We start from the raw sequence: 72,089 nt of genomic DNA, 5'->3' as shown, positions 1-72,089 counted from the left end.
AGACACAGAATACGAAGCAGGCTCCAGGCTCCAAGCTGCCAGCACAGAGCCTGACACAGGGCTTGAACTCACAAACTGTGAGATTGTGACCTGGGCCGAAGTTGGACGCTTAACCAACTGAACCACCCAGGTGCCCCTAAAAAGTAAATTTTTAAAAAAAGATTTTTTTTTTTGAGAAAGAGAGAGAAAGATAAAAAGAGAGAGGGGGAGAGAGAATCTTAAGCAGGCCCCATGCCCAGTGCAAAGCCTGATGAGGGGCTCCATCTCACGACCAAGTAAGATCATGACCTGAACTGAAGTCAGATGCTTAAATGACTGAACTACCCAGGGGCCCTCACTACATGTTCTTTTAGAAAAAGTGTGTTCATTTTTTTTTTTTTAATTTTTTTTTTCCAACGTTTATTTATTTTTGGGACAGAGAGAGACAGAGCATGAACGGGGGAGGGGCAGAGAGAGAGGGAGACACAGAATCAGAAACAGGCTCCAGGCTCTGAGCCATCAGCCCAGAGCCCGACGTGGGGCTTGAACTCCCGGACCGCGAGATCGTGACCTGGCTGAAGTCGGACGCTTAACCAACTGCGCCACCCAGGCGCCCCCTTTTTTTTTTTTTTAATTTTTTTTTTCAACGTTTATTTATTTTTGGGACAGAGAGAGACAGAGCATGAACGGGGGAGGGTCAGAGAGAGAGGGAGACACAGAATCGGAAACAGTAGAAAAAGTGTGTTCATTTTTTATCTTGCATTTATTGTTTATATTTAATTCAGAGCTTCCCAGATTTCTGGGAAATCTTTCTGTATGAAACTGTTGTTCAATTATACTTATCTTGCAAGTTTTATATATTGTACTACAGTTTTTATTGATGTTATTAATTTTAGCAGAATATTAATTTGAAGCTAACAAAACATATGATGATTGAAACCACTTCAAATTTATTTAAGTATTTTAACTCTGCAAGGCACAATTACCTGTAATTTTCATTGTCTTTAATGGTGGGTGTCAAACTCCTTCCTCTTTGTACCTGGTCTAGTGGTCTAGCAAATTGATTGCCACATTGTAGAATTTCAGTAAATGTGAGAAAACATTACTGTAAGATATCCTGTCAGATAGGGAGGACAAATGTCACTACGCTAATTAGACAAAAGAGGAAAGCGAGTAAAGATAAATTTGACTTACTCAAAAACACAGTATTTGCTAATGGTGGAGTTCAGACAAAACAAAACAAAGAAAAATTAAACGAAATAAAACCAAAACCAAAACACTAAGGTTCTACCCTCTAGCCTGCGGATGTTTTCAGTATAAGAGAATCTGCCACTCCTGTTGACAGAATTTTGTGCAAAAATAGAGTTTTAGATAAAGTAGATGCTACCATGCAGACTTTCTTTTCCCTTTTATATCTTTTCAAGGAAATGTAATGTAATTTTGGCCCTATTTCTATCAGTATTAATACCAGATGGACTCATTTATGGTAGTGATATAATTATAGTGATATAGTTAACGTGTGTTTTAAAACATACTCGGTGGGGGGGGCTCTAGTGTAGCTCAGTCAGTTAAGCATCTGACTCTTGATTTCAGCTCAAGTCATGATCTCACAGTTTGTGGGATTGAGTCTTGCGTTAGGCTCTGCACTGACAGCATGATGCCTGCTTGGGAGTCTCTCTCTCCTCCTCCCACTGCCCCTCCCCTGTCTCACGTGAATGTGCGCGTGCCCTCTCTTGCAATGATAGCACTTCAGTCCCTTCTTCTTTTGTCATTTTTTGTTTCCCCTCAGGTATCTCCATCTCTGTCTCTGTCTTTCTTCTCCTCTTCTTATAAGGACACCAGCCACATTGGATGAAGGGCCCATTTTACTTCAGTATGACTTCATTTTTGGCTAATAACATATCTTGGTTCCAAATCTTGTTACTATAATCTTGTTTCCAAATAAAATTATATTCTGAGGTACTGGGGGTTGGAACTTCAACATATGTTTTTTGGTGGACACAATTCAATCCATAACAGGCACTATTCACTTTTTTCTGTTACAGAAAAAGAATTTAAATTGCAAATAAATTATATGTTTGTACTGTATAATGGACCCCTTTTCAAACAATATCACTAGCTTTCTGTGATTTATGAAAGAACAAAAATTAAGGTTACATCCAACAATAAAAATATAATTGGGGTGAACATATGAACTTTAAACAAATTGCCTTCCTCCTTTTTTTTTCTTTTTACTTTAATGTAAAGCTAAACCTTATAAAATTTCAAAAATCATATACTTTTCACTAACCACCCCCAGTACTAGAGAAGCTGGTATAACTTTAGTAATTAATGTCTAAACTTATTTTGAAAACCATCATTTAACAATGTGGAGACATTGTTACTTTTCCTAAAACAAGATTTAATATGGATGGCATACTCAGTAAATTGCCATAAGATGTATATAAGCTTCTTATCTGATGACAATATCCTTCAAGGTACTAGGACAAACAAGCATACAAGAAGCAACCTCACTCACCACTTAGAAATAGGCAATAAGAGAGTGCTCCTGCCTTTTTACATGAATTCAGGGATGAAATCTCATCTCTCTTCCCATGTAGCAATATGTAAATAGAGTTTTAGTCTACAGTAAAACTGAAGTTAACTGATTTACCCAATATTCCAAAACATGACTGTCAGAATTTCTAATTTTCTTATCAGGCTTGCCTTTATGGTAATTCTTCCAATATTCTACTTCTTCTGCCAAACTTCTCATAATTCAACTGGGATACATTTCGTAGAAGGTAAATATAGAAATCAATATAGATAAGAGCCCTTCAAGCAGATTACCTCATGGTTTATTTACAAATATCATTCTGTCTCTTCTCAAATATTCTGAACAGCATGGACTCTCAGCTCAAAGATTATTATATATGAATGAAGAGAGAGCTGTCCAAACTAGACAACTTGGGGTTTAGTTTTAACTTTTCCTCAACTAAGGGACTCTGTAATATCTAACAAGTTGTGTGGCTTTATGGACTCTGATTTCCTTAAATGCCAACTGGGGACATTAGATCAATAATCTTTAGAATTTCATTAAGTGCTTATATTCTATGACTGTATAATCTTTGGTTACTATCATTTATAATATTTGATGTAAATTAATATGTAATTTGAGGCACCAAGGGTGGCTCCGTGCGTTAAGTATCTTGATTTCAGTTCAGGTCATGATCCCAGGGTCATGAGATTGAGCCCTGCATTGAGCGCTGCACTGATATACATATATGATATACATATATACATATATATATATATATATATATAATCACCCAAATACAATTGTGCACTTTTAGAATTCTTAACATAATAAGGTTTTTTAAAATGAACTACTTGTAATAACTGTGTTTATGTCTTTGGTGAAGTAAAAAGATAAGAAAACTCATGAAAGTCCTCTGACAGAATTCTTATGTTTATGAAGTGTGAGCCTTTTTAATTTAAGTTTCAAAGGACATAATTGATGCTTATGAGGTTTTGGAGTGGTGGGGTCCAGAGTTGACAGCCAAGAAAGAACTCTTAAAGACATCTTTGATGCAAAACGATGATTTTATTAAGGCAAGGGGACAGGACCGGTGGACAGGAAGAGATGCATTAGGGTTGTGAAGAGTGGTGATACACTATTGAATTGGGAGAGGTAAAGTCAAAAGAGAGGCCTCTAGAAGGCCTTTGAAATGCTAAAGAGGACTCCTAAAATACCTGAAGCCTTGCTATTTTCAGGATGCCTGAGTGGTTCTCTCTTCCTCTCAAATAAACTAAAAAAAAAAAAAAAAAAAAAAAAAAAAAAAAAAAACAACGTTCTGAAGTCAGGCTGGCTGAGTTGGATCCCCAAATACACCACTTTTTAGCAGTGTTGTGGTAGAACCCCTTCCTAAGGAATGTGGTTGGAGGCATCCTCAGAACAAAGGTAGACAATGTGACCCAATCAAATCCTATACATGTATGCATAGCTCTGACAAGACTCTGTAACTTGGACTGTGTCTTATCAGACTATATGTCACCATATATGGAAGACAATGAAGTAGAAGTTATATAAAAGGCTACACCCCACTGAGCTCGGGGCTTAGTTTTTGGGTACAAACTCACTGAGGCCTTGTCAGAACGATGAATAAAGTTGCTTTCTGGATAGAAAAGCCTCAGTGTCTCCTCTCTCTGGGTGAGAATACTGCTACATTTCTTGGGAGCTTGTCTGGAATTACTTAGTTTTCACTGGAGACTAAGATTTCTAAGAGTTAAATTTCTAAATGTAATTAAGAATGGCAAAAATAAGGAAAGTAATTCTGTATGTAGAAAAGTAGAAGATATGTAAGAAAGACATAAGGAAAGGGAATACATTTTTGTTGAAGGTAAAAGAAAGTAATTTTGTCCTAAATGAGACTGGTTGTTTGGAGAAAAGGGCTTTGGTCAAAATCTGAAAGCAAAGATAAGTTGTAGAAGGTGTATGAAGGGAAATCTTTAGAAAGAAATTTTATATGTGGTCAGGATGGACCAAGATTAAAATAAATGGATTTTATTTTATTTTATAATATATTATATTATATTATATTATATTATATTATATTATATATATTATTATAATATATAATTTATTGTCAAATTGGCTAATGTACAGTGTGTCAAATGTGCTCTTGGTTTTTGCAGTAGATTCCTATGGTTCATCGCTTATGTACAATACCCAGTGCTCATCCCAACAAGTGCCCTCCTCAATGCCCATCACCCATTTTCCCCTCTCCCCCACCCCCTCCATCCACCCTCAGTTTGTTCTCTGTATTTAAGAGTCTTATGATTTGCCTTCCTCCCTCTCTGTTTGTAACTATTCCCCCCCCCCTTTCCTTCCCCCATGGTCTTCTGTTAAGTTTCTCAAGATCCACATATGAGTGAAAACATATGATATCTGTCCTTCTAAAATAAATGGATTTTAAAAGCACACTGGTAAAAAATTAAAATTCTGCTTTACTCTCTGTTAAAAAGGCAAAGTTCTTGGATTGTTGGTACGATTTTGATTAAAAAAAAAAAAAGAGGCAAACAAAGTTTTTTTATCCCCCTCTGCCCAAAAAGAGGGAAAAAATATATAATTTTAACCAAAAGAGCAGAACAACAGGACAGCATGCCCTTTGAGTTGTTTTATTCAAGCCTTGGTTGAAATTACCCTTCCTTTGATCCAATGGTTGGGGAGACGGTGATGATGTCCTCGCTGCCAGCTTCCTAATACTCCACATTTGTGTTGTTTCTATTTAGTAAAAGATTGGATGCCTATGCCATATAAAGGATAGATGACTATGATAAATAAAGGGCTTTTACTGGAATACATAGGAGCCATTTTGCTACACTTAGCCCAATGTATGCCAATTTGTAACAACCTACATGCTCTAAAATGGATATCCATATTGCTGGAACATATTTATGTGGGCACTGCTGAAAAGGCAAGGGAACAGACCTCAACTTTGGCCCTTTTAGCCCCCTTGATGGCCAATTTTATCCTTACAAAAAGTATTTTTCACCAGCCTTTTAAAATATATTTTTAAAGAATATTACTTTTTGACAAAAATAAAATTAATACATCATTCTATAACCAGGGAAGTCTTGCTTGGTCACAGTTGATACCCCCAAAGTCTTACAGTGAAAACAAAGGGATAGGGAAATAAAGGAAGACAAGGTCAGCTCTCAGAGGTAAGGTCAAGCCTGGATAAGAGTGACTTCTCCCAGAACCTCACAAGACTGGCAAAACTTTTGGCTGCCAGTCGAATAGCCAGCCTAAACACAGGGCCATGAGATGAGGCTTCTCCTGACCAACTATCGAGGTCAGGAGATGAGGTTTCTCCAGGCCAGCTATGGAAAATAAAGGTAGGGGATGCCTCTTCCTCCTTTTTCCTACAGATAGGCAATTCTCAACCAAGGCCAATACTCCTTTGGGATGCACTCTGAAAAACTGGGATGATTTTGATCCACAAACTGAAAGAAGAAAAAAAAAACTCATTAATTATCCTGGGGCTGGAGGTCCTTTAGGGAAATTGCAGTATCCTACTAGGGCCCAGGCAGTTCCATCCCAAGATCCTAGTTGGGACTATGACCATGCCATTAAGAAATGGTATTGCTACCACTTCCAAGCTTGTGCTTTAGAGAAATTAAGGAGGTCTAAGGTTAAGTCCTTAAATTATGCTAAATTAGCCACCATTTTGCAAACACAGAATGAGAACCCAATGGCCTTCCTGGAGAGGTCGAGGGAGGCTCTCATTAAATATATGCCTATGTTCCCTCACACCCCTAAGGCTGAGATGATTTTAAAGGACAAATTTGTTACTCAATCAGCCCTAAATATTCAGAGAAAATGGAAAAATTGACCGCGGGGTGGAAGGGACCCTGGAGGAGCTCTTGAAAGCTGCCAATTGGGTATATTACAACCAAAATCAAAATTAAAAAACAAAACAAAACAAACAAAACAACACAACAACAACAACAACAAAACAGGAAAAAAGGCTTAAGAAAAATCTGAGGCTTTAGTCGCGGCCTTACACACTATGTCCGACCAGACTTCTTGAGGTCCTGGCACCAAATGCCACTTATGTGGCCAGTGAGGGCACTGGAAACAAGACTGCCATCAGAAGGGACAACAGAAGTCTAAGTCCCGCAAGCCATGCCCCTTATGTGGAGACAGTCACTAGAAGTCTGAATGCCCTCAGAGACCTCCATCTTTGAGGGCTCAGATAACCAGCATCCTTAAAAGGGACTGATGGGGCCTGGGGCTCTTCAGGGTGTCTTCCAACTGTCTATTGGAAGCCCGGAACATTGGGTAACTGGAAAACTCAGGTAATTAAAAGGCTGGTTCATTTTCTTCTTGATACTGGAGCCACCTTTTCTGTCCTCCTTTCTACTCCAGGCCAACTATCCAAATGCAACATGATGATTAGAGGCATCTCCAGAAAACTTATAACTATTTTTTTCTCCCAGCCCCTGGGATGCATTTAGGGAAAACTAATATTTTCTCATTCTTTCTTGATAATACCGGAAATCCTTACTCCTTTGTTAGGGAGGGCCACTATAACTGAATTAGAGACTATAGTGCTACCGACTCCAGGACAGATAAACAATTGTGTAAGTTTTGGAGAATTACTGGATATTGTAGGCAGTAGATAGTGGGGGTCAGGAAAATAGCTTGCCCACTATATCAATTATTAAAGGAGACTCAATCCCACCTACTCTCCCAAGGAAATAAAGTGAAGTCTGACTCATGAACACTGACTCCAGTCCTCAGGATGGTTACAAACAGAGCGGGGCAATTACTATTATCTAGCTTACAGAACTAAAAGATCACTAAAGCACTACATCAGGCCTTCCATTTAGGGAGGGATAAAACTTATCAAATGGCCCAAAGGATGTTTACTGGGAAAAGTTTGTCAAGGAAAGCTCAGCAAGTAGTATCAACCTGTGAAGTATGTCTCAGATATGATCCTGTCAACCACAAACTTGCCCTTCCAGGTAATCAAGGAACTGGAGGCTATCCACGGAAGACTGACAATTAGGTTTCACTCATATGCCAAGGTCAAAGGAATTCCAACATCAGTTGGTATGGGTTGATACCTTTACTAATTGGGTAGAGGCCTTCCCCTACAAAAAATGGGGAAGGCACAAGAAGTAATACAAGCTTTGCTTTATAAAATAATACCCAGGTTCAGCTTACCTAAAAATTTGCAAATTAATAATGGTAAGGACTCCCAGATCTTGAAAAAGTTTAACGCGTTGAAATAAAGCAAACTGCTTATACTCAACAAAAGTGTAAATAACGCCTCACAAGCATTAGATGCTTTAAATAAAAAATTAAATAAAGTTAGGGCTGGACTCTTGGGGAAATAGAGCCACAATTGATTGCTTACTGCTCCTCCATCACCTGGGTTATGAAAGATTCCCTGACATGTGTTGTTTCAATATAATCCATAATTCTCACAGAGTATTAAAATTGAAAGATGACATTTGGGCATAATTGGACAAAGTCAGGGTCTTTCCTGGATTGTTTTACTGATTTGAAAACTGGGGACATTATCTTAAGATGCCATCTTGTTTGTCAGTATAATCTTTAATTTGTGTTTTTCTTTTTGTGTCTGCCAGTGTTTGTGCCACCTCATGCCTGCCAGCCTTCCTGTAGAACCATACCATGGGCCACTCCACCAACCCTTGGGTAGACTCTAACTGTTGTAATACCACACAGTCCCTAATCAGCTTGGAGAAGTCAGAACTGTCATCATTCCTCTTCCATAATGGCAGGACAGTTAGGGGCCCTATTCCAGGGGGAGGAATGAGTAGTGAAAGGGTTAACATTAGGCAGAGAGAGGTAAGGGACCCTCAGGGAGGCAGACTGAAGCTGCAAGTGGGAGGCTGAAGTAGGAGATGGGATTCTCCCCTTATTAAATCCTTTATGGGCACCCTCTCCTCCTCATCAGGGGCATATGGGGGGATCTAAATGAGATAGGCAATCTAACCCTAAGGCAACAGATGTGGGCCCTTGGCTCTACCCTAACCACCTTACACCGCTGGGTTAGAGAGTGATTACCTGTGAGTCTGATTACAGATGTTCACCCTTTTAAACCAGGAAATGCTGTATGGATGAAGAAATGGAATGTTCAACCCCTAAAACCCTTCTGGAGGGGCCCATTCACTGTCATTTTGTCCACTCCTACTGAAGTAAAGGTACCCGAAGTTGGTTCCTGGATTCACAGCAGAGTGAAGCCAGCATGTTGAAACAGGGAGTGTATCCTTGATCCATCAATGCCATGCAAGCTGACCATATAGAAGAAGTAATCTACAACTCCAGAGGCTCTGGGAGACTATAGCCCTGCTTTAGTCTCTCTGGAAGTTGACTCATCTATGCATGGCAGAAGCTTGAGAAATTGACGGTCTGGTGGAACAAATAGACTGTCCTTATTTTCTATATCTCTTTCCTTACTGTGATGCACTGTCACCCCTTGTTTCTCGCTGCTATTGTGATTCTTGCTCTACTTTTCACCATAGGATTGCAGAGGCTGCCCTGGCCAGCAGGGAGTGTGGTGAGAGGTTTCTGTTAGCACTCACCTTCCTTTTGTGGATAGGATGCTTCATTGGTATTGGCTGCTTCTAATCTGGACCCCTTCTGTAGACATAGATTCCTCATCCATGTATTCACGTAACCAGGTCAGGCCAGGGAATCACTTGAACCTTACTATACTATACCCACTTCTCATGCCAGGGAAAGATCCTGGGGACCTGCATAAACAATAAGACCACCTATTCTATCTGCCAATAGGAGAGTCAATACACTTGTTTCAACTCACAGTACTCCCCAATGGAGGAATGGCTAGAGGTCTGGAGTCACCTCAAGACAGGCACCACCAATGTAGGCCGACTAATCAACAAAACTCAAATTATCAATCCAAACTGGCCAGTATCTATATTCTTTGATATATGTATAGCCATAGGTGACACACTGCTATATGATTTGCCATGTGTAGGTCTGACATAGGAACCTGAGTATCGACTCAATGATAAATACATGTGTGAGGGATCTCGTATATGTGGTTCCTGGCCCCAAGCACCAGAATCCATCTGTCCTTATTGGAGCTGTGTCACATGGACCATCTGGCAGACTAAAGACAAAACAGCATTCCTCTTACAGGGTGTGGCTAAGTCAAACTGCCAATTGGAACATGTAACCCTGTTAATTTTACCGTCCTTGACCCAGGAGATTCAAAATGGAAAACAAACTGCCAGATTAGTATCCTTATCTATGGACAGGACACAGACCCAGGAACCATGCTGTATTTTAGGAGAGTTACTGTCACACATAAGATCACGATCCACCAGGTCTTTCATTCTTTGTATGAAGAAATGCAGACGGGCCCTCCCCCTGTCTCCATCATGACAAAAAATCTGTTTATAGCCTTAGCAGAGACTGTAGTCCAGACTCTAAAGGTCACTTCTTGTTACATATGTGGGGGAATCAACATGGGGGAATCAATGACCATGGGAAGCTTGAAAATTAGATCCCCATGAACCTTATACTGGAACAGAATACCCCAATCCTACTACCGGGGTTGGCTTCTAAAAACCTCAATTATTGGAAAAACCTGCCTTACCCGGTGGAGAAGGAAGTTCACTGTCTCTGTTGGAAGCTCAACATGCATAGGCCAAAGATTTTATAATTCAACCGTTTAGGAAACCCAATGGTGGGCATCCCCAGAGCACCTTGAGTCAGATCCCCACCTTTGTCTAACTTCTCTCATCTCTGAAAATGAGGACAATGTCGACACAGCGATTGAATTGCAGGCCCCAGTTGAACTATATTGGATATGTGGAAGGACGGCTTGTATAGTACTTCCCTCAGGCTAATGAGGGTCATGTGTGCTGGGAACTATTCACCCATCTTTCTTCCTGATCCCACTTGCCAAAGGGAAACATTTGAGAGTCCAAGTGTATGGGGACAGAGAGACTCAAAGAAAATGATGTGCCCTACAAATTGGCAAAGATGATGAATGGCCTCCTGAACGTATAATCCAGTATTATGGCCCTGCCACCTGGGCAGAGTCCTGAGGCTACTGCACTCCCATTTACATGCTAAATCATGTAATCAGACTGCAGACAGTTGCAGAAATTATAATCAATGAAACTGCCAGAGCTCTTAACTTAGTAACCAAGCAGCAAACAAAAGTGTGCAATGCTATCAAAATCACTTGGCTTTAGATTACCTGCTTGCTTCTGAGGGAGAAGTGTTTGGAAAGTTTAACCTAAGCAACTGCTGCCAAAAGTGAGATGATTAAATAAAAGTCATAGAGGATATCACAGATCGAATGAGAAACATTGCCCATGTCCCAGTCCAAACCTGGAAGGGTTGGAACCCTGGAGAGTTATTTGGAGGATGATTTTCAACCTTCGGGGAATTCAAAACCCTCACAGGTATTTTTCTCTTGATATTGGGAACTTGCTTAATTCTACCTTGCCTAATTCTCCTGGTTATATGGTCTGTCTCCAGCATCATTGTGTTTGAAAGGAAAACAGTCATTCATGAGATGATGTTACGGAAATATAAACCTCTAAACCAAGAGGATGCTCTTTGACCCAAAATAAGGGGTCCTAGTATCAAAGGGGGGGATGTAGTAGAGGCACTCCCTAAGGAATGTGGTGGAGGCCTCCTCAGAACAAAGGAAGGTAAAGTGGACCAATCAACTTCTATACACATATGCATAACTCTGACTGTAGACTGTGTCCAATCAGATTATAGGTCACCATAAATGGGAGACAAGGAAGTAGAAACTGCATAAAAGGCTACACCTCACTGTTCTCAGGGCTTAGTTTTTTGGGTACGAACTCACTGAGCCTGTGCCGGCATGATGAATAAAGTTGCTTCCTTGACAGAAAGCCTTGGTGTCCTGTCTCTCTGTGGGAGAATCCTGCTACAGTGTGACCTTGTGCTAAAGGAGAAACACTTTTTAAACTGATCAAATATTTATTTTTTTAATTAGTTTTTGTGAGGTATAATTTGCATACAGTTTAAAACTTACTCTTTTAAAATATAGCTTATAAAATATTCCATTTATTTAAAATTCAAAAATAATGCAAGCTAACCTTATAGCAACAAAAAACAATTCAGTGATAGTATAGAGATGAGACATTGTTGTGGCCCTAGTGGCAAGGAGGATTTACAAAAGAGACTTAAAAAACTTTGGAGTGATGGATGTATTTGTTATTTTCATTGTAGTGGTGGTTTCATAGGTATATGCACATGTCAAAAATTACTAAGTGGTATACTTTAAACATATGTGATTTTTTATGCATAAATTATGCCTCACTAAAACAGTTTTTAAAAAGACTAATAAATCCACAAGTTGCCTGTGTTCTGTGCTAAGACTAAAGCTTTAAGGAATTTGTTCCTGAGAGGGACAGAAACAAAATTGAGAAATTCAGTGATTTCCGAATTTCTGGTGACTGTTCTCTCTAAGCCAGTGATGATAATAAGTGGTTTTATTACAGGCTGAGCTCAGCTCCCTGATAGTTATGAGGATGGTAGAATCCAGAAATCATGGAAGCAAAGTGGTAGCAGGTAATATCAGAAGAAAGATAGGTCTAATGAGGGGCAAGGGTGAATAGCAGCTAGGAGGTTATAATTCACAGAGACATATGGAAATAGTTAAAAGAAAATGGTATCCCCAGCAGCAGGAGAGATAGGCAGACAGAAAGGGTGATGCTGAATCCATAAAATCAAAAGAAAGCAAGAATAGATGATCAAGAGCCTGAGGGCAACTTACCCAAAAGTCACAATGTGTGGTTTAGTTTCCAGAATTAGCTGGTTTTCTGATCCAAAACCTATTAACTGGAAGAGAATTCAAGTCCCCAAGAAGAGGGACTCTATAGTTTCGTTGCAATATATATGGCAATGAATTTGCAGCCTACAGCCATTTAGTTAGTTTTAAGCATACAAGAGGGCAAAAAGACAACACCATTTCAAAGCCTGCTTGGCCGTTCACATTAATATCTGGGGCCCAAAGCATAATCATGCTTTCCCTGTTAGAGTAGAACTGTATTGTAGACAAGTAAGTGGAGTCCTGTGCAAAGTCTACCATGATGTACATCTACTGGCATACACAGTGGTTATTTTTGTTTTTAATCTCGGATCGTATAATAGGAAAAGAGATACTTGCTGCATTGCAGACACCCTACTTTGGCTCATTTGCTAGTGAAGTTAAGAACTACTGTAGTCAGGGGCGCCTGGGTGGCGCAGTCGGTTAAGCGTCCGACTTCAGCCAGGTCACGATCTCGCGGTCGGTGGGTTCAGCCCCGCGTCGGGCTCTGGGCTGATGGCTCAGAGCCTGGAGCCTGTTTCCGATTCTGTGTCTCCCTCTCTCTCTGCCCCTCCCCCGTTCATGCTGTGTCTCTCTCTGTCCCAAAAATAAATAAAAAACGTTGAAAAAAAAATTAAAAAAAAAAAGAACTACTGTAGTCAGATAGCCTAAGTAGAAACCTCTAAATGTGACTCAATCTTCTGGAGAAAACAAATTTTAAAAATAAAATAAAATCCCTGAGAAAACTGCAGAAAGTGGTGCCATCTTGAAGATGTAAAAGATGATGATGAGTGGGGTGCCTGGGTGGCTCAGTCAACTAAGTGCCCAACTTGGTTTCAGGTCGGGTGGTGATCTCACAGTTGGCCATTTCAAGTCCCATGTTGGGCTCTGTGATAACAGCACAGAGCCTGCTTGGGATTCTCTCTCTTCCTCTCCCTCTACTTCTCGCCAGGACGTGCATGTGTGCAATCTCTTTATTTCTCAAAATAAATAAACTTTAAAAAAAAGTGAGGATGAGTAGTAGTGACTACTATCACATCCTATTCAATTTTATTAGCCTGACTCTTCAAAACCAGGATGGATCTTGAGGATGATGGTGGACTACTGAAAACTTAATGAAATATTTTTTTGTATTGCAGCAGGATTCTCGCACAGAGGAATGAGACACTGAGGCCTTTCTTTCCAGGAAGCATTTTTATTTGTGCTAGCACAGGATCAGAGGGATGAGCCCCAAAAAGCTGAGCCCCAGGTGCAGATGAATGTAACCTTTCATGCAAGTACATAGTAGAACCTTCTATTTCTTTGTCTCCCATATATGGTGACACATATAGTCTGATTGGACACAGTCAGAATCCTGTCAGAGCTATGCATACATGTATAGGAGTTGATTGGGCCACGTTGCCTTCCTTTGTTCTGAGAAAGCCTCCACCACATTCCTTGGGGAGAGGCTCTACCTCTACCACAGTACAAGACATTATCACAGCTGCATTGTATCTATCAGGACAGGGGCTCAAAACCAGTTTAAATTCATATATGATGGAAACCATATTTATTTACAGCCCGTCATAGGGCTGTACCACCCTCTACTATAGTTCAAGTAAAAGGAATTAGACCACCTGGATCTTCCACAGAACAATGTATTAGTCCATTGTCTCCATAACAGCATGCCATTAGAACTGTTTGAGCAAGAAGGTGTATGAAAGGCCTATCACATTAATAAAAATTTTGATGCACAGTGGTCTGGGGTTATGAGGACATCTCCCTCTAAAATAAAGTACAAATTATTTCATGTAACTTCTCACAGGACTAAATAAGAAGCACAATGCCTAGTAAGTTTCTTCACACTTTGACAAAGCACATCTGCACTTAGAAATACAGCTTTAGCTCAATTACTGAGTGCCATGGAAAGTTTCTTTTCTTTGTAAAGCTATGATTGGAAAAAGTGTTGTGTAGCAGCTCTGTGCTGTGGTGTAAGCAATTCTAGCTCTTATCTCATGTCGAAAGGGCTCTATAGTATTACAGGTATATATGGCAAGAAAAATTGTCATGTGTATTTTTTTGGAAATGCTATAGGAGAACCAAAATGTGTATTTCTAAGGTACTGGAACAAAATCATGTCATTTGCAGCATAGAATTTATACATCGTTAATTTATACACAAGCAAACAATAACAACAAAAACCTGTCTTGCCACTGGGCATTGCTAGAGATGGAGTCCCTGATCAAGGGAAGAAAGTAACCATGTAGCTCAAATTGTCCCTCATGCACTAAGTTCTGTCAGAACTCAGTTAGGTTGGGCCTAGGAACAATATATTATAAAAATGGAAGTGCTAAATCTAATATCAGGAATTAGTAAAGACAGAAGTCACAGCAAACTACACAAGAAGATGGCTAGGACTTCCATGTCTTCTACCACTTTGACTATGACTATTTTGTGTGTGAGGTCCCTTATGAGGAGATAATGAAAGAGAAAAAGATCAAATTCTTCTCACAGATTGGTGGTTTGTATGGTAGAACAAGTTCAAAAAATGCATTATAGCTTCACTCAGGTGTATCCATGAAAGAGAGAATTGAGGGGAAATTTTCCCAATGGAAGATCTTCAGGAAGAATTTTTGGTCATCTACTTTGGGTGAAAAGAAAAGTGGTCAAAATTATCACTCATGGACAACAGTGAGAAGCTTGGCTATTTAGGCAACTGGAGAGAAAAAAAAAACTGAGTAACTGGAAGGAGGTCAGGGATGGAAGTACATGGATGGACCTACTGCAGTGGGAATGGAATGTAAAAATTTGTGTCTTGCAAGCTAAACTTCACTAGTAGCATCCACCATAGAAGCACTAAACAGCCAATTAGACAAAATGATTTAGCCAATTAAAATGATCCAGCTTATGTCATTGGGCACCCCAGTGTTGGCACAATGAGTTTATGAAGCCATAGTAACATATAGGGAGGCCATGCATAATTCCAACAGCATAGACTTATAATCATAACAACTGATCTATGTACTGTCCTTACCAAACGTCCAGCTTGCCACCAAAGAAGACCAACATGACTCCATCCATAAAATAAGTAAATTATTACTTAATGACAAATAATGGCATTGTTTCTCTTCCACCTTGGCAGGGACAGTGATGTATCTTGCTTAAAATTGGCTTTTTCTTTTTTCCTGTAAGACCTCAGGTGGCACCACTCTCAGTGAATTACAGAATGTTTAATGCTTTGATATGGAATCAATACACTAGAACAATGAATCCACCATACAACAAAGAAGGTGTGGCATTTCTCCCAAGACCATAGGATCCATTATTCCTATCACATACCACACCACCAGACTTAGGAGTGAAAGAGCAATAAAACAGTCTTTCAATGTGCAACTAAGACATAGCTTAAAGATGACATAATGCAAGTTTGTGACACTATCCCCTAGGATGTTAAAACTCCTCAAATTAATAATATTATATTACTCTGTTTCTCCAATAAATAGAATGCATGGGTCCAGGAACCAAAAGTAGAAATATAAGTCACTCTTTTCCCAGTCGCTTCAGTGGTTCAGTTGGAGAACTTTTATTTATTTTTATTTTTTTATGTAATTTATTGTTAAATTGGCTTACATATAACACCCAGTGCTCATTCCTACAGGTGCCCTCCTCAATGCCCATCACCCATTTCCCCCTCTTCCTCACCCCCCTAACCACCCTCAGTTTGTTCTCTGTATTTAAGAGTCTCTTGTGGTTTGTCTCCCTCCCTCTCTGTTTGTAACTATTTTTCCCCTTCCCTTACTCCATGGTCTTAAGTTTCTCAAGATCCACATATGAGTGAAAACATGTGATATATGTCCTTCTCTGACTGACTTACTTCACTCAGCATAATACCTTCCAGTTCCATCCACGTTGCTGCAAATGGCATGATTTCATTCTTTCTCATTGTCAAATAGTATTCCATGGTATATATACTCTTTATCCATTCATCAGTTGGTGGACATTTAGGTTCTTTCCATAATTTGGCTATTGTTGAAATTGCTGCTATAAACATTTGGGTGAATTTGCCCCCATGCTTCAGCACTCCTGTATCCCTTAGGTAAATTCCGAGTAGTGCTATAGCTGGATCATAGGGTAGTTCCATTTTTAATATTTTTAATGTTTTATTTATTTTTGAGAGAGAGAGAGAAAGCTGGGGAGGGGCACAGAGAGGGAGACACAGAATCTGAAGCAGGCTCCAGGCTCTGAGCTGTCAGCACAGAGCCCAACGTGGGCTTGAACCCACAAACCATGAGATTATGACCTGAGCTGAAGTCGGACGCTCAACCGACTGAGCCACCCAGGTGCCCCTCATTTTTAATTTTTTGAGGAAACTCCAAACTGTTTTCCAGAGTGGCTGCACCAGTTTGCATTCCCATCAACAGTGCAAGAGGGTTCCCATTTCTTCATATCCTCACCAGCATCTGAGTTTCTTGACCTGTTTATTTTAGCCACTCTGACCACTGTGAGGTGTTACCTCAGTGTGGCTTTGATTTGTATTTCCCTGATGATGAGTGATGCTGAGCATCTTTTCATGTGTCTGTTGGCCATCTGGATGTCTTCTTTGGAAAAGTGTCTAATCATGTCTTCTGTCCATTTCTTCACTGGATTACTTGTTTTTTGGGAGTTGAGTTTGGTAAATTCTTTATAGATTTCGGAGACTAGCCCTTTATCCGATATGTCATTTGCAAATGTCTCTTCCCATGCTGTCGGTTGCCTTTTAGTTCTTTTAGTTTTGTTGATTGTTTTCTTTGTCGTGCAGAAGATTTTTATCTTGATGAGGTCCCAATAGTTCATTTTTGCTTTTAATTCCCTTGCCTTTGGAGATGTGTCAAGTAAGAAATTGCTGTGGCTCAGGTCAGAGAGGTTGTTGCCTGCTTTCTCCTGTAGGGTTTTAATGGCTCCTGTCTCCCATTTAGGTCTTTCATACATTTTGAATATATTTTTGTGTATGGTGTAAGAAAGTGGAAACACTTCAACTAGGAGAAATGGCTAGTTATTTAAATGTTGAACTATAGCTAATGGTTGGTCACATTAGACTTCTAATACCAAGAGAACCAAAAGGCAAGGAAAGAAATTCTTTTCCCAGAAGAGATAACTTACCCTGATCATTTGGAAAATTTAGTTCTCCTAATATATAATGGAGGCAGATAAACTTAAATTTGGCAAACAGGTGGTTGATCCACTGGGGTATTTCTAAGCACTCTTGACCAATTTGGACTTTAAATAGACAAGTACTGCAATTGTGGGCTGAGAAAAACACAGCAACTGTAGATGTGACAAACTTCAGACCTATAGAACTATAAGGTAATAAATTTGTGTTCTTTTTAGTCAGTAAGCTTTTGGTAGTTTGTTACTGCAGCAATAGTAAACCAATGTACCATCTATTTCTCTAATTTACTCTGTAGAAATACTATAGAATGAAGGAGCTGTCTTTGATGCTTTCAAAGTGTCTACTATAGTTTATGCTATGTAGGAGATAATTAAGAAATGTTCATTTTTCATTCATAGGAGATAATTAAAAATTGTCATTTTTATCCATATTTTAATATAAGAAATAGAGTGACAGTCTGTATTCTGTCACTCTTAACACTCCTAATTTCTAATTTATGAGAAGTCCCCAGTATCTGAGATAAGATAAGGGTCAACATTAATAAAAAAAAGCTTTCTCATAATTTTTAAATGGTAACTTTGTTTATGATATGCAATAAAACAATTATGTTTGCTTCTTCGTTGATCGTGTTTTAGATATGAAAGATTAGAATTATTACTAAAATTTGCCTAGCAGCTTTGGCATACCTCCATGTATAGCATAGCAATTACACTTCCAGACATTTGTCCAAGGTACACATATATATGTTCATTAAAAGATACATACAAAAATGTTCATAGGGATCATTTTTATAATAACCTAAAATTGGAAATAAACCAAATGTCCATCCAATGGAGACTGGATAAAAATATTATGGTATATTCACACAATACATTTCAGCAATAAAAAATGTAACAAACTACTCTTGCAACAAAATGGGTGAAACTCAAAAACATATTGAGCAAAAAAGCCATATTCTTACATACAAACATACCTGCACACAAAACTACATTGTTATTTTATGTATATACAGTGAGAGAGGAAAAATAATAATCTATGATGATATAAATTAAAAGGTGATTGCCTGAATGAGGAAAGATTATTGATAAGAAAGGAGTGTGGAGGAACTTCTTGATGTGATGCAAATGTTCTGGATCTTGTTTGGTTAATGATTTCACCATTACACTGGTATATAAAATGGTTGAATCCCATGCAACTGGACAACTAAGACAATACATCTTATTGTAATGTAAATTTTACCCCCCATTAAAATGATGACTTGAGACAGTGATTTAGGGATCAAAGGGGAGATTTTAGGGGATTGGTAATATTCTTTCTCTTTATTGGTAAAGGTTACACTATGTTGTATTTTGTGAAAACCTTTTTATTTATTGATTTATGCTTTGCTCTCTTTTCTGTGTATGTGTTATACCTCTCCCTCTCTCTCTCTGTAAATATATATATATATATATATATATATATACACACAAATAAATATATATAACATACAAATTATATAAAATATAATAAAAATAATAAAAATTATTATATAAAACTTATATAATAAAAATTATAGCATAAAAATTATATACAAATAAAAAATAAAATTCAGGGAACAGGTAATAATAGATATTTTTAAAAACATAAAATAATCCAGTGAAGAAATGGACAGAAGAAATGAATAGATACTTTTACAAAGAAAACATCCAGATAGCAAACAGATACATGAAACATTGCACATCATCAGGGAAATACAAATCAAAACCACAATGAGATACCACCTCACAATGGTCAGAGTGGCTAAAATTAACAACTCAAGAAAAAACAGATGTTGGTGAGGTTGTGGAGAAAGGGGAATCCTCTTGCACTGTTGGTGGGAATGTAAACTTGGGTAACTACTCTGGAAAACAGTGTGAAGCTTCCTTAAAAAGCTACAAATAGAACTACCCAAGGACCCAGCCAGCAATTGCACTACTAGGAAATTGTCCAAAGGATACAAAAATGCTGATTCAAAGAGGTACTTGCACCCCAATGTTTATAAGCAGCACTATCAACAATAGCCAAATTATGGAAAGATCCAAATGTTCATCAGCTGATAAATGGATTAAGATTTTTTTTTTAATTTTTTTTCAACGTTTTTTATTTATTTTTGGGACAGAGAGAGACAGAGCAGGAACGGGGGAGGGGCAGAGAGAGAGGGAGACACAGAATCGGAAACAGGCTCCAGGCTCTGAGCCATCAGCCCAGAGCCCGACGCAGGGCTCGAACCCACGGACCGCGAGATCGTGACCTGGCTGAAGTCGGACGCTCAACCGACTGCACCACCCAGGCGCCCCAAGAAGAAGTGGTTTTTATATACAATGGAATACTACTTGTCAGTGAAAAATAATGAAATCTTGTCATCTGCAACAACATGGATGGAACTGGAGGATATTATGCTAAGTGAAATAAGTCAGTCAGAGAAAAACAGATATATGATTTCACCCATATGTGGGTGAGATTTGAGAAACTTAACAGATGATCATAGGGGAAGGGAAGGAAAAAAGAGATACAAACAGAGAGGGAGGAAAAGCATAAGAGACTCAAAAATACTCAGAACAAACTGATGGTTGATGGGGGTGGGGAAAATGAGTGATGGGCATTAAGGGGGGATGAGCTCTGGATGTTATTTTTAAATGCTGAATAAATATATTAAAAAACATTGAATATTCCTAAATAAAATGTGCTACTAAAAAAATCTAGATCAATTACAGAGAATGTGGTTATTATAGATTTTCATTGCAACCATAATATCTTAAGAAATAGTAAAGAGACACATGATTTAGATTTGCTATACACAATATTGGAAAAGTGTTGGAAAGAATTGGCATGAATAATTTACAGGATTACTTGGGGGCAAATGATATATACATATGAAAATATTTGAAAATTGTAAAGCACAACATAAATGTAAGGTTTTATCATCTTCCTCACCAATTGCACTTTTAAAGATGAGTCGTTAACAGTAAACTTCACCGAATTTCCGCACAACACCAATCAAGATTGTCAATGAAAAGAGCACTAGCCATAATGATCTATTCATCAGTGGTTTGAGAAAAAGAGTTGTGGCTGCAAGTATACAATGAGACAAATATTTGAGTTAGATTAACACTGGACATAGGTCTTTACAGGATTAATAAAATTTGACAACCGCGTAGTATCTGTCAACTGAAATTAGACGTACCCAGAGTCTCTGAGTATAGACAAAGCCTCTGTCAAATAAGACTCTTCCTTCACTCCCACACCTTCTTTCTATGTGTCATCATCATCATCACCATCATCACCAATATTGCCCTTGTTATAATTACCATCATTTGTTGGCTACCTAGTAACTTTACATATGCTTTGTATGGATTATATAATTTCATTTCTACAATTCCAGAATGATGACATGCCCATTTTCTTAAAATTGCCATTGTTCACCACATGCATATAGATCAGTCTGTTTCAACCTCAACACCACAGCTATTTTAGGTTGAATAATTCTTTGTTGTAGGGAGAGGGACTGCATGTGTCTGTGGAATGTTTAATAGTATCTCTCGCCTTGACCAACTAGATGCTAGTAACACATCTACCCAATTTGTGGCAATCAGTAATATCCTTGCCAAATGCCCTCAGGGAAGAGGGGATGCAAATTCACACCCCTCTATGCTGTCATCTGACCAGTTAAAGTAGCCACAACCTAATGCCAGTTAGGTCTCACAAAATGATTTTACTTTTAGCCAGCAGATCTGGACTTTAATTCCAACTTTGCTATTATAATAGCTATATGAGGTAGACAAATTACTCCGTTATATCCTCACTTTTTTTTTTTTACTATGAGAGTAATAACATATCAAGTCTTCCTGGGAATGACTTTCATTTTTCAGTCTTAATATAAAAAAAGTGTTTACATATTACCTTTGTAATTAAAGAAAACCTCTGCACATTACTTTATAAGTCACAATGTCTATTCTCCTTGTAAAACATTCCTCTAAAGCAATGAAATTGTTTGGTTTTTGCTCATTCATTTGTTTTTATTATCATCAAACAAACTAGAATATTCAGTGCATCAGAGGAAAGCCATGTTGGTCTAGGTAACCGTTTGGTGCCCAGTAGCTTACATATGGAAAAGTAGCTACATGGAAATGCTCCATACATACTTAGCATATAATGGCTTATTGTGATAATTTATGGGAAAGTAACAGAGTAGTTCTAATTACATTGCTGGTGCTTACTAAATGCCATTTCCTTCTTCTCTTGTGTTATAAAGAAGAAAAATGGTCTCAAAATCATTTCCCTGGTGGAGAAACACTTCGTTACAATCTGGAATAGGATATGTGTTAGGCTGAGTAATGGCTCCCTGAAGATGCCTAATGTCCAGATCCCTGGAATTTATGAGTATATTTCCTTACGTGGCAAAAGGGATTTTGAATATGTGATTAAATTATGGACCTTGAGGTGGGGAGAGTATCCTAGGTTATACCCATAAGTCCAAGCTACTCACAGAACCCTCAAAAAACTAGAAGAGGCAAGCAGAAAAGTGGAAACCCAGACATATGGCAGAAAAGTGGAAACCCAGACATATGGCAACATGAGAACTCAGCCACAAATTTCTGGCTTTGAAAATGCAGGAAAAGGGCCTGAGCAAAGGAAAGTTGGTGGCCTTGAGAAACTGTTCAGGCAAGAAGACATCTTTTCTCCTAGTGACCCCAGAAGGAATGCAGCTCTGTCAACTTGATTTTATTCCACTGAAACCCATTTTAGATTTTTGACCTCAAGAGCTATAAGAATATAGGTTTGTGAGTTTTAAGGTCCCAATATTGTGGTGATTTGATACAGCAGCAATAGGAACTATTAGAAGAAGGGACCCTACATATATGTGTTTTATCTTCTCTTTTATCATCATCTCATCTCCCTAACAGAAAATAATACAAGCTTTTCACATTTTTTTTTGTCCTTTACCTTTCACTTTGATGTGATGCTTATTCCCTGAGTAGAGCAAAGCAATAGTTTCCTGGCATAAGAAAAACAGTTGTAGGGTATAGAAGGTATAAATTGGTTTATAATCCAATTGTATAATGTAATCATTCCATCCATTTGATCAGTAAATATAATTGAACAACTGCTAAGTACTATCACTCACTGCTCACAAAGAGTACAAAATATGTGACAGAGTTCCTTTACAAATTCAGACTCAGTGGGGAGAGAAAGAGGAAAAGAAATGGACACTTATAAGAGGGAATTTTTTAACACTGTCAGATAACAATAACAGAAGTGTTCCTAAAGCTCTGTGGGGGCACATAACTCTTTCTCAGGACATCCTTTAGAGAAAATAGATACACACTGGCTTTCCTTTGTAGTACATCCTTTTAAAACTTATTGAAAAGCTGAGTAGAATCTATTCATAGGGAATTAAATTGATTCACACAATATAAGGAAAAGAAACATTTATTTTCAAGAGGCATTAAATCTACTCTCCTTAATAGAGAAACCAAGACTAAAAGAGGTGAAAAATGATGAGAATGACCTTTTTAGTTCTAATCACACAAATAAATCAGTGCACTGGTAATGAATTCATTAATTTTGATTAAACACGGAACTATGAAGTCATTTGAATTAATTCAGTAATCACCATCAAGAACAGATGCTTTAGACCTTGATATTGAGCAGACCCTCTAATTTGCACTTTGACCCAGTCTTAGGGAAATGTGTACCAAGATCATCAAGTTAGCTGATTTTATACGCAGAAGGATCAAGTCATGAATTTGAACAAAAGACCTATAGACAGTAACAAGGCCTTAACCTGTCCCCTAATTAGGATAGCATTAAGGTTAGTTTAATTTTTGAGAGGCCCACTCATTTCACATTGATGCTAAAAAGGGGTTTTATTGGCACCAATGCTAGAAAGTCTTTAGACTTTCTATCTCAAAATTTTACTCCAGACTCAGCAGGTAGGTCAAAGTAGCTATGGAACTTTAAGTTGCCAGATATGCCTTAGGTAGTGGTAAAGCCAACTAAATTATAAAATCATTTCTGGAACTCTGATTATCAAATATACCCACCTCCACTCAAGGTCAGTTGTTCTGAGAGGGGATGAGTTGTTGGTTAGGAGTCCTATCCATGATTATAAACCTATTCCCTTTAGGAAAATAAATACTGCTTTGGGGTTAAAATTTGCAAGAATATATAGCTAACAGTAACAGCAGAAACTACTAGCAATTACTCATAAAATTTTATCAAAATAAATGAAAACAACTGTACTCCCAAGTGATATGGCTTTCTCAATCACAGTGTTGGAAGGCAGGTGTCCTAATGTACCAGCAGTACTATGGTGTCAGGAGATGCTGACAAGTCCTTCTAGAAAATTCGAACATCAAAAGATCTAAGCCATGTGTACAAAGTATACATTTTCATCTCACTTTTAACTTCCTCTGGGTTCCAACCATGAATTATCATAACAGAAAATGGAAGAATAATTTTCATATTGAATTGTCAAAATTTTTCTGTAGAGTAATAATTCAAAAAAACACAGAAATTACCATGATTTTAATTATTTTTGTAAGAAACCACAGAACTTTTAATCAAGCACCTCATGAAAAGCCTTATTGATTGATAAAAATACTTAATTGAATCAATCATACTATGCATTAGCTGGCCCATAAGTGGGTTGGGATGAAGTTGAACAGGCTATTTGCACAGAACTCAAAATGATTGACCCTTTGAAAACTGTTATTTTCAGGATAGGATAAAAAACACAGTAAGTCAACAGTGTTAGGGGAAAAAAAACTGGAAACCAGAATTTTTACTGTATTTTCAGGCAGAGATCACTCTGGGAACTGCTGATGAAGGGGAAAGAAAGAGGAATTTTTAAATTCAGGATTTTATATAAAGTCAAGTCGATTTTTTAAGACAATCCAAACTCTAAAATTAAACACCCATATACACAGAGGACTGTTCAGTAGCACACACTGTGTGCTGTGGAGGAATATTGTACACATGAGTTATAAATGTTATCTAATGGGATTCTGACACATAATTCCAGTTCCTCAAACTAATGCGCTCCATTACCCAGGGAGCCAAGCAAGTAATGGCCACTGTGGTGTCGTCTGTGCTCCTTCTGAGATTGTAGGTGTGTTTTAGCACTCTTTCTGCCTTGAAGTCATACACTACAAATCCTCAGTCTTTGCCTACCGTGTGTATTAATTAATTTCCATGAAAGGCTTTGCTCCTCAATAATGCTTTTGCAAAGCTTTTATTTCTTGCTTTGTTAATTAACTGATGCATATACCTTGCTCTTTGGTTGGCCTTTTTAACATAGTCTTTAGATTCAGCACTTTTTTCCTCCTATATTTTGCCAGTAAGATTTCTTTTTTCAGCAATGACGTGAGCTTTACTTTTTTTTCTCTTTCTCTTCATAATTTGAGTTCATTTGAAAATCAGACTCCCATTGTGAATCATCTTAATACTTCCTTTGTAACAGCTAATTTTCCCCTAGTAGCAATCATTAGAGCTTCACAATCCAGCAACATCCAATCTAATATCTTTCTTTATAGATGGAGTAAGCACTTATTTTATTCAATGGTAAATATTTTAACTTCTTTATTTGAATTATTCCTAATGTCAAGAAGAATAAATGTTGGAAGCTACAGCTACTGAGCCCTACATAATCCAATATAAGTATTTCTATTACTGTAAAAAAATCATGTTTTTTTTTTTCATTTTTCTCCATGAATTTGATTAGTTTTATTAGACTTTGGCTCAGGTCACTATCTCATGGTTCATGACTTCGAGCCCCACATTGAGCTCTGTGCCGACAACTCGGAGCCTGGAGCCTGCTTCAGATTCTCTCTCTCTTTCCCTCTCTCTCAATATCTCTCTCAAGAACAAATAAACATGAAAAAAAATTATTGAGTCATCATAAATTATCTTTAGTTTTTTGAAGTCCATTAGACTGATAATGACCAATGACTATTAAAGAAAAAAAAATATTCTGACAATCAGTAAGACAAGAAGGGAGACTTTATTCAAGACTTGTGACAGGTTTCAGGACTATCATAATGGGGGAGAGAGGTGGGACTCAAGTCCAAATACAACAAGCTTACTGGGGATTTATAGTTAAGGAGCAATTTGGAGGATCATTGGGTAGGAAATTCCTTAGAGGAGACATCAAAGGTAGGGGGAATTTTTGCTAATCATGTCAAACAGAATTACTGCTGAAGGCAGGTGAGAGTGATCAGGTAATCACCTCGGGGAATGGTAGGGATGAGGAAGTTGATCAACTGTTGAGGGTGATGAGAAATCAGGGGTGGAGGGATTCTGTCTAAAGTAGCTTAACAGACTTCTTGCAAAAACTATTGGTCTTCCTTTTTACAAAGCATTGGTCTTCCTTTTTCTGAAACTTTCTTTCCCTACATAGTCACATGTTTTCTTTCCTTACTGCTATTGGACCTTTACTTAAATGTCACCTATCTTAGATTAACTCAGCCTAAAATCTAAAAAGCCTTACCTACCCCTTACATTTCTCCATTTTTTCTGCATTTTCTTCTTAACACTTAACAACTGAAATTATCATTTATATGTTTAATACACATTTATTATGTGTGTATTAATTTCCTTCAATTTCTCTCCCAGTTGTGTGAAGTCTTCTTAAGGGTAGGGATTGGGGCTCTTTTATTCACTTCTGTAATCCTAGCTCTTAGAATTGTCCTTAGAACAATATGCTAAAGAAGTGTTCCAGAAATATTTGTCAATGAGTGAACATACAGAGTTTGGGTGTATTCTTACCTTCAGTATAGTTATTTAACAGTTTATGCCCTAATTCCTATTAATCTTGCTTTGCAGTTGCAGTTATAGACCATGCCCTGTGTCTTTTTTTTTAATTTTAGGTAGTTAACATACAGTGCAATATTGGTTTCAAGAGTAGAATTCAGTGATTCATCACTTACATACAACACCCAGTGCTCATCACAACAAGTAACCTCCTTAATACCCATCATCCAACTAGCCCATTTCCCACCAACCTCCCTCCCTCCAAACCCCCCTCAGTATGTTCTCTATCATTAAGAGTCTTTTGTGGTGTTTCTCTATTCTCTTCCCCCATTCCCATATGTCCATCAGTTTTGTTTCTGAAATTCCACATGAGTTAAATTATATAGTATTTATCTTTTCCTGATTGATTAATTTTGCTTAGCATAACACATTCTAGCTCTGCACACATCATTGCAAATAGAAAGATTTTGTTTTTTGGATGGCTGAGTAATATCCCATTGTATATGTGTACTCTATCTTCTTTATCTATTCATCAGTTGATGGACATTTGGGCTGTCTCCATAGTTTGGCTATTGTTGACAATGCTGCTTATAAACATTTGAGTGCATGTACCTCTTCAAATCTGTATTTTTATATTCTTTGGATAAATACCTAATAGTGCAATTGCTGGATTATAGGCAAGTTCTATTTTTAGATTCTTGAGAAACATCCATACTATTCTCCAGAGTGGCTGAACCACTTTGCTATCCCACCAACAGCTCAACAGGCCTCCCCTTTTTCTGCATCCTTGCCCACATCTGTTGTTTCTTGTGTTGTTAATTTTAACCACTCTGGCAAGTGGAGGTGGTATCTCATTGTAGTTTTGATTTGAATTTTCCTGAGGATGAGTGACGTTGAGCAACTTTTCATGTGTCTGTTAGCCATCTGGATGTCAACTTTGGAAAAGTGTCTATTCATGCCTTGTTTCCATTTCTTCGTTGGGTTGTTTACTTTTTGAGTGTTTAGTTTTAGAAGCTCTTTATAGATTTTGGATACTAACCCTCTATCAGATACATCACTTGCAAATATCATCCCCCATTACATAGGCTGCCTTTTAATTTGTTGATTGTTTTCTATGCTGTGCAGAAGCTTTTTATCTTGATGAAGTCCCAATAGCTCATGTTTGCTTTTGTTTCCTTTGCCTTCAGCAACATGTCTAGTAAGAAGTCATTCATTTCTTAAGTAGGAAATCTTAAATTCAGAAAAAGCATATAAGGTAAAATTGAGAATATTCATATCAGATAACTAAGGTATTTAGTTACTCTAGCTTATGTAATATGCAAGGAAATCTCAGAGTGATTATAAAGCACTTGTGTAGCTTTATTTATGTATTTAATGTTTATTTTTGAGGACTGACAGAGTGTGAGTTAGGGAGGGGCAGAGAAAGAGGAAAACAACAGAATCCGAAGCAGGCTCTAGGCTCTGAGCTGTCAGCACAGAGCCTGATGCAGGGCTCCAACTCATGAATGGTGAGATGAAGACCTTAGCCGAAGTTGGAGGCTTAACCTACTGAGCCACCCAGGTGCCCCAGCACTTCTATGGCTTTAAACTGAATCATTGATAACTGGATTTATGTGATGCATTTCATCTCAAGTTACAAAATTTGTGAGGTATGATTTAGAATCATGCTTCATATCAATTTAAGAGACTAATATAATGATCACTGAAAGATAGATTCACATTTACCACTATCAATTCCTAAGGGCACAATAAAATTAAAAAAAAATCACACTAGTTATGAAGAAGGAGGTAAACAAGCTAAATTGTCAGTTTTTCGGGCAAAAACTCTTCATATACTAGAAATTTTGTGAATTCTCTTTTAGTTTCTAGCACTACAAAGAACGAAAATGATTTTATAGTGTTGTGATACTCATCTTATGGGTTCTCTGGAGACCTCACATAAATTGGTTGTTATCTATTCATTAACTGACAAAGATGGCCTGAGCAGCATGGAGAAGAGGCATTTGGAGTTAACACCTCCATATTTCATTTACTTATATAGAAATCATTTCTTTTTTCCAAAGTAAGATAGAAGAAGTATGAATAAATGGAATATAATTATATATTCTTAGGATCATCTCATGTCACCCATGTTTTTTCCATAAAGAGGTAGCAATGCCTTTTCAAACTAATTAGAAGGGCAAACAAAATTCATACATATTTGGAACTTTATATATATTTGATAGCACAGTCTGTATTACAATTTTTGTGACATTTAAAGGACCGGGTTGATTTTAAAAGACTAAATTTCCCATTTGTACTTTTCAAATAATTAATTTCCTTACATGTGATTAATTCTCTAACGTGATAAACACTTGCAATGTCTTCACTGTTAAATGCTAACATGCAATAGTTCTTTCAACATGAGAATATCGTAACTACTTTGACATCTTGAAAGAATAAATTAAATAAGGCTTCCATTAGAAATGTTGTAGTGTACCCATGGTCTATTATTCCCGGAAATTTGGTTATTAGGTATTGGGTTTGTCTTTCGTATCAGTGGAAGTTTAGAAATTGGAAACTTCCTGGTTCCAATTGTTTCTTGTTGACTAACAGCAGCAACAATAAGAACACAAAAGCTTAAACAAAACAGATATAAAAAACAAAAACAACAACATGCCCCCAACAACAGAAACAGAAAAATTAAATATTTACTTGAGTCTCAGAATGGATGCTTTTAACTGTATTCACTTTTGCCGGATCAACTGTCTGTGGAAGGTGAAGGTTTGTACAAGACACAACTTCAACCATTGCACTTGGCAGCATGTCTTTAGAAAACGATGTTTATTTATTTATTTTGAGAGAGAGAGAGAGAAAAAATCTCAAGTTTGATCCCACAAACTGTGAGAAAATGACCTGAGCCAATATCAAGAATTGGATGCCCAACCGACTGAGCCACACAGGTGCCCCAAAAGTATTTTATTTATTTAAGTAATCTCTACACCAAGTGTGGGGCTTGAAATCATGACCCTGAGACCAAGAGTCACGTGTTCTATCACACTCAGAAGCATGTCATTGTCATAACCTAAAAAGTTATTTCTTTTGCCCATGAAATCTCTTATTTAAAGATTCTTTCCTCTGTACTGAAAAACACACTCATGTACCCCATCTAATTTTTAGATTGAGAGAGGGAGTGAGATACATATCACACACACACACACACACACACACACACATCTTTTGGTTCTTATAAATAGTCTATAATATATTAAAAACCCTTACAATCTGGGGCGACTGGGTGGCTCAATCAGTTGGGCCTCTGACTTTGGCTCAGGTCATGATCTCAGGGTTTGTGAGTTCTAGCTCCACGTCAGGCTCTGTGCTGACAGCTTAGAGCCTGGAGCCTGACTGCTTCAGATTCTGTGTCTCCCTTTGTCTCGGTGCCCCTTCCCTGCTCATGCACCACCTCTCTCTCTCTTTCTCTCTCTCCCCCCTCCCCCGTCTCAAAAATGAATAAACATTAAAGAAATTTAAAAACAAAGCAAAACTCATGCAATTTGATTTTTTTTTACCAGCAAAAATGGGTTTATTTGGGGGATAACCGAGAATTGCCACTGTGGCCAAGCTTCAGCAAAACCTCAGGCACATCCAGAGAATAAAGGAGAAGAACACTCTTTTATAGAGGGAAGGGTGAGGCATGTTGGGAAGGTGTTGCAAACAAAAAAAAAATCCATTGAAATAAATTGGGAATTTGAAGTGTAGGGGCTTTTTATTGGCTGAATTGTGACTTCTCTCATTGGCTGGGCTGTTGCTGAGCTATGAGAGACTCTTCCTCCTGCTGCAGTTGTAAAGTAAGCTTTTGCTTGCTCAGAATGCAAGGTAAAGTCTTCCTGTTGGAGTCTGCAATTGGAGTGGTAGAAAGTGAGAGCACCCCCTTTCTGGCCTTCTGACCTCATTTTAAATGAGGTTTCCTTTTATTAATTTTTACCTTTAGCCCAGTGGACCCACACCACAATATACTGACCCTGTTATTTCTTTGACCTCATCTTCCCGTACTACCCCCCTCACTCTCTCTGTTTCAACTGTACTGAAGAAACAACAGTCTCTTCAACGTTGTGTCTGTCTCCTGCCTCAGGGCTTTTGTATTATTTCTTCTCTTCAAGTGTTCTCCTCACAATAGCCACCTGGCTTTACTTTTCCTTAGCTTCAGCTCTATTCAAATGCACCTCCTTGGTGATGGCCTACCAAGATCATCCCATTTAAAATTCTAACCCAGCACTCTCATCCCATTACCTGTCTTTATTGCTTTTTATAGGAGTGAAAGCCTTCTCAAATATGATACAATGTTCTTTTTTCAAACTTCTAAAAAAATTATTTTAAATCAAGTTAGTTAACATAACAGTATAATATTAGTGTTAGATGTACAAGGTAGTGATTGCTCACTTTTATACCTCACGTGGTACTCAGCACAGCAAGTGCATTCCTTAATCCTCATCACCTATTTAACCCATCCTTCCCACCCTGCTCCCTTCTAGTGTCATCAGTTTATTCTCTATAATTAAGAGTCTGTTTCCTGGTTTGCCTCTCTCCGTCTTTTTTCCCCCTTTTCTCATTTTTTTTTTGTTTCTTAAATTCCATTTGACTGAAATCTTATGGTATTTTTCTTCCTCTGACTGAATTATTTCATTTAGCATAATACTTTCTAGGTCCAACCATGTTGTTGCAAAAGGCAAGATTTCATTGTTTTTTATGGATGAGTAATATTCATATATATAATATATATAATTATATATATGTTATATTATTATATTATTATATATAATATATTATATTATATTGTTATATAATATATATTATATATATATAATATATTATATTATTATATATAATAATATATATTATATTATTATATATAATATATATTATATTATATTATTATATATATATCATCTATATTATTATCTATTATTACTTTACTACTATTATCTTCATATTTTATTTATTTTTATACCCTACTCATATTATATTATCTTCTTACCATATATTATATTTATTATATATCTAATCTTCCATTACATATATATACATTACACCATATCTTATATTATTATATATAATATATAATATTCATATATATATAAACATTGGGGTGTGCATATCCCTTATATATAAACATTGGGATATGTATATCCCTTTCAATTAGTATTTTCGTATTCTTTGGGTAAATACCTACAAGTATAATATGCTGGGTCATAGTGTAGTTCTCTTTTAACTTTTTGAGGAACCTCCATACTATTTCCAGAAAGGCTGTGCCGGTTTGCATTCCCACCAACAATGGTTGAGAGTTCCCCTATCTCCACATCCTTGCCAACACTGGTTGTTTTTTGTGTTGTTGATTTTAGCCATTCTGACTGGTGTGAGGTGATATCTCATTGTAGTTTTGGTTTGTATATCCCTGATAATGAGAAATGTTGAACATCTTTTCATGTGTCCATTGGCCATCTGGATGTCTTCCTTGTTAAAATGTCTATTTGTATCTTCTGCTCATTTTTAATTGGATTGCTTATTTTTTGGGTGCTGAGTTTTATAAGTCCTTTATAGATTTTGGATACTAACCCTTTATCAGATATGTCCTTGGCATATAACTTCTCCCATTAAGAGGGTTACCTTTTACTTTTGTTGATTGTTTCCTTCACTATGCTGAAGTATTGTATGTTGATCTAGACCTAAGAGTTTATTTTTTCCTTTGTTTCCTTGCCTGGGGTGTCATGTCTAGAAAAAAGTTCCTATTGCCAATGTCAAAGAAGTTACCGTCTGTATTCTCTTATAGGATTTTTATGGGTTCCTTTCTCACATTTAGGTCTTTAATCCATTTTGAATTTATTTTTGTGTTTAATGTAAGAAAATGATCCAGTTTCGTTCATTGCATGTTGCTATCCAGCTCTCCCAAAACCATTTGTTGAAAAGACTTTTTTACATTGGATATTCTGTTCTGCTTTGTTGAAAATTAATTTGCCATATAATTGCGGGTCCATTTCTGGGTTTTCTATTCTGTTCTATTGATCTATGTGTCTATTTTTGTACGAGTACCATACTGTCTTGATTATACAGTTCTGTAATATAACTTGTAGTTTGGAATTGTGATGCCTCCAGCTTTGTGTTTCAGGGTTTTTGGTTATTCAGAGTCTTTTGTGGTTCCATACAAATTTTAAGATTGTTTGTTCTAGCTCTCTGAAAAATGCTGGTGGTATTTTGATAAGGATTGCATTAAAATATGTAGATTGCCTGGGTATTATAAACATTGTAACAATATCTGTTCTTCCAATCCATGAGACTGGGATGTCTTTCAATTTCTTTGTGCCACCTTCAATTTCATCAGTGTTTCTTAGTTTTCAGTGTTCAGGTCCTTAACCTCTTTGGTTAGGTTGACTTCTAGGTATCTTAACAGTTTTGGGTACAATTATAAATGTGATTGATTCCTTAATTTCTCTTTCTGCTCCTTCATTATGGGTGAATGGAAATACAACAGATTTCTGTATGTCAATTTTGTATCCTGCACCTTTGCTGAATTTGTTTATCAATTCTAGTATTTTTTTGGTGGAGTTTTTTGGGTTTACTATGTATACTATCATGTCTTCTGCAAACAGTGAAAGTTTGAATTCTTCCTTACAGATTTGGATGCCTTTTATTTCTTTTTTTCTGATTGCTAGGCTAAAACTTCCAGTACTATGTTAAATAACAGTAGTAAGAGTGGACATCTGTTTTGTTCCTGGCATTAGAGGAAAAGCTGTTTTTCCCCAATGGGGATAATATTAGCTGTGCATTTTTAGTAGATGGCCTTTATTATGTTGAGATATCCCCCCCCACATACTTTGTTGAGGATTTTTATCATGAATGGATGCTGTACTTTGTCAAATGTTTTTTTTTCTGTGTCTGTTGAAATGATCGTATGATTCTTATCCTTTCTTTTATTAATGTGGTGTATATCATGTTTATTGATTTGCAAGTGTTGAAGTATTTTAGCAAGCCAGGAGTAGATTCTACTTGTTAGTGGTGAATGATTTTTTTTAATGTATAGTTGGATAGTTGGATTTAGTTTGCTAGTATTTTATTGAGATTTTTTTAATTTGTAGTCATCAGATATATGGGCCTGTAGTTCTCTTTTTAGTGGTGTCTTTATCTGATTTTAGTACTGAGGTAATGCTGGCCTCATAGAATGAAAGTGGAAGTTTTCCTTCCTTTTCTACTTTCTGGAATAGTTTGAGAATAGATATTAACTCTTCTTTAAACGTTTGGAAGAATTCACCTATGAACCCATCTGGTCCTAGACTTTGGTTTGTTGGGAGTTTTTTTGATTACTGATTTAATTTCTTTGCTTGTTATTTGTCTGTTCAAATTTCTGTTTCTTCTTGTGTGAATTTTGGTGATTTATATGTTTCTGTGAATTTATCCATTTCTTCTAGGTTGTCCAATTTGTTGGCATATAGGTTATCGTATTCTTATAATTATTGTATTTCTTGGTGTGATTTCTCCTCTCTCATTTGTGACTTTATTTATATGGTCCTTTCTCTTTTCTATTTGTTAAGTCTGGTTAGAGGTTTATCAATTTTATTAATTTTTTCAAAGAACTAGTTCCTGGTTTCATTGATCTATTCTATTGTTTTTTGTTTGTTTTTAGTTTCTATATAATTTATTTTTGCTCTAATCTTTATTATTTCCTTCTTTCTGCTGGCTTTAGACTTTGCTTTTTTTTTCTAATTCTTTTTTTAGGTGTAAGGTTTGATTGTTCATTTGAATTTTTTTGTTTGTTTCTTGAGGTAGGCCTGTATTATTTATATTTCCCTCTTTTTTAATTAAAAAAAATTAAATATTTATTTAGTTTGAGAGAGAGACAGACAGACCACAAGCAAGGTAGGGCAGAGAGAGAGGGAGACACAAGGATCCAAAGCAGTCTCCAGGCTCTGAGCTATCAGCATAGAGCCCGATGTGGGGCTTGAGCTCATGGACCACCAGATCATGACCTGAGTAATTATGTAATTCCACAGTAATTATGCACTGTTTTAAGGATTTTATGACACATAGTAAATAACACATTAGTTCTTACTGGTTTTTAGGATAATAATGAGTTCTTATACTAGCAAGGAAACTGAGGCATGGAGCGTTTTAGTTAACAGTCCAATGTTGCATAAGCTATAAGAAATAAACAGAATATGACTAAAATAATAATGACCAAATCACCTATATAAGAAAAAGATTCAAATGCCTTAAAATTCCAAGCCCTTTAAGTTATACTGTAAAATTTTTCAGGCTTTCAGGACAAACTAAAAATGAGTAAGAATATTATCTGTATTCCTCAGATGTTTTCTTGGTGCCAAGTATTGTAACATTTAAATGTAGATATAGTGTTTTCCAACTATATTATATATTACATGTTTATAGTATTAAATGTTTACATATTAAGTTTAATATTTAAATATTTTAAATGCTTAAAATTAAACATTGTAGTATTAAATATTATAATGTTAAAACAAGATGTTTTCTATGTTGTATATTACATATATTGCATATATTTTTTTAAAGTTTATTTATTTTTGAGAGAGAGAGCATGAGCATGGGAGGGATAGAGAGAGAGGGAGACAGAGAATCTGAAGCAGGCTCTGTGCTGTCAGCACAAAGCCTGACATGGGGGCTCAAACCCCTGAACCATGAAATGATGACCTGAGCTGAAATCAGATGCTCAACTGACTGAGCCACTCGGTGCCCCTCACATATTTTTCTTCCTGAAACTTTTATATCAGGCTTTTATAAAAGAAAAAAAAAAGTTGCCTAAGTGGTTTCTTCAGAATAATATTATTTAAAAATTGTAATAACATTATAAAAACGTGCTCACATTTACTTCATCATTTTCTTACTCATTCCTAAATTATTCTACACTTTAAAATTATGGAGGTGGTGGAAGTCAGATCTTGTACTTATGGTTGGGTTTTGACGTTTATTTACTTCAATGCAAATGAGAACCTCTTTTTTCTAAACATAATTCTCAATGTCCATGGACCTTAAAAGCTGAAGGTTTAAATAAATATCCATTTTAGTGGCTTATGATGTTAATAACTTCACACGTATTTCATCCATTACTTTGTGAAAAATAAAAAAATTCACAAGCAAAGTTTATGAATTTGAATTTTATAGATATCTATACGTATTTTATGTTTTTTAATATGTACAACTCTTTAATAAAATGGTATTCGAATCAGCTGTCTTTTAAAAATACTTATAAAAATAAATACATGTATTTTTCATTGGCTAAGTGACATATCTTTGCTTATACTAGCATCCCTTTTTCCTGTCTTTACCACCTTTTCCCAAATACATAGAAACAGAGTTGTTTGATACAGGGAAATGTAAATGATAGTGATGTAAATGTTAATCTTAATAGGCATTAGTTATAAAATGTTTAAAGCAACATTAGTGGCAGTGTTCTTATGGTCTGTAAGTCTGACCTAAGGTGAAAACTTGAAAACTAACCAGTGTAAAAATTATGAGAGGAGGCAAGTATATCTCCAACATATAAAGTGATAAGATTAAAAAAAAAAAAACACTGCCTAATACTAGATTTCACAAAGGAAATGATGAAAAAACTTCTTGCTGTTACTTTAAAGATGCCATTCCATTGTCTTTTAGAATACAGGATTTTGAGACATGAACTCTTATTCATATTTTTCTCTTCTACACATAATATGTTATTTTTTTCCTCTCTATGTGCTTTCAAGATTTTTCTCCATCAGTTTTGTTTAGCAATTTGTGATCTGTCTTGATCCAATTATCTTTGTTTTTCTGTTTAAAGTTCTTTGAGCTACTGAAACTTAATTAGTTACATTATTCCTTTTTCAAATTTTCTATTGCCATGAATATTAAATATTTCCCAGAGTTTACTGATAATATAACCTTCTTTTCCAATTATTGTTACTTTGTACTTTATTTTGGGTAAAGTTCTATGCCTTTAACTTCACTGATCCTTTCTTCTGATATGCCCAATCTGGTATTAATCTCATCTCTCACTCATTTTTTTTTCATTCCAAAGAGCATATTTTACCTTTCAAGATCCATTTGTTCTTCTGTTTTGTGCTTAACAGTTCTATTCTTATGACAATCATGCTTTTCTTATATTTTTGTATATATTTATAAGATTTATAATAGCTTTTTATTTTCTCCCTTACTCCTTTGGGGTTTATTTATTCAAGTATAGTTGACACACAATGTTACATTAGTTCCAGGTGTACAGCATTATGATACTACATCTCTATATGTTACGCTATGTTCACCAGAGTGTAGCTACCATATGTAACTATATAGTGCTTTTACAATATCATTGACTATTCCCTATGCTGTACCTTTTATTCCCATGACATATTCCATAGCTGGAAACCTGTATTTCCACTCCATTTCACCCTTTTTCCCATCCCCCCCCCCCACCTCTCCCCTCTGGCAACCATCATTTTGTTCTCTGTATTTATAAGTCTGAATCTGCTGTTTGTTTCTTCCCCTTTATCTTCTCTTCCTCCTCCTCCTTCTCCTACCCTCCCCCTCCTCCTCTTCCTCCTCCTCTTCTTTCTTCTTCTTCTTCTTCTTCTTCTTCTTCTTCTTCTTCTTCTTTAGATTTCACATATGAGAGAAATCATATGGTATTTGTCTTTCTCTTTCTTATTTTGCTTAGCATGATACCCTCTAGGTCCTTCCCTTCTTCTTTTGAAGTTCAAATAAAAAAAAACTGAATTGGCCTTAATAAACAAGAAGGAATATATTTTGGTGATAACCCAAATAGACAGAAAGTAGCATTCCCATTTTAAAGGAAATATTAAAAAGTACAGGGAAAAGAAGTATAAAACTCTTGTTAATTGCCCAAGTAACTGACTTAATAATATTCTAGTGTTGTCTGACTTTGATTTGTAATGTGACTTAATAGTACAAAGAAACTGTCATATATTATGTACGTATATACACTCTACATATTCATATACACCTATTTCTATCAAACACCATTCATAAAATAAAACCTAGATGGATGATACATCAAAATGCTTTTAAAAAACTATAAATAAGTATACTTGACTTTAGATTCTGGGCCTAATTTTGATCTACTCTCAAAGCATGATCCTTTTAGGACACTGCTTATGTTCTATGTAATACAAGACCTCTCTGGTCTGGTTGTTGGGAACTTCAACTCATGTGATTTACAGAAATTATTTGGCTTACTGGATTCTGGTGGTTTCTTTGGGTTTTTTATGAAATTTCACCCAATGTTTGCAAAAATAAGGACTGAAAGATTTAAAGAAACTCCTACATTGATTTCTAAAGTTCTCTTTCTAGTTTTCTCTTTTTCAATATTCTGTCCACACATTCTTTCTGTTTCTGGCTCATTGAACTATAATATGTTTCTCTTCAACAAATAAGGGACTATTTTGGTTACCTCATCTTTGTGCTATGGCCTGAAAGCCAACTTCAGATAATAAATAAACTAATGCAATCACAGGACTCAAGTTGTTTTTAATTTAGTCAGGTTTCACAATCCTGTACATCCTATTGTCCAATATAAGAAAACATGTCTAAAAATTTGATATGTCTTTTTCTGATATCTTAGTTGTTAATGGCATAAAGATAATTTGTCTGAAAGTTAAAGAGCCTGGAGGCAAGACAAAATAATTCGAGTTCTAAGCACAATTATTCACAAAATTGAAGATGAGGGAATACTATACAACTCATTTATATGACTACTATTACCCTGATATCAAAAGCAGACAAAGACATTATAAAGAGATACTTTTCTGTATTAATGTAGATAACAAGATCCTTAACAATGTTGGCAAACTGAATCTAGCAATAAATAAAAGTGATAACTTATGACCACCAAGTGGGTTTTATCCCAGCAGTGCAAGATGCTGAATTAATATTGAAAAACAAATCAATGTAATTTATCATATTAGAGACTATAAAAGAAAAAAAATGGGCAATAGCACAAATGTATAAAAAGCATTTGACAAAATTCAACACTCATTCATGATAAAAATCCCCAGCAAACAAGGAAGAGAAAGAAATTTCTTCATCCCCAGAAAGAACATACACAAAATATCTACAGCTGATACTTAATGATGAAAGAGGGAGTGTTTTTTTCTCTAATATTAAGAGTAAAACAAATATATTTGTTGTTATCACTTCCACATGATATTGCCTTAAGATCCTGGAGTGCCTGGGTGGCTCAATTGGTTAAGGGTCTGTCTGACTTTGGCTCAGGTCATGATCTCACAGTTCGTGGGTTCAAGCTTCACATCAGTCTCTGTGTTGACAGCTCAGAGCCTGATGCCTGCTTCAGATTCTGTGTCTCCCTCTCTCTCTGCCCCTTCCCTGCTTGCACTCTAAGAAACAAATAAATATTAAAAGAAAAACTTTAGAAAAATCATAACCAGTGTCTTAAGCAAGAAAAAAAAATCACACACATTAGAAATGAGTATAAAGCTACCTTTGTTTATAAACTACAAAATAGTCTGTATATAAAAATCGCATGAAATGTACCCAAAAAAGGTACATAAGTTAATAAGTTAACAGGGTAAAAAATCAATATGTAAAAGTCAATTGTATATCTCAGTGCTAGCAATGGATGTTTGTAAACTGAAATAAGAAATAAATGTCCTTTATAAAAGAATTCAACAACATAAAACTCTTAAGTATAATTTTATGAAAATATTTGAAAGATCTCTACAACTGCAAATATCTGACTGCTAAAATAAATACAAACATAACTAGAGAAAAACATTATCTGTAAGGATTATAACATTCAGCATTGTAAAGATTCCATTTCCTTCAAATTGATCTATAGGTTAAATTCAATTCCGTTTATAGAAATTTAGAAATAAAGAAGCTGTTTCTAAGTAGATAATTTAGGCTTTTTGTAAAACTACAAAAGCTGTTTCTAAATAAATATTTTATTGCACCTCTGCTTTCAACCTGGATTTTAAATAATCTATTTAAATTAAGATGCTATTAAAAACACATGTTGCAATGGTAACAGAGCCTAAGCTTCTGACAAAGAATAAACAGAGAAAAAGTAGTCTAATACTCATTATCTGCAGGGTGGTTATATTAAAAATGTGCTTCACAATAAACATAATACATAAGAATTAAAAGACGGTAGGCATATAGCTTTCCCAGATGCTCATAAAAATGAAAAGCTCTAGCATGTAGTGTCAGTAGGGGTAAGATAAGATTCAGTAAAGGAGTTCACGTGTATTCTTCGAACTTAACTGCTAAAAGCTGAATGAACATCATGCTATATCAAGGGACAGAGCCCTTAATACAAACTTCCATCTAAAAAATATTTCTGTGATATTTTCAATCATTCTTTATCTGAAAAAGGTATTTTGGAGGAAATGTGCAAGGATTGGAAGAAAATATAGACTAACACATGATACTCCAAGCTTTATAGCAATATTAGAGATTCATAAACATGAATACACCAGATAATTTTTATGACAAAGTTATTTTCACATTATAGGATTTGAAGTTTAGAAAAGTTACATATAAATTTTTCAGACTTAAAAATCTGATGACTTATGGCAACTGGGTGGCTTAGTCAGTTAAGTGTCCAACTCTTGATTTTGATTCAGGTCATGAACTCAGAGTTCATGGGATTAGCCCTGCATCTGGCTTTGCACTGATAGAGCAGATCCTGCTTTGGATTCTCTGTCTTCTTCTCTCTCTGCCCCTCCCCCACCCGCCATCTCCCAAAATAAATAAAATAAACTTTAAAAAAATGAGAAATACTGGCAGGGGAGATACCGTGATTATGAAGTTAGTTTTCCAAGGGCAAGGCTTATCCATTGCACTCTCGATGTGCAATTTCTCCAAATGTGGGAAACTCAACTGCAAAATTTGTGGTAGTGGGGGACTGCATTCACATTTTTCCTGGTTAAAAAAGAAATCTGATGACTTGATGGCAGAGCCGTGATTTGAACTTAATTTTGTTTCATTTTAAAGATTTTAAGTGTAATATGTATAAATTTATATGCATAAGTATGAAATACCTACCATTTTATTATATTTCAATTAGGTAATTAGATAATGCAAATGCTACCTTTGTAAGGGATTGAGTATAAATCTTTAAAAGTAAGAAAATCTCCCGTAGCAAAAGAATATTTAATCATGTGGAATTTATTCGAGTGATCTAAAGATGATTTGGTAATGGGATTCTTATTATTATACTTACTAAATATAAGGATTTCTTGTTTGATTTTCATATATCAATATTGTAGGGTTTTGTATGGTAAGAGTAGTGAGAGGGAGGAATGAGAGTAGATGGAATAGGCCCTACAAGCAGAGCAATTGGTCTTAAAGAGAACAATCTGGAGTATTAGGAGAGAACTGAGAACATATGGGTATATATACAATGGTTTGGTAAATGTGCTTCTGGGAATACATGAAAATTTTCTTCTATTATTTTTCTCAGTGAAATTAAAGTGGGAACATAGAACACAGACACAAACACAGTGGCAGAAAATCAACACTGAAGACCTGATACTGCTATCTTGAGAAAGATCTGCTTGAAGAGTTGTCCTTTTACTAAAGATGTCTGGAAACATCAATCATGGGAAAAATCGTAACTGATGAGAATGGCTCACGAAGTGCATAAACTGTTCTAAAAAAGTGGTTTTCTGTGAATACCTATTTCCTACTGATAGTCTTGAAATGTGGTACCTGCTAGACAAAGGGTACCTATATGAATGGTCCCAAGGAAAAACTCTAGACACTCAGTTTCTGGTGAGTTTCCCTGGTAGAAAGTATTTCATATTCATTGTCACAACTGGTTACCGAGGGAATTTAGCACATTCTGCCTGACTCTACTAGGAGAGGACTTCTGCAAGATTGTGCCTGGTTTCCTCTGGATTTTGTCCCATGTGCCTTTTCCTTTTGCTGATTTTGCTTTGTATCTTTCATTATGATATGTAAAATCTGTGATTATTAATGTATGACAGTCCTTTCAGAGGTTCTCCTAGCCTGGGAGACCACTTATCAGCATACACACACACACACACACACACACACACACTATATGGTTAAAATATTGAACAACTTGGGTCAATAATTTCACCAATTTATGGTGAGAGGTCTCACTTTCTATCATTGTTGGGAATTCTTAAATCAAGTGCTGATATATCTATGAATATTAGATAAGTAATGTATCTTTAAATATGACAAAAGAGCCATAAGAATTTCAAAATTTATTTATTTTTTAAAAAATCTTTAAAAATGTAGAAAAAGGATATGGTATTAACAATTTAGAATTAGTGAGATCTTAAGGATGGACTTAAAGGGTCTATCTGGGTTTCTAATATACTATCTGCTTAACTAGAATTAGAGCTAATTCAAAATGAAGTATTGGAAATATTGGATAGGAAATATAAAAATATTCTGTATGAAGATATAGAAGATGGAAATCAAATTAGAAAAAACAAGACATATTTAAGAAAATAGAACTTTAATTAATGAAAACCATAAGCCTTGTAGGAAAAAATTGATATTTAAAGAAAATGATATCAAGAAAAAAATTGACATTTAAAAAAATAATGTTTATTTAATGTTTATTTATTTATTGTTGAGAGACAGAGCATGAGTGAGAAAGCGGAAGAGAGAGAGGGAGACAGAGAATCCGAAGCAAGCTCCAGGCTCTGAGCTGTCAGAACGTGAAACCACAGACCATGAGATCATGCCCTGAGCCAAAGTTGGATGCTTAACTGTGAGCCCCCAAAATTTGATATTTTAAGTGTAGACATGAAGAACTAGTGAACTGGAACTTACATTCAAAGATGTTTTCCATAACTTAAGATATTAAAGAGAAAGAGGTAGAAAATATGAAATAAAAAATAAAAGACATAGAGGATGGAATATATATGTAATCAGAGTCCCAAAATAGAAAAAAGAGACTGTAAAGGAGGCAATATTTGAAGTGAAATATTTCCATAAATGATGATATACTTTAATTTATAGTTAAAGAACCATAATAAACACTAAGCAGCATATATAAAAGAAAATATAAGCTACATAATAGTAAAACTACAGAATGTTAAAATCAGTTATATTAAAATATCCAGATGATATAGTTTATCCTGAAAAAATAACAAATCAATACAAACATTGTCAATAGAAACAGTGAAAGTGAGAAGACAGAATAATATCAAATTTTCAGAAAGAAGGAAATTTTCACCCTATAACCTCAGCTTAATACTAATTCATGAATTAAAATGGAATATAACATTTCATACTAAAAGAAACTAACAATTTACTATGATGGACTTTGCTAAAATAACCTTTAAAAGAAAATTTAAGTTTATTTGGATAGAGAGACAGAGAGAGTGAGTGGTGGAAGGGCAGAGAGAAAGGAGAGATAATCTCAAGCAGGCTCTACACTGTCAGCACAGAGCCAGATGGGACTCAAACCCACGAACTGTGTGTGGGTCATGACCTAGGCCGAAATCAAGAGTCAGACACTTAACTGACTGAACTACCTAGACACCACATTGCTAAAATAACTTTTAAAGGGTATATATCAAGAAAATGGTAAATGATATCTGACAAAATATGAAATTAAATAAATAATCAGAAAGAAAATAATGATAAGAAAATAATGTGAGTAATTATAAGAAAATGTTTACTGTATAAAACTAATGAGAATGTCTAAATTTTGAGGGAAAAAGACAGAGATAACCCAAAAGTTGGACAGTCTAAACCATGAGAAAGAACAGAAATAAAATGAAATAACATGTTTTAGGACATTTAAGAAGAATATACTTATAGTTTTCCCTTAGGTTTGAATATTACAATATTAAGAGCAATCAATAAACAATATACATACAATAAACTAGAATGTAACTGTCATTCATCACCATGCCTCTAATATTTGTTGAGTTTAATGAATTCAGAGTCTGTTTCAATATCCCTTGTATCATTATTTCAAGTGATTTTCTTGTACATAGCATGTAGATGGATCGTGTGGGTTTTTAAATTCAATTTGCCAATCTCTGACTTTTGTTTCATATATTTAGAGCATTTCCACTTAATGTAATTATTGATTTGAGATTGAGTGAGGCATTTTATTTCTTAGGTTTATTTCCTTTGTTCTTCATTTCTTTGTTTTTACTTTTTCTGTTTTCCTATGGATTTTCATAGTTTTTTTTTTATTTTTTACAATTTCATTTTGATTTACCTATATTATTTCTGAGTGTTTCTCTTTGTACAGATGTTTAATAGTTGCTATGTGTATTACATTATCCATATATAATTTATCACAATTATTTATGTTCACCATTTTGAAGAAAGTGTAGAAAATTTATGTCCCTTTAAGTCCCTTTACATTTTCCCAATTTAAAATAATTGTCTTAAACATTTCCCTACATACTCAAGAATCACATCAGATGATATTATAATATTTTCTTTCACAGACAAACATAATTTAGAAAGCTCATGAGTTTATTGTATTTACTTGGATTTTCACTTTTTACATTGTGATTTCATCCATTTTGATCTTCCAAGATTCCTTACTTTATCATTTCCTTTCCATCTCAAGAATTTTCCTTTAGCTATTTTTTTTAGGACAGTGTGTTTGATAACAAATTCTCCTGTTCCAGACCTGGAGGTGAAATACTTGAATTTCATTAATTAACCCATAAGCTTATTGTGGTTTTGAAGGTCAGTTTTATTCTAAAATCAATAAGCAATTATTCATCGTTTTATCTCTTTCTAGACTGAGCAAGTGTTACAGAGACTAAACAAAGCATTGGCACCTTGAATTTTTCCCATTCTCTTCTGGGTAGCCAAGCTTCTATTAAAAGCTCTTTGGAGAGAACAATATATTTAGAGGCAGGTAAGAAGTCAATGTCTTTTAATTTCAGGGAGAAACTTTATTTTGTAGAAAATTGGGATATCTCTCTTTAGTAGGTCTGGATGATATGTGGAAGGAAGTTCTCCTTTGTTACTTTCTTCGTTTTTATTTAAAGTTTTTCATTACCAGGATTGTTGTCATGAACAGTAAGAGTACTTTGCATTACTATATTATTATAACCCTCATAACATGTTAATATTTCTGTGATTCCAAATATTATTTCAAAACAGTCACAAAAGTGTCATCACTGAAATGGCAATTTCAGTTGGGATGTTGACAATTCAGTATGTTCCAACTTCACTGAACTTTCTCAATCTTCTATAACCAGATTGTTTGGACTTTATTTTTAAGTTATATTCTGGATTTTTAAAAAATGATTCATGTACCAACTGGTCTTTGGTCATATTCTTCTTAAAGCCTATTCTTTATTTTTCTGATATTTAAATATACAAGGAATCTGATGTTATCTACAGATTGTGTGTAAATCATTTAATCTTTGAAATAAAGACCTGGGAATGAGTGAAATTAGTGAATCTACTGGGGATAGACCACTGTACTCCCCTGCTGTTCATAATAAATATTTTACCTAGATTCCAGAAAATAAGTTGCTACATTTAAAGGTGTCCCAAATTCCTCCAATTTTTTTAAACTATAAATATTCCTACAAATTAGCACTTCATTCTGTGATATTAGTATTTGTCTATTATTCTAGACAATTTCTTTTAAAACCTAACACATGAAACACTGTTTTATTAGTTTTTGTTATAAGTGGCCATGCCTTTTCTTTAATTTAGGTTAGCTTTATTCAGAAATACAGAGATGATTCACACTTCTTCATGGCCACATTTTAAAAGCTGTAGACAAGAACCATGAAAAAATACTGCCAAAGATTTTCAATTAAATACGAGTGCTTGGACACAAGGTCTTTTTATTTAACATAGTTATTTTACTTTATTTCATTTCATTTGACATATTTCTACATTTAAATGCTATAATATTTATTTTTTTATTTTTTAAATGTTTATTTATTTTTGAGAGAGAGAGTATGAGCAGGGGAGGAACAGAGAGAGAGGGAGACACAGAATCCAAAGCAGGCTCCAGGCTCCAAACTGTCAGTACAGAGCCCAACTCAGAGCTTGAACTCAAAGTACCATGAGATCATGACCTGAACAGAAGTTGGACGTTTAACTGACAGCCATCCAGGCACCCCAAAATGATGTAATATTTTTCGTTTTGTCAGTTTTTTAGTTCCATGACGTTGGTTTTATGGCTTACCATTATCAGGTACAAGTATGGCCTGGTATTTTCCATAATATTCTTCCAATCTAATGCAAAACATGAACTTTCTCCTTGGATTTTTCTGGTAGATTTTTTTTAAGTATCTCATGTTTTAAAAGTTAATCCAATACAAAAAAAAAAACAGTATCAAGGACACAGAACTTTTACACTACATTTTAACAATGAATTATATATCATGAAAAGCAAAGTTTCAAAATTATTCAACATTAACAAATTAATTAAAAGTATTTTTCATGTCACGATACGGAAATTTTGGAATTATTAAGAGATTTTATTTTACACAGAATAAATTTAAGTAACAATACTTTACCAGAATTTGCTTGTTAGCTTTCTAATTGTAAAATCTCTGGCCTTTAAAGAGTTAAAACTTCTAAAAGAATTGAAGAGCTATATTACAAAGCTGTAATCATCAAGACAGTACGACACTGGCACAAAAACAGACACCCAGATCAATGGAACACAATAGAGAACCCCGAAATGAACCCATAAATGTATAGCCAACTAATCTTTGACAAAGCAGGAAAGAATATACAATGGAATAAAGACAGTCTCTTCAGCAAGTGGTTCTGGGAAAACTGGACAGCGACATGCAGAAGAATAAACCTGGACCACTTTCTTACACCATACACAAAAATAAACTCAAAACGGATGAAAGACCTAAATGTAAGACAGGAATCTATCAAAATCCTTGAGGAAAAAGCAGGCAAAAACGTCTTTGATCTTGGCTGCAGCAACTTCTTACTCAGCACGTCTCTGGAGGCAAGGGAAACAAAAGCAAAAATGAACTACTGGGACCTCATCAAAATAAAAAGCTTCCGCACAGTGAAGGAAACAATCATCAAAACTAAAAGGAAACCGACACAATGGGAGAAGATATTTGCAAACAACATATCAGATAAAGTGTTAGTATCCAAAATTTGTAAAGAACTTATCAAACTCAACACCCACAAAACAAATAATCCAGTGAAGAAATGGTCAAAAGACATGAATAGACACTTCTCCAAAGAAGACATCCAGATGGCCAACTGACACATGAAAAAATACTCAGCATCACTCATCATCAGGGAAATACAAATCAAAACCACAATGAGATACCACCTCACACCTGTCAGAATGGCTAACATTAACAACTCAGGCAACAACAGATGTTGGCAAGAATTCAGAGAAAGAAGATCTCTTGCATTGTTGGTGGGAACGCAAGCTGGTGCAGCCACTCTGGAAAACAGTACGGAAGTTCCTCAAAAAGTTAAAAATACAACTACCCTATGACACAGCAATTGCACTACTAGGTATTTATCCAAGGGATACAGGTGTGCTGTTTCAAAGGGATACATGCACCCCAATGTTTATAGCAACACTATCAACAATAGCCAAAGTATGGAAAGAGCCCAGATGTCCATCGATGGATGAATGGATAAAGAAGATGTGGTATATATATACAATGGCGTATTACTCGGCAATCAAAAAGAATGAAATCTTGCCACTTGCAACTACATGGATGGAACTGGAGGGTATTATGCTAAGCGAAATTAGTCAGACAAAGACAAATAACATATGACTTCACTCATATGAGGACTTTAAGATACAAACAGATGAACATAGGAGAAGAGAAGCAAAAATAATATAAAATCATGGAGGGGGGCAAAACATAAGAGACTCTTAAATATGGGGAACAAACAGAGGGTTGCTGGAGGCGTTGTAGCAGGGGGGATGGGCTAAAAGGTTAAGGGGCATTAAGGGATCTACTCCTGGAATCATCATTGCACTATATGCTAACTAACTTGGATGTAAATTAAAAAATAAATTAATTTAAAAAATAAAAGAATTGAACATATGGCATATTAGAAGGTACACACAGACAAAGCCCTGTGGATAGAACATGCCTAGTGCTTCTCTCTTTTAAGGTGGTCTATGTTCCTCTTTTGCACTGATTGACACTGATGACACAGAACTGTAATTTTCCTTAAGAGAAGACTTTCTCCTATTTTCCAACAGAGATATTACAAAGTAGCCAGCATATGGTGAGAGTATCCATGCTGTCAGCACAGAGCCTGCCTGGGATTCTCTCTCTCCTTCTCTTTCTGCCTCTCCTCCACTCTCTCTGTCTCTCCAAATAAATAAACTTAAAAAAAATTTTAAAAATAATCAAAGTAGCAAGAATTAAACAATTCCAGATAACTCAAGATCATATTACATATTTATTTTATTATTTATTTTATTTCCCTTTTAAAAATATTCTACCTGGTCTAGATGATGGATTTAGCCTGTCATGCTTTCCAACTGATATATTTTAATTCCATTCTTTCAATGGACACACTTTAATTCTATTTCCGCACAGATCAAGCAAGAAAATAGCAAATGCTCAAAGATTGCCACTCAGCTTGGTTTATGGAACTTCCAATAGTCTCCACCCACATGTCTCTTCTCTAACGCATTGGACAAAAATAAACTTTGGCTATAAACTTACTGATAGCCAAAACAAAAGGGGAAACTATTTGCTAGAAATTACTCAGTAGAGAAATATTTTTTCAGAGATTAAATTTTAATAGGAATTGGTTATAAATTAATTTTCTCATTGTCATTGGGGAACATTTTCTAATGTTGCTTTCTGGTAATGTCTTTGGAAATAATTTTGTGTCAAGTCTGAAAGTGATTTTCTTATTACCATTCCTTGTACTAATTAAAAAAGTCAAGATTTTGCTATTAAATATCATTCCTGCAAAATGATTCTGTGAGGATCTATACTTCTATTCAGTTATGTACTCAATTGAAGAACATGCCTTACAATAAGAGAGCATGGGAGGACTCTTCAGCACCTCTACACAAACTTCTCTATATATAACTTCTCTCTAAGCTTTTGATGGGTCCTGGAGTGCAGACAATTTGAGTTTATATTTTCTGACAAGTATTCTAAGTGCTTTTTTTCTTTGTAAGTTATAATCAAATTATACGCTCTATAAAGAAAAGAAGTGTATAGGAGATTTGACATTTTTATATAAAATCTAAACATTTGTGGAGAGTCAGAAAAATGAATTAAAAACCTCATACTGAAGTATATAACATATTAAGGTGTTTTCTGGGTTCAGACCTTGTCAAGTAATCAGTAGCAGGTTTTAATTTCTTTGAAACTCCAATTAAAACGTTCACAAGCAATGAAGGGGAAAATGTGAAAAAAATTGCTATGGCATTGGCATCTAAGAAAAATAGATAAAGCGTAAACCTGACAAAGGAAAGTAGGATTGTAATTTTAACATTTATTGAAGTAGTATTTAAGGAAAAAAATGGTATATGAAACAAGGATTATTTTATATTAATGAATAATATAATACTAATGTGAACATAATGGTCTCGAACTTTTATGCCCTGAATAGCAGGTCTTTGACACACTGCTATCAATCTTTGTCAGGTCAAGTACATAAAAAAAATCATTTAAGCCTTGCTTTAAAAATTCGGATAAAAATTTGAATGAAGGAAAACAAACATGGCATATATATTATTTTCAAATAGATAAGGGCTATATATGAGTTTCCTATTATATTTGCATGGTTAGAGTACAGAGATATATAAAGAATAGTTATCCAATGGTTACAAGACCTTACTAGAGGCTTTATTTTGAGTAAATGAACAGTTAACAGGCAAATAGACATTTGAGGAACATTTGCACTGTGATATATGGGATGGATAAGAGAGGACAGAGGCTGAAAGGAAAATCAAAAGGATTTTTGATCTGTTGCAGTGGTGCTTTAATGAACCATGATGGCTGATACCGGGTTATAGAAGATCTGAAAAATATTGTAAAGGAATCACGGGTAGATTGCCATGGACTACGTGAGACCAGAAGGCAATATTTTATAAATCAATGGGAAATTTAAATGTGATTTTTGTTTATAATTAAAAATCTCCTTTTATTACAATCAGTTCCCACCAACTTTAGTTCTGATTCACCTGCACATCTATCTTCCTCCAGATCCTGAAACATCTATATCTGATTACTTTATCCTGTTAGAAATTATGCAGGGATGAGAAGTTAATTTGGCCAGTGAATTCTTCAGGGTCTCCTTCATTTAACCGGTAGAATACCACATTACACAAGATGAAAAGAATTTCTTTTTTTTTTTTTTTAATTTTTTTTTTCAACGTTTATTTATTTTTGGGACAGAGAGAGACAGAGCATGAATGGGGGAGGGGCAGAGAGAGAGGGAGACACAGAATCGGAAACAGGCTCCAGGCTCTGAGCCATCAGCCCAGAGCCCGACGCGGGGCTCGAACTCACGGACCGCGAGATCGTGACCTGGCTGAAGTCGGACGCTTAACCGACTGCGCCACCCAGGCGCCCGAAAAGAATTTCTTATATGATATTTTGCCACAGATGTTTTTCACCAATTATCCTGAAGATACAAATTGACAAAGATGCAGTTCTTGTGAAAAATAACTCAGGAGTTTACCATCAGAGGTAGCTGAAAATAATTTTAAAACATATGATTATATGGTAACTCTAACAATTTGAGGAACCATCAGACTTTTTTCCAAAGTGGTGGCACCATTTTACATTCCCATTAGCAATATATGAAGCTTCTGATTGATGTACCACAGTTTGACAATATTGGTTATCATCGGAATTTTTAGTTACAGTCATTCTAGTGGGTGTGATGTTGTGTCTCATTGTGGTTTCGATTTTCATTTTCCTGATGACCGAATGATGTCAAAACATGTTTTCATGTGCTTAGTGACCATTTTGTATATCTTTTTTAGATAAATGTCTGTTCACATTCTTTGCTCCTTTTTGATTTCGTTATTTATCCTTTTATTATTGAGTTATAAGAGTTATTTATGTATTACACTCAGGTTGCTTATCAGAGATATGATTTGAAAATATTTTCTCACATTCTATAGATTGTCTTTTCACTTTCTTGACTGAGGCCTTTGAAGCATCCCACTATTAGGTATATATCCGAAATAAATGAAAATATCTGTCCCCACAGAAAGTGTGCGCAAATGTCTATAGAAACATTGCTCATAATAGCCCCAATTTGGAAACAAACCCAAAGTCCATCAACTAATGAATAGATAAACAAATGTGCTATGTTCATACAATGGGATATTATGAATAAAGTCTTAACATATGCTATAACATAGATGAATCATGAAAACAAAGACCACATAGAATATATTTCCAGTTATGTGAAATGTCCAGAATAGGCAAATTTATAGAGACTGAAATTAAAATGATGGTTTCTTAGGGATAGGGGATAAGAGGATGATAGCTAAAGGTCATGGTGTTTCTTTTTCAGATTATGAAATGTTGTATTATTGACTGTGGTGGTGATTGTACATATCTTGGAATATGCTGCAAATCATTGAATTGTGTAGTTTAAGTGGATGAATTGCATGGTATGTAAATTGTATCTCAGTAAAGATGTTGTTAAAATAAACCCGCATAATCAGGTTGAGGTTATCATAACCCTGGTTTTGCCTAAGTTTATGTAGCCTAAAGTCATTAATAATTTATGCTTACTTAGTTGTGTATTTATATACCCGCAAGGATTTATTAACAGATCTGCTAGACTGAGTGACTCTGACAATTACATGCACTGTTCTGCTTCTCAGCGTAGGCTGTCAGGAACACAGCCCAGTGGTTTACAATAAGAGTTGTTAACTTCTGGGAGTTATGGAAATTTTGAGAAACTAAATGTTCAAAGATCTCCAGAATAATTACACTTAAGTGTATTTTTAACATATGATTTACTCTATTACTTTGGAAAATGAGTTTTTAATGTTTATTTATTTATTTTGGGGGAGGGCAGAGAAAGAGGGGGAGAGAGAGAATCCCAAGCAGGCTCCATGATCACTGCGGAGCCTGACTCAGGGCTTGGCCTCACAACCCTGGGATCATGACCTGAGCCGAAATCAGGATTCAGAGCTCAACCAACTGAACCACCCAGGCATTCCAGAAAATGATTTTTTTTTAACACAAGCGCAGAAAAATATGGCCTTTGCACTTATTTATATTTTCTTATAAAAATAAGTTTCAACTGGCTGAAAAACAAAGACAAGATTATGCAAAAATACAAAATCAAGTTTGGATTCAACTAAGAAAGTGATTTCAATTATGCTAATCTTTGGTTTTGCTTTCGTACTAATGCATAATAAGAAAAATGAGAATTCATAAGAATTAAAATCATATCTCATACCACATATTTTTGTTTAGAATAAGTACATAAAAACCTTCAGGACATAGAAAAAAATCATGGTTTCCTATGAGCAATTTCCAAATTAAACAAAACAGACAGTCACATGCATGTTTTGCTTATCTGGCTCATGAAAATCCTGGAAACAATCCATGGACTTTCTATACTCAGCAACTTTTTAAGAGAGAGAAAATCCTGGTTTCTGGCCAAAGAATACTTTTTCTTACTTCTAGGATCAATGCTTCTTAAGTAAGATTTATCTACTAGAATCTACTAAAACCCAATTGAACATTAGTAGGTCCTTCTTCCTCTGAAGGAGAGGGATCTTCTCCCAGTCTCAAGAATAGCTTATCACTGTTTATTTCTACTTAAATATTTCTTAGATGTATTGCACATGTAAATAATGATAAGTGATTATTCTGGTCTCTTCTTATCTGTTCTTCTAACATGTATGAGAAAAGACCCATCTCTAATACATGATAGAGTAATTAAGAGCATGCATTTAAGTCCATAATCTTTCCACAACACCATGTCCCATTAAACCATAAGTATATCTCCAAATAGGATTTTTTTTCCATTTCATGGATATCAATCCTTTACAGAATAAAGAAAAATTAAATTAAATTGTTTAGATGAGAATTATGAGAGCATAACAAAAGAGGAAGTAAAAATGTAATAAGACAAGCAGAGAGCACAAAGCTAAAGAGGGCAGAAATGAATATGCCTTGTGTTTGTATCTGTGAGAGTTATTGCATCATCCACTTTATTTTTCCATTTTGTACAGAGAAATCATAATTTGAGTGAAAGCTTTAAATAAGACTGATTGAATATGAACCTAAATTATTCTATAATACCTGAAGAATCAAAGGATTAAAATACTTAGAATGGAATTTAGGAAATAGAAAGACTCTAATCTTATAATTAAAATGTTTAAAAATGTTAAATTGAGGAATCATCTAGCTATGCATGCTTTGGTATTTAATTTCTTTTTTCAAGCTTCATATCCACAAAAGTAATCCAAAATACAATTGGAGGAAGATTAAGTATGCTAGAGCTTCACAGAAAAGGATCCTTCTGGGAAATAGCAGGTGTCTTATTTTGTTTTTCTTCTTTAGACTGTTTTTCAGAGTTACTGAAATTGAACACTTAGATATTAGATATTCAGGAGAAGCCATCAAGTTCTTTTTAATTAGGTCCACGGATGACCCCTAAAATAAACACACATGAACACAAATGATCTAGAAAAAGCCATTGATGTAAAACTATGCTACCTGGTACTTATTCAACAAAGAAGGAAGTATTCACATACCTTGACACCAAAGGCATGTTTAAAATATTGGAAAACTAAAAGAAATTTTAAAAATAAGTTCCCTCATAAAGTTGCCACCATAACACAAAAATGGTTTTCATTTCTTTTTATTTATTTCCCCAAATTAATCATATGTATATTCCTTTTATATCATTGTAATTTCGCGTGTTTGTATGGATAGGTTCTTAGTGAGATTTTTTCAACAAATCAGTTATTATTCTTTTTAATATTTATTTATTATTGAGAGAGAGAGGGAGAGAGGCAGAGCGTGAGTGGGGGAGGGGCAGAGAGAGAGAGAAGGCAACAGAATCTGAAACAGGCTCCAGGCTCTGAACTGTCAACACAGAGCCCGATGCAGGGCTCAAACTTGGGAATGGTGAGATCATGACCCGAGCTGAAGTTGGACGCTTAACCAACTAAGCCACCCAGGCGTCCCTCAACAAATCAATTATTATATGAAGATTTTTCTTCTAATTTTTCCTACCTTCATATTTATGTTCCTTGAGGTTTCAGAAAATCACCTAGAAGGGAAGCATTTACTTTACAGTTTACTGTACAATTTTCTTGTTGTTAAATGATGTCCATTTATTTTTTTATTGGGAATAATTCTTTAAGACCCATATTCAGACACAAAGAATATGGTTTCTTAACAGTTAAATTCATTTGCCTCTGAGCATGTTTCAGACATGGTGCTAAATTCTTTTCAGTTATTTATACATTTGTTCATGACACTCATATTAAATCATGCTATTGTTATACAAATTATACAGATAAGAAGGCTGAGATCTATATATACTGAATACCTTGCCCACAGTGGTGACACCGAAGTTCAGATGGAACCAGACCTAAAAATAAGTATGACTCCTGAATCTCTACATTTCAACTGCTATGTTATATGGTATATTAAAAAAGTAGAGATTTTTAAGATCCAAAAAGTGTTTACAGACTACCTTCAAAACAATGGCACCGAATTGCAAAGTTTCTAGTAATATTTGAATATACTATGTCTTATGAAGAGGTACTACCAGAGTAGCTGAATAATAGATCAAAGAAAGAGTTCTGGTAACTACAGATAGAAAATTGACCTACTTTGAATTACTGGATACATGGAAAGGAATAACAGTTCTTACGTGCATTTGAGATTACCAGTTAGATGATGCTATCCCTTTGGGGAACCTAAAGGTGACTGGCTAACAGATATTGTGACTCCAGAGAAGAATATTCTCAGTTGGCTCTAAGTCTGATGTACAACTGAATTTTAAATATTAAAAGGTGATGGCAGTATTAGGAGCTACAACCAGGATCATTTTATGGGATGTTACTAGTGGGAAAGAGAAACTGAGGAACTCATAGGACCAGAGCAAAGAAAGCATTATGGTACCTGAACTTTCACCTGGATTTACATATTAGACTTTCATGTTAGACGTGGTTGGTTAAAAGTGATAGAACTCAATCCAAGCTGGCTTTTAAAAAGTGATATTTAATTGTTCCTCCAACTACAAGCAGGAATTTAAACAATATATTCAGGACTACTTTTTACTCTCTCCTGTTCCCATTTTGTTTTCTTTCCTGTTATCTGCTCTATTTTCATTTTCTCAGTTCATTCCTAGACCTCTAAGTGTAGCCCAAATTGGCTTTGAGCCACAGGCCCACTGTAAAATGTCAGCAAGCTAACTCCAGCCAACATATACAGACTGACACCGGTGGGTAGGCAGTTTCCAGAAGTAAATTGTTAGACAAGAACTTAGAGGTTGGAGAAACAAAAACAGTGCATGCACACCTTCTGGTCCTTTCTTTACAAATTCTGTTTTGATTCCAGTACGTTCCTCACATAATTGTTCCAATGAAGATACTCATCATTTTATTCTCTTCTTTAAAATCCTTCATTTAGTAGATCATGTTTTTTCACTTTTAAAAATATTTTTAATGTTTATTTTTTAGAGAGTGAGACAAACAGAGTACAAGTGGGGCAGGGGCAGAGAGAGAGGGAGACACAGCATCCGAAGCAGGCTCCAGGCTCTGAGCTGTCAGCACAGACCCCGATGCGGAAATCGAACCCATGAACCCTGAGATCATGAGTCAGACTGTGAGCCTACGTCAGACACTTAACCAACTGAGCCACCCAGGCACCCCTGTGGATCATGTTTTATCATTCAATTAATCTTTTTTTTTTAATCCAACAGATCATCTTCCAAGCAGGAACCTATCATCCTTCAGATTAAGAACTCTAACACTTATTCCAGCTTCATTTTCAGCTGTTCCTTGCCCTACATTCTACATCAACACAACAGGCGTCACTTGGCTGCTATGGCACATTTACCTGCCCTGCTCTTTCCACCAGTTACCTCTTACTCGTCTCCTAAGCCTCTAAAGTACCGCAGGCATTCTCTTTACACATTCTGCATACTGGGGCAAGAGGACAGGTGAGCATTCAGTGAAATCACAGATTTGGAGAGCTCTGCTCTTTCTTTCTGTCATTAGTGAATGCATAGCCATAAAGTAAAAAATTCAGCTCTTCAAAGGATGCAGAATAAGCTGTCTGCTGTCCATGAGAATCACTGTGGACTGCTGGCTCCATCGCTTTACTCTTCTAGGCTCTTTGGCTTCCATCAGCTTTTGAACCTAGTCTGATCTCAGTCTTTCTATTTCTGTGATTGCCTGTCTCTTATTTGAGCATTTCTATTACATTAGCCTGGCATTTGGCTCGGGTCAGATCAAGAATTCTACCTCTGCTCTCTGAAATGAGTATGCTTTCCCAAAACTTCAATTTAGATATTAATATGGTGGATGATAACATTTCAATGCTTCAGTAAGTTTTTAAATATGTAAATTAAAATACTTACTATATTAATAATATGTGATTATTTATTTAAAGTCAAGTCTTTATCCTCAAAGTAATAAATGTTTATCAATCCACATACCATATTATCGGAAAAAAATGAATAAACTATAGAGAATTGTTACAGGCACCTACTTACATGATATAGGAATGAAATAAGCTTTTGTAACAAGCTAAAATTGTTTATTCTGTACCTTTATTAATAAGTATATTTGCATTCATCTTCTGTCTACAGAAATGAAAGAATTTTTTAAAAATCAAATGTAACTGTGTAGTTTTATAGTGATGTTTTTCTTACAATGATACTTTATATTCCTTTTAGAATATTTTTTATTGAATGAAATTCTATATTAACAGAAAATCTTAAGCCTTTTTGGAAAAAGATTTCTCTATTTGTCCAAATCTATGACTGTGTGAATAGCTTTGTATTATTTATTTGGGTTTTAATTACTTTTTTCAAATTTCAACTTATTTAGGTTTTAGTTTTGAAATTAACTAGTTATTGCAATTCCATGCATACTTTGTAAATGACATACCATTTTACTTTTATAATTCTGGAAGTTAGATGTTTATTGTAATCTTTGAAACGTGAATGTTAAAAATCAGGTCTAACTCCAGGGGTGCTTGGGTGGCTGAGTCATTTAAGTGTCTGATTCTTGATTTTGGCTCAGGTTGTGATCTTGTGGTTTGTGAGATCCAGTCCGACATCCAGCTCCTCTAAGACAGTGCAGAGCCTGCTTGGGATTCTCTCTCTCCCTCTCTCTGCTCCTCCCTTGCATACGTGCATGTGTGCATGTGCACTCTCTTTCTGAAAATAAATAAATAAATAAACTTTAAAAAATCAGTTCTAACTCCATCATTCATATTCTTAATACCATAAGAGGTATCTGATATCAAACCTTTATGATATATCTAAGAAATTATTTGCATACATATATATGGTAATGCATATATGTAGCATAGTTAAAATAAAAATATGTGTTTATAGATTGAAATTGAAATCAGGTAAGTGAAGTTATTTAAATAAATTCATAAAATGAGATCGAGTCAGAGCTGGAATTAGAGTTTGTATCTCCAAATTGTTAGTCAAATCTCCCTTTCATAACTGCAAGTTGCTATTCAATAATAAATAATCAAAGGAATCTATGTTCTTTAGTAGGTAGCCATTTTAAATACTATTCATTATTCGCTATTGCATTTCATTTTAACTCTAAATATCAGTGCTCTGAAGTGGACAAACGGTGAAACTATCTACTTGCAGCTGAAATGCAAGATTTGGCATAATCTAGAACAAAATGAATTTGAAAATCTATAAGCACTCATACCCTTAATTGACTCTTATTCTGTTACTCTTTTCTTTTTCTCAGGCACACAAACACACACATTTATTCACACATTACACACACACACACACACACACACACACACACACCACAAACACACTATAAGAACTAATCTTGCTAGCATGTTTTAAAGGAATTCTTTAATGCCTCTAAATTCTCATTTAAAATATTTTCTCTGCTTTAATTACTTAATTAACCAACTGTCTGGCTTTGTAACATTTCATTGATTATTTATAATGACAATAATCATGACAGGCAGGTATGACAAAAATAATGAAGATGACTCTGCAGTGATTCTTATAAAGTAAAATATAAGGACCATTTTTGGATAGGCCAAAATATGTCAATGTAATTTCTATATTAATTAACTCCAATCATTTTTATACTCTTTGCTTATCTTTCCAGGTAGATTGTTTTAATGCAGTCTCATACATTTCAGTAAAACATCCAGCTTTGCCAAGTTGCAGTTTCACTTAATTCTATATGTGATTAGAGAGTAGAATATTTTAACATTGTAGAGTCAGATAATTAAAGTTTTAAAATATTTTATTGACTATGATATCATTTTATCTATTTGTAAAAATCTTTGATCCCATGGAATCAAATTACATATTTCATAAGATAATTACATTTTAGAACTAATTATAAGAAGGAAAATCTATTTTAGTGTGTAGCTGCATTTACCTGTATTATGGAATGATTTAGGAAACAGGTATTCTGTAATTATTCCAATATTCTTTAAAGAATTCAATTTTTCTACTTTATGCAGAATCCAGCATAACTGATCATGTGTTTTGGCTCTATTCTTAATCTTATTCTCTCTTATTGTATTGCATACACATATTTGGATTGGTAACCTATTTTTCTTGGAATTAGTAACAAAGAGGCTGAAAATTTTACCAATGGGGAAAAAAACTGGAACTTTTAACATAAGAGAGGTTTATATTTCCATTTTATTTTTTAACATGTTCATTTATTTTGAGAAAGAGAGTGTGTGAGTGAGTGGGGGATGGCAGAGAGAAAGAGAGAATCCCTACATGGGGCTCAGTCTCATGAACCATGAGATCATGACCTGAGACGAAATCAAGAGTCAGATGCTTAACTGACTGAGCCATGTAAGAGGCCTTAGATTTCCATTATAGAAAGCATGTTCGCATCTGTTCTAAATTAATTTTAGCTTGAAATGAGATATTCTTTAGAGCCATTAATAACTTTGTTTAGATAAATTTGTGCATGGAAAATATCAAATGCTCTTTTATGAAAGAATGAAAACAGGAACACAAAATGTTTCTAGCCTAATCTTTCATTGTTTTTTCCCTGTTTAGCATATCTTAAAAATAGCAGAAATGCAAAATTAGAACTGTAATATGGGATTGTCGTATAAGTTTGAAAGTGTCTTTTTAACATGCTTGCCAGACTCTTTAGATTAGGCTGATTTATATTGATACTGGATGTCAAAACAAGGAATCACAGAACCACGCAAGGGATCACTAAGTCAAAACTTGGATTGGAAGAGCCACAAATTTATGCTTATGCAATGATAAGTATTGCTTTGGGTGTATTTTGTTTACAGATGTGTGAGTGATGGTGATGGTAGTAGGTAGTGGTCATCATGCACTCTTCCCAAACTGACATACCGAACATGTAAATACTTGATCCACTTCCATTATTTAGAATTGATTCATGACAAATTATTCAGAGGGGTTGTACTAATCTTTGATACTATCTAAAATGGCTTGAATTGCTAATCCTATGAGTAGAAGCAGACAACTTAGCCCGTACATTGGGATTTTTTAAAACAAATCAGAAAATATGTGTCCTTCCTTCCCACACTCTTTACATTTGCGAATTGGAGAGAACGGTTATTACATATGCACACATGGAGAGAATATTTATTGCGTGTCAATCTTAATCAATAAGTAATCAATAAAAATAAGATAAAATTAGATTGGAAAGCATAGAAAGCAAAAGATTTGCAAATAGCAAAATTATTTGTGGAGAGTTTATGTTGCTTCACACATACAAATTTGGAAATACTATATTTCCTTTCTAAATACACATTTTTTTCTATACAAATAGGACAATATACCATTTTTTTCTATGTAATTTGTTTTCAATAATTATCTGGTTTCTACTATGTGCAGCCTAGACAATTACCTCACAGTGTTCAGTTGTGCAGGGTAAGAAAGCCAGCTATGATTGTGGCTTAAATAAAACAACGAAAACTCCTAATGGAGATCATGAAATCCCCATCTCTATAGTAATAAAAATGTTAGCAATGACAGGACACACTTCTCCTTCAAAAGGAATCTGAGTAAGTGCCATAATTAAAATGGTCAATCTTCTCAAAGTCACCAAAATAAAAAAATTCCACCCTAGGTGGGGTGTACCACCATTCCCTTTTGCCAGAGTTATATTCTACTGTGTAGACACTAGCTGACTGTTTTATACAGAGTCATAGGCAGAGAGTAGGACCACAGAGAGAGAGGACCTAACCCCAAGGGGACAATACTTGGTCATCTTACAACAAAGAGACAGGTAGCTCACAGGCATATATTTAAAATAACAAGAAAATTAAGAAGAAAGTATTTGTTTCATCTCCTTGAACAAATGTAGATCAAGAGAAAAAAAATGTCAAATTCTCACTCACTGATAAAATGTGAGATGAGATTCATTCACATCTGACCAAGCCACAGTTTTTTCTCTTTTAGGGAAAATTTTAAGAAAAGGATGGAGAAAACAAGCCAGAGCTAATTCTCCAGAACTCCACATGTGATGAGAAAACAAAATTTTTAGTCTATATAAACGAAGGTAGAAAAATAGAAGAGAAACGTAATTCTCCTAAATGTAGCACATTAAATTTTCTTTAAATCTTTAATAACTCTTTCTCAGGAAAACAAAACATTTGATAAATTTTATATAGTCTACTGACTGCTAATTTTTTCACTCAAGTATCTGTTTGTAGTAATAGGCTATCATAAATTATATCTCCAAATCAGGTTATCAGAATGAATCTTGGTATTTTATATTAGGAAAATATATTTATGTTGTATTTATTCAGCATGTGCATCTAAAGAAAACTAGGGGAAAATTAAAGAAATAATTATGCTAATGAATAATAAGGGAAAAGAAAAATAATAATAAAATAGTAAGATTCAAGTGGTTGCCTAGGTACAAGTAGAGTAGAAATCAATGTGGTATATTATGTTCACTGCAGAAATCCTCAAAAAACTTAAATCACTTAATGCTTCCTGGAAAATATAAGTGAACCTTTATCAAAAATACAATCAGAACTTCAATGAAGACCAAAAGAGAGGAATACTGAAGAGATTTTATTAATAGAGTAGGTTATAGAGGTCACTATTAAGTTTTATTTTAATGAAAGGTAATCTCAGCACGAAAGTAAAATGTGCAAAGAAGTGAATGTACTGAGATTGCAATGGAAAAAGAAGCTTGATTAGCATAATGATTGCCATCTATCCTATCTGCTGCTTTCACATCAAAAGAGCAAAACTCATCATTTAACTATAATGAGGGACATTTCAAACATACCAATTTAGTCAGTATTTAAATTTCCTTTTCAGATAGCAAGTCCACTTGTCATAAACTACTATTTGCCAAGAAGATTTTGAAGATATAGTGATTTTTTAGATGCTAAATCAGTTGATGTATACAAGTGGAAATAAATTATACAGAAAGTGATATGCAATAAACATCTCTTTCTCAAAAAAGAATGCACTCTGTAAGTGTATGCTTGTACTTTCATTCAATGGTGTTTGTAAGAGTAAGACATAGAAATCAAATGTCTATCAGTAGATGTCTGGTTGAATCAAGCATAAAGTATCCACAGAAGGTAATTCTATGTTGGTGTTTTTTTTAAATGGGGTATTTTCTTCATTTACTAATGTGAAAAGAAATCCACAATACATTGTTAAATGAATACATACATTATAGAACTGTGTTCAGGGTATTTTTCTGCTTAAATAAAAAGTTTCAGAAAGTAAATAGATGACATGATGATGATGATGGTAAGTTGGTAGGTAGAGAGACGGTATAGATCATGATGATGATAGATTAGATAGATAGATGATAGATAGATAGATAGATAGATAGATAGATAGATAATAGATAGATAGATAGATAATAGATAGATGATAGACAGATAGATAGATAATAGATAAAGAGAGACAGATAAGTCAGAGTTAGTGAGTATAGAGCAAAATTTAAAGTGAGGGCGATACTGATTTTGATTATGCATAGACAATATGAGGGAGCATGATTCACTCAAATATTATTAGTAGCTTCCACAGAGGAAGCAATGTTAAAGAGAGTTGTTTGGGGTTGGGGAATTTTAACTTTTTTATTACACATTTCACAGCAGTTTTCTTTTTTCTATAGAACATATGCAAAATTTATAATATGAAAAACGAATAAAAATGAACTTAAAAAGCTTTAAAAAGTATATGAATACTGATAAACCTATGAACATGGTTAATGCACATTTAAGAAAATATATGTTTTCAGACGCCACTTTATTCTGCATTTGCAAAGGAGAAATTTCACTGAAGTAAATGCTTTAGTAAGAATAAGGGGAGAGGTACCTGGGTGACTCAGTTGGCTAAGAGTCTTACTCTTGCTTTAGGCTCAGGTCACAATCTCATGGTTTGGTTCATGAGATGGAGCCCATGCCTTTACAGCATGGAGCCTGTTTGGGATTCTCTCTCTCCCTCTCTCTCTGCCCCTCCCCAGCTTGCATATGTGTATTCATGCATTCTCTCTCTCTCTCTCTCTCTCTCTCTCTCTCTCTCTCTCAAAATAAATAAACATTAAAACAAAGAAATGGAATAGCAATCACTGATTTCTGAAAATTAGGTTTCCAGAACATTCATATTATAATCTTCTGGGATTTTTATTAAAATTTCAGACATTGGACCCACCCCAAACCTAAAAAAAAATTCTCAGGTATTATTTGTGAGAAAAAAGCCTGAAGAGGGATGCCTGTGTGGGTTCAGTCAGTTAAGCATCCAATTCTTGGTTTCAGCTCCATTCATGATCTCACAGTTTGTGAGTTCAAGCCCTGCATCAAGCTCTGCACTGACAGTAGGGAGCCTGCTCAGGATTCTCTCTCTCTCTCCCTCTTTCTCTGCTCCTCCCCTAGTCGTGCTGTCTCTCTCACTCTCAAAATAAACTTTAAAAAAAATGCCTGAAGAAATGGCTATAGAAAATATACATATACAGAGATGTGTCATAAGGAAAGATATTTTAAGCAGGGATATAAATGGTTGGAAATTGTCATGATGCTTTAGTAAATTTTGCTAGGCTATGTTGCATAACAACAACAACAACAAAAAACTCCAAATCCATGTGACTTCCACATCAATGAACATTAATTCCTCCCTCAAGCTAAATGTGGGTTGTGGGTCAGCTGTAGCTCTACTCCAGTCACTTTGGTTCTATAATTCCTCTATAGGACCAGGGTGAAGGAGAAACCTATCTCTGGATGTACTCTTAGAGGGAGAGATTGGGAACAGAGGGAACCTAGGCAACCAGCTCAAATAAACTTAAAGCTCTCTTTGGGAATGGCATTTTTCATGGCCACAAACATTCTAATAACCAAAGAAGATCCTATGGCCAGGGTCAACAATAAGGCAAAGAAATGAGGCATTTTCTAAATCATATTCAAAGGGAAAGGACATAAAATTATCAAACTGTGATAGAGCAGTGAATTGTGAAAAATAACACAATCTACTATACAAAGAACGGTTGAAGAAAGATAGTATAAAATTACTTTATGGAAAATAATCTCCAACATAAAATTGCCCATCAGCATCATATTATGAGGTTTAGATTACATACAACTTAAATTCTATGAAGCTTCTTTTTTTGTTTGTTTGTTTTACTTTTATTTCATTCTAAACTGTCTGTGTGCCTTCCTTCCCTTTTTCTTCCCCTCACTCCCTCTAACCCTTCCTTCCTTCCTTCCTTCCTTCCTTCCTTCCTTCCTTCCTTCCTTCCTTCTTTTGATAATGCAAGGTTCCGTAACTCTGTTGAATTAATTCAAGTACATTGGCCTATATGCTTCTATGAGATTTACTAACGTGAATACCTAGTGCTTGATAAACATTATATGTGTATGTATGTGTGCATATTCTTCACAAACCCAACCTAAAATACATGAAGACAGCACTCCTGAGTTCAAACCTTTGTTTGACACTACGTCCTGAGGGGACCTTAGGACAATCAGTTTCTTGTACCTCTGTCTTTCTCTGTAAAGTAGGTATGATTATATAATACCTACTCCAAAGTGTCGCAAGGGTAAATGAATTAATAGAAGTGATTTGTGACAATAATGCCTGGCATACAATAGGCAAAAAAGTTTGTGTAAGTGAATGTTACCATCACATTATTGTTACAGGAGAAGAAACCTTTTTTCAGAGAGTCATATAACAATCTCTGAAAGATTGGGGCTTTGCATTAAGATCTAACTGAAAAACCTTTATATTTTTGTCCCTGCCATATGCTGTTGCAGTTATTGGATCCATGAATGTGATTTTTTTCAAAAAAATTACTGAATTACTAAATTTCTATTTAGCAGAGAGTAATTTATATAACTATATTGCAGTCTGGATATTATGTACATGTGAAAGCATTGAGAAACTGAGATATATGCTGTATTTTTCTGAAATAATATGGTTTGAATGACTTCAGGGTCTGATTGTTATTTGCGTAGTTGACTTAAGCTTGAAATGCACATTCAAATGTAAGTGAAGAAATATAGTATCATCATTGACAATATATAATTTTTTAATAATTAAAATATATAGAAAGGTATATTTTTAAAACATATCAAAGCACACAGTGTTAAAATATAAATAACAGGGCGCCTGGGTGGCTCAGTCAGTTAAGCATCCAACTCTTGAGTTTGGCTCAGGTAATAATCTCATGATTCCTGAGATCAAACTCCACAAGGTGGGCTCCATGCTAAAAGCATGGACACTCTTTGGAATTCCCTCTCTCCTCTCTCTCTCTCTCTCTCTCTCTCTCTCTCTCTCTCTCTGTCCCTTTCCCCACTCACACTTTCTCTCTCTGTCAAAAAAAAAATTTTTAATGTTTATTTATTTTTAAAAGAGAAAGGGAAAGAGCATGAGTGGGGGGAGGGGCAGAGAGAGATAGGGACAGAGGATCAGAAGTGGGATCTGCACTGACAGGAGATAGCCTGATGTAGGGCTCAAACTCCTGAATCCTGAAATCATAACCTGAGCCAAAGTTGGACGCTTAACTGACTAAGCCAACATTTAAACATCCAACATTTAAAAAAATTTTTTAAACATAAATAACAATGTTACTCTTTATTTGTAAACCATATTTACATTTTGTTATATAAGAAAATTTTAAGAAAAAAATTTTTAAATCCTAAAATGAAAAGATACACTTTTTAATCCAGGATAAATCAAAATCCATACCAGTGACATATTTTTTTTATTTTGCATCCAAATTAGTTAGCATATAGTGCAACAATGATTTCAAGAGTAGATTCCTTACCCATTTAGCCCATCCCCCCTCCCACAACCCCTCCAGTAACCCTCTGTTTGTTCTCAAACATTCTCTCACTGACTAATTTCACTTAGCATAATACCCTCCAGTTCCATCCATGTAGTTGCAAGTGGCAAGATTTCATTCTTTTTGATTGCCGAGTAATACGCCATTGTATATATATACCACATCTTCTTTATCCATTCATCCATCGATGGACATCTGGGCTCTTTCCATACTTTGGCTATTGTTGATAGTGTTGCTATAAACATTGGGGTGCATGTATCCCTTTGAAACAGCACACCTGTATCCCTTGGATAAATACCTAGTAGTGCAATTGCTGTGTCATAGGGTAGTTGTATTTTTAACTTTTTGAGGAACTTCCGTACTGTTTTCCAGAGTGGCTGCACCAGCTTGCGTTCCCACCAACAATGCAAGAGATCTTCTTTCTCTGAATTCTTGCCAACATCTGTTGTTGCCTGAGTTGTTAATGTTAGCCATTCTGACAGGTGTGAGGTGGTATCTCATTGTGGTTTTGATTTGTATTTCCCTGATGATGAGTGATGCTGAGTATTTTTTCATGTCAGTTGGCCATCTGGATGTCTTCTTTGGAGAAGTGTCTATTCATGTCTTTTGACCATTTCTTCACTGGATTATTTGTTTTGTGGGTGTTGAGTTTGATAAGTTCTTTACAAATTTTGGATACTAACACTTTATCTGATATGTTGTTTGCAAATATCTTCTCCCATTGTGTCGGTTTCCTTTTAGTTTTGATGATTGTTTCCTTCACTGTGCGGAAGCTTTTTATTTTGATGAGGTCCCAGTAGTTCATTTTTGCTTTTGTTTCCCTTGCCTCCAGAGACGTGCTGAGTAAGAAGTTGCTGCAGCCAAGGTCAAGGAGGGTTTGGCCTGCTTTCTCCTCAAGGGTTTTGATGGCTTCCTGTCTTACATTTAGGTCTTTCATCCATTTTGAGTTTCTTTTTCTGTATGGTGTAAGAAAGTGGTCCAGGTTCATTCTTCTACCTGTAGCTGTCCAGTGTTCCCAGCACCACTTGCTGAAGAGACTGTCTTTATTTCATTGGATATTCTCTCCTGTTTTGTCAAAGATTAGTTGGCCATACGTTTGTGGGTCCATTTCTGGGTTCTCTATTCTGTTCCATTGATCTGAGTGTCTGTTTTTGTGCCAGTACCATACTGTCTTGATGATTACAGCTTTGCAGTATAGCTTGAAGTCTGGGATTGTGATGCCTCCTGCTTTGGTTTTCTTTTTCAAGACTGTTTTGGCTATTCAGGGTCTTTTCTGTTTCCATACAAGTTTTAGGATTCTTCTAGTTCTGTGAAGAATGCTGGTATTATTTTGATAGGGATTGCATTGAATATGTAGATTGCTTTGTGTCATACCAGTTACATTTCTAAGGAAAATTCAGTAATATAGTAAATTAAGATTAATTCCTAAACCAATACAGGCTTAAATATATACTATTGTTAATCTTTGAAGGCTTACACATGAAATTTGACTATTTTTGAATTGTTATAATTTTCATCTTTGAGTCATTTACTTTTATCCCCAATATTTTTCATTTCTGAAATACAGATACGTATTATCTCACTAATGCTCATGCTTACACAAACATTCTTCCCTTCCAGAGAGACCATGCATATAGGAGATATTTTTTTCAATATAACTTAACAAGTATTTATTAGACAGCTGGTATTTGCTGACATTCTGCTATCTTTTACAGTTCTATTGACACTTTCATCAAATACACAATTTAGTAGCAAAAATTGTATATGAATTTCACCATTTGCCTTTGGAGTTTTGATTTTCTTATTTTTTTTTTTCAACGTTTTTTTTTATTTATTTTTGGGACAGAGAGAGACAGAGCATGAACGGGGGAGGGGCAGAGAGAGAGAGGGAGACACAGAATCGGAAACAGGCTCCAGGCTCTGAGCCATCAGCCCAGAGCCCGACGCGGGGCTCGAACCCACAGACCGCGAGATCGTGACCTGGCTGAAGTCGGACGCTTAACCGACTGCGCCACCCAGGCGCCCCATTGATTTTCTTATTTTTGACCCACTTCACTTTTTTTTTTTTTTTAATTTTTTTTTTCAACGTTTATTTATTTTTGGGACAGAGAGAGACAGAGCATGAACGGGGGAGGGGCAGAGAGAGAGGGAGACACAGAATCGGAAGCAGGCTCCAGGCTCTGAGCCATCAGCCCAGAGCCCGACGCGGGGCTCGAACTCACGGACCGCGAGATCGTGACCTGGCTGAAGTCGGACGCTTAACTGACTGCGCCACCCAGGCGCCCCGACCCACTTCACATTTAAAGGAGTTTATATACATGAGCTAATCTTTCTATTTCTCATATTTCTGCACCATCTTAATATCATAATGGTCAGATATATTGCACAATTTTCAAAAGACATGGAAATAAAATAACTTTATTTAGTGAATTCAAAATTAGATCCCAAGTATCAGCATGTCATAATTGTTGAACCTGTTGGAAGTATAATTATGTTGCCCCACTGCACCAAGTAGCATCTCATCTGTCCACTTGATCCTATATTATTCCATGTCGATTTTGAAGTGCAGTCCCAGTGTCCTGTAAGTGCATTTTACAGAATCATAAAAACCCTCAGTATATGTTCTCTGCTAATGAATCAACAGAACTATGTTTCTATGGCAACCTAGCTTCCAAAGCAAACCACTGCCCATTGCATGATGTGAGAATGAGTGAAAGAAAGTGCTGAAATTTAAATAAAGACTAGTTTTTTAAATGGTTAGGTTTTTTTTTCATGGATGTGTAGATATTTTGCAACTTTATGACAGACAGATATTATCAAGTATGTATGTAAAACTACTGTCTTGATCTGAATGAAAAAAAATAGAAGCCTGAGAGATTGGGTTTATGAAAAAGTCAAAGAAGATCTCATGGATGAGAAAACTGACCATCATTCAACTTATATTTCTACTTTTTTAAAAAGATTTTTTAAAATATTTATTATTTTTGACAGAGAGCATGTTGGGAGGGCAGAGAGAGAGGGAGACAGAGAATCCTAAGCAGACTCTGCGCTTTCAGTGCAGAACCCATGTGGGGCTCAAACTCATGAACCGTGAGATCATGACTTGAGGGGAAATCAAGAGTCAGACACTTAACTGACTAAGCCACCCAGGCACTCCTCGACTTATATTTCTACTTTTTATTGGCCTCTGTTCTTGCCACAGTTAGTTTTGGGATGACAATCATTAGTTCTTTTTCTATTTATACATCTTGGTCATCCATTTTATGAAAACCAGTTTTTATCTGGAGTGCACACAAAATCAAGTATTTTGTATTAAGGTAACTGTTTCTTAAGTTACATTACAACAGTACTCAATCATGTTCTATGACAATTGTATTTTTTTTTTTGCCTGGGTGAATGTCAAGTATATGAATGTATTACAGGTTTATAAAACTAGCTGATTATCTCCATTCTCTCCTCCAGCTAGGTTTAGCAAAAGCAGTTGGAGTATGAAGAGGAACAAAATACATTAATTTGGCTAACTGATTATTCAGACTGCAGAGTTGCTTCTGGGGCAATTCAAGTTTCTGCAGTAAATCTTTAGGAACTCTCTAGATTGCATCACTTCCAGTCTTGTGTCTCAGCAAATCTGTTGTACCAAAGCCTGGATATTAAAGATGTATTTAATGAAATCCTTACTACTGTGAATGTACAGCAAAATTCTTTGTAGGGACAATTTATAGATTAATGCTAAAATATCCAATCAATTCCTATGTATTCCATTTTACTCATTCCATTATGCAATTAAATTGAGAAACAAGCATCCTTAATATTCAGATAGCAGTGCTTCATAAGGAGCAACACAGTGTGAAATTTGGCTATTTGAAAAGACCTACATGATTATTTTAAATTATGTTCGATTTTGGCTTTAAGTCAGCAGGTGTCCTTTCATATTGTTCCAGTTATTTTCCATGTCCACAAATGAGTCATTTTCAAAGTGCTTTCAGACATCAGATTAGCAACCGGTAAGATGTTATTTCACTGAATTCTCCCTAATTTCTACACTTTATCAAGTGTGGGAGGAGTTTGACATCTCACTGTTTCAGAAGGCCTTGTAAGAATTGTTCTTCCTTCAACCTCTTCATTTCTGTATCACCCACACACAACTTGGTAACTTTTTTATAGAGGAACTATCTATTAGAAATTATTTCATTTTGTTGTTTTTTTTTTCCTCCTCTTCCAAAGTGACCAGTGGTATTTGAAAGCATGACTGCTGTATCAGTCTGAGTCCTTGGGTGCAGTCCAGTGACAGTATAGGAACAGCTGCCACAGCTGACCCCCCAAAATATGTAGAGTGATGATAAGAAATAAAAACTTCTGTGGTTTTAAGCTCCTGAGATTTGGGTGAGGCAATTTGATTACTGCAGGATAACTTGGCCTCACTGATCTAAATGCTTCAATTGTTAGGCAATTTTCAGGTGATCAGATCCTCTTATACAAAGTTTATATATGCCATATACATATGTACATACATAATACATTTCACATAAATATCTGTTGAATGAATGAAGTGACACATTAACAAATATCTATATGCATATTTTATCCCTGCCATGCTTTAGCATTTTTGTGCCTCAAATATCATAGTTGTGAAATGAATACTTGTTGAATGAACAAAGGAGAAGTTGGGCAAATATCTACATACAAATTACATTTAAGAGAATGTATATTAATAATTCTGGAAATTTTGTCCAAAGTTAAAATAAGAAATAGAGTTTAACACATTGAGCTATCTGTAAATGTTCATTACATTTAGTTAGATATATTTAATTTGTAAAAAAACAAAAAACAAAAAACAAAAACAAAAACCTCCTTTCAAACTCCTGCTTTGATAATCAAGAGTATTCTTGTAATTCCTGATTCCTTAAGATATTCCTGTTAAAGAAAACATATTGCATTCACTTGATCTTAATTTAATGTTATTTTCTTAAAAATCAGTGCATTTTATTCAACAGCAACACAACTTATATACCACACCTTAATGTTTAGTTTTTGAGGCACATGACTGATATTTCATTATTAATTATAACTCCCAGCTTCTGCTTTGACTCAAGACTTCCATTTACATTTAAATTCTCACATTTGATTTGCTAAAACCATGATGAGATTGAAGGAAAATTATCCGATTTTATTACTTAGACTTGGTAATTACTTGAGTTGGTTTCTGTTTAAAGTATCCTTGTGCTGTTCTTTCTCTTTCTCTATACCTATTTGAAATTTTTTATAGTAAAACTTAAAATTTTGTTGCAAAAAGGCAGTATCCTTGACATAGTCATTTATAATTTAATTTTTTCACTGACAGAAACCATTGACCTAAGGATTTTCTTCTCTCATAAAAAGGGACATCGCTCTTCAAAATAGCCTCTTTTGTTGCTCCCATGGAGCATTCCCTTTCAAGGTACCAAATAAATATCACTGAAAAAGAATTTAAGAGTATCTTAAATTTTTTCTTAATGTTTATTTTTGAGAGAGAGAGACAGAGACAGAGAGACAGAGAACGAGCAGGGGAGTGGCAGAGAGAGAGAGAGAGAGAGAAGGAGACACAGAATCCAAAGCAGGCTCCAGGATCTGAGCTGTCAGCACAGAGCCCAACATGGGGCTCGAACTCAAGAACCACGAGATCATGACCTGAGCTGAAGTCGGACGCTTAGCCAACTGAGCCACCAGGTGCCCCAAGAGTATCTTTAGAACACAACAAAAAAACATTTCATTAATACCACCTTCTTTCATTTTTGATGCATTTGGAATGAAGGGCTTATTGAAATATCTAATATCTACTGAATTCCTGGCTTAATACTTAATGCAGAACTATGTGCCATTCACTGAATTTTCTCATTCATACTAGAGAATCCTAATTTAGAATGTTAGTGATAAGTTTTACTTATCATGAGTGATTGGTTAACCTAACGGTGACCACATGGAAAGTAATTTGAATTAACACAGTGCAATAAGTACTGGAATGCACAATTCTACCAGTAGTAATTTGTTAACAGTCTTTAACTTTATGCAAAACACGCAATTTGATTCAAGAAAAAGCTCATTCGAGTGAAGTTATTCCCTCCGTACTAATTTATTCATATATATTTATCCTCTTATTTTTCCTAGGTTCTTTAAAAAATTATGTCATGTGGGCAAGGTAAGTATGAAGTTGTGACAGTAAATAAATATCACAAGATGTGCTCTGATACCTCTAGTTGTCATTGGGTTCAGCATACCTGTGCTCTAAGGAATAACGACAAATGCTAATGTTGACTAAGTTGATGGCATTCAATCTCTGCCCTTCTTCCCGTGACTCTTATTGCTAAAAATCAAGAATATAAGTTGTATGTAAGCATTTTTCAGTAATTTTTGAGCCAACGCAGGCAGTATATGCTTAAAGTTCTCTTGCATCATAAGCTATACATCATAAACTACTTACAAGATATGAATTTAAGAAGTATTTTAATTTTTTGCATTTTTTGAAGTAACGCTACTTTCTTAGAGGGACAAAGAACCTTATAGTTACATCTTTCCATGCATAAAAAGTAAATGTTATACATAAGTAATGAATATTAATGAAAAGAGTTACTGTGACCATGCTGTATCATGAAAAGTCAATGAAATCCCTGACTTAGATGGTTACATTCTGTTTTCTAGACAGCTTTAAAAAAATCCATTTGATCTCTTCATATTTAGAGCACCAGGATATCACTAAAGTTAATTTTTCAAACTTAATCAAAAGCAAAATTTATTAAATGTTATATTATTATTCAAATTGGATTTCAATAGTTATGTATCTAAAATAGACCCAAACTGTAAGCCAATCTAAACCCTGTATTGCTATCTTTGAGAAGATTTTCTTAGAAACCTAGAACAAAGGAAAATGTTTCCTACATTGTCTACTCTGATATGCAGGTGTGAAAATATAACTACACTTTATTAACCTTGGTTTCTTCAAGGGAATAGCAATATCTTTTTCTAAATTTAGTGGAACATCATGATGAGAAAAGAACAGTTGGAGAAACTTGCTGATACCAGCTTTTAAATCATGAGTGATGGCTTTTATTTTTAAATAATATTGTGCATTTTAGGTAATTTAAGCACTTTTCCTACAGTATATTATTATTTTTCTACAGGAATATAATATTTTTTCTGAATAACATTTCCTTTTTACCTTACATAAAAATTTTTAATATTCTTAATTCATAAATATTCTTAATATTTTCAAAAGTACCAGTGACCCAGTCATCTCAGGTAGCACAGAACAGAACATGCACATAACATGACTGATTGGTGAGAGTATCACCACATACACACACTCACACACATACACACACTCAAGTGTGCAGATATTGTTGTCCACACATTTAGTTAGTACACATTGTATTTACCTTTCTTTTCACTCAACAAATGTTGA

The 72,089-nt window shown here is 35.2% G+C and overlaps 1 pseudogene; it reads left to right on the top strand.

Moving 5' to 3' along the window:
- Nucleotides 1-40,001: 40,001 nt before the first annotated feature.
- On the top strand, nt 40,002-40,150 carry LOC115513232 (annotated as a pseudogene).
- Nucleotides 40,151-72,089: the final 31,939 nt, after the last annotated feature.

The sequence above is a fragment of the Lynx canadensis genome, chromosome B1, assembly GCF_007474595.2.
Source record: "Lynx canadensis isolate LIC74 chromosome B1, mLynCan4.pri.v2, whole genome shotgun sequence".
NCBI classification, from domain to species: Eukaryota; Metazoa; Chordata; class Mammalia; order Carnivora; family Felidae; genus Lynx; species Lynx canadensis.
The sequence above is the reverse complement of the archived record's forward strand: the minus strand, read 5'-3'. Positions and strand labels throughout refer to the sequence as shown.